At 47.1% G+C, this 70,932-nt stretch overlaps 2 protein-coding genes across 10 annotated transcripts in view; one reads left to right on the top strand and one right to left on the bottom strand.

Moving 5' to 3' along the window:
* ARB2A (ARB2 cotranscriptional regulator A) overlaps nucleotides 1-11,914 on the top strand; it is a 495,278-nt gene extending 483,364 nt beyond the window's left edge. For 8 of the 9 annotated variants that reach the window (XM_061622217.1, XM_061622215.1, XM_061622285.1 and 5 more), the window contains one exon: nucleotides 8,696-11,914. In XM_061622217.1, coding sequence (XP_061478201.1) covers nucleotides 8,696-8,838 — 143 coding nt within the window. In that variant the 3' untranslated portion in view covers nucleotides 8,839-11,914. The remainder of the gene's footprint in view (nucleotides 1-8,695) is intronic. The other variant, XR_009762084.1, reaches the window with a different exon arrangement.
* A 31,717-nt stretch (nucleotides 11,915-43,631) lies between these two features.
* NR2F1 (nuclear receptor subfamily 2 group F member 1) lies at nucleotides 43,632-55,454 on the bottom strand. The gene is made up of 3 exons (XM_061622214.1): nucleotides 54,673-55,454; nucleotides 51,443-51,970; nucleotides 43,632-46,103 (listed from the first exon to the last, which is right to left on the bottom strand). The coding sequence occupies exons 1-3, from the start codon at nucleotides 55,100-55,102 to the stop codon at nucleotides 45,823-45,825; spliced, it is 1,239 nt and encodes a 412-aa protein (XP_061478198.1). The 5' UTR covers nucleotides 55,103-55,454; the 3' UTR covers nucleotides 43,632-45,822.
* Between the last annotated feature and the right edge of the window lie 15,478 nt (nucleotides 55,455-70,932).

Here is a 70,932-nt window from a genome sequence, read left to right as displayed (position 1 = left end):
AGAGGAAAAATACAAAAGTGTTTACTAAAGAATAAAATTTTTCGTTAGAAAGAAATCATCAGTGGAATATTCATGTGGCCATTCCTAGGCTCCAGTTTATTCAGTATTTTTATTAGTGATGGAAGTAGAAGTAGAGGTGTTTTGATTAAATTTGCAGCTGATACTGAGCTGGGAGGCATTGTCAATACAGGGAAGGATCAGGAAATTATGCAGACTGAAATAGATGATCCCATGAACTAGTGTAATAAAAATACAAGAAAATTCAATATGTGTAAGGTCATGCATTTGGGACTGAGGGCTCATCAAGTAGAAACAACTGAGAAGGAAAGATCTCAAGATACTGGTTGGTCACAAGGTGAATGTGAACTACCAATGTGATGCTGTGGCAAAGAAGGGAAGTTAATTCTACACTCTTAGAAGGTAAAGTCTGTTCCTGGATTTATTAGGCAAGCGATTTATAGTAGGGGCAGGGGAATTATTGGTACCCTTATACTAGGTGCTGATGAGACCACATCTGGAAAAATGCCTAGTATTGGTCACCCATTTGAAAAAAAATTATTCAAAATGGAAAGTGCAAAAAGTAATTAAGTTGGTTAAAGAAATGTAGAACATATTTTATGAGTAGATGTTTTACAGGTTTTGCCCCTTTAGCTTGTAGAAAGGAGACTAAGGGGGAATATGACAGTACTCTACAAACATCATTAGAGGAAATAACACAGAAAGGGAGTGGAATTTAGGCTTTTAAATACTGGGCATACAACATCACTGGCTACACATTTGAAAGAAGCTTTTCAAAAATACTACAGGCATCAACCCATCGGATAGTTTCCCTAGAATATCTGTGGGAAGTAAGACGTTCACTTGAATTCAAGATAGGACTGCTTTATACCTCATATGGCAGCCATGTCTTTAGTGTAACCACTGAATTTCATCAAGTGAACACCATGTGTAAATAAGTGGGCTTGGAAAAATAAAAAAAAAGTTTTAGGAAAGGACAAAGATAGGAAGACCTAGATCCAGAATACCTGGCTACAAGTTATCTATGCCACACATCATTATTGCTTGTTTAGCAGCGAATATTCATAGAACTTCCCATCCCTCTTCTTGTCAAGCAGTGGTGTACATGGCCTTTGAGTTACCAATAATAATACTTGCACAAGTTGAGAGATACTCATGTATGCCATTTTTGTATGCTACCACCTAATTCAGACATTTTCTGCTACAAGCCAACAATATGTTGGGATGCCATTCCCATCATCCCTGACCATAGGCTATCCTGGCAGGGACTGCTGGAATTTGTCATTCAACAACATCCAAGAGGGGTATCCTTAAAAATAATTTTTTTAATTGCTAGTAAGGTTCATCCAACTGAACTGAATTTAGTTGCACTGGCATAGTCTGAAGTATCTGAACTTTAGAGAACTGTTTGTTAAGTTACCATTGTAATAAATAACTAAAATGAAATATTATCAACCTAGATTTATACTGAAATCTCCTTTTCTGTACAACAAGGCAAACTTTTGTTTTGCACATTTGTATACTGCACAGCAGGGACTCATTATTCTACATAGCTTGAAAACTCAATGGAGGGAGGTCTTTGTCCTACACAATAGGCAAACACCTAGTCAAGCAATCTCCATGTGTAAATTACAGAGGTTCTAGTCTCATCACCCAATACAAGAAGAGACTGAACACTTGGTAATACCTGGAAAAGCAGTTTACGGAGATTCTTCTTGCAACTATCTTTTTTTTTTTTTTTTGGATTTTCCTTCTGCCCTGTTGAAGAAAAACATCAATATTATTTTGTGCCGCTTAACTTATTAGTGTTTTTTGCACACTCACTAGTGATATGTTTTCTAAATATAAAACTAAATATAATTTGCATGTTTCCTGCTTAAGACCTGAATCTGGTACATACTCTGTGGAGTAAGCCCCTCTGAAATCTAAATAAACATGCAAAACGTTTGCACTGTAAATGTAAATGTCTAACATCTTAGCATTTTTTCTCCATACTGATTAGCATTTATTTTGGATCCCATTTTATAGATCTTTTACTAATTAATTTAATATTAACACATTTATTTACTATTCCAGATTATTAATTCTGTTTAAAAACCTGAACCTAATACCATTCCCAATCCCACTGAAATTAATTGCATATTTCCCACTGTCTTCTGTACAGTCATGATTACACTGTGGAATCCTGGCCCTAAACATGAACTACCTTGTCTTCCTATGTCATAGATATAATCACAGAATTTGGAACAGCCCTATTTGGTGGCAAAGCAAATCTTATGATAATCAGTTATTAATACTACTAATTCCCAGTTGTTGAGGAAAAAATTGTAAGATGTTTCAGTAGGCCTAGCACACCTGCAGAGCAAAATGATCTTTAAAAAAACTGATTCACCTTCCCATAGTAGCACAGCCAAGGATTGCATCGAAAGATGCTTCTGCGTATACATCATTTTCTGAATTTAGCCCTTCACATGCAAAAGGATGCTGAAAATCCCTCACATTCAGTATCCAGAATGGCATATACTGTTCCCTTTGTAGCACCACCAAGAAAGAGTTGGCATTGAATGAAATTCTAATCACCCTCTTGTCTCAGTAGCTTGATCAGTGCTGCCAAACTACCTGCGAGGCAAGAAGATCCTTGCATTCATCCAATTGCTGCATGTGAGGTTCTCTGGATTGGGATCACTGCATATTACCTTCTAATTCTAGAAATAGTGCTTCTGTCCCTTGTTATCTAGTTCTGCCTATATACAAAAGGGAAGTAATGGAAGTTTATCAATCCACAAGGTTAATAATACTACAGTTCTTTGTGCATGTCTTCACAAAAACTGTTCCTATCCTAGGAAAAGCACACCGAAAATAATCTATGTTAATGCCTTTGCATATATCTTTAGTAATTCCATTTGATGTAATTATTGACAGATCTAATACTTATTCCTAAATTTCTCATTACCCTGTGTGAATTTTAAAAATGTGGGGGGGGGTTCCTTCTAAGATTACACTCTTTTTTCCTCTGAATTGCAGTTAAATTTGCCACAAATGATTTCTTCTATTTTTTAAGTTACAGTTGTTTCCCACCCACAAGAGTATTCTGTTATGTTCCTGATTCTGCATGAGTTTTCAGAAATAATTGCCTGTAGTTCAGCAAATTCATTAACTAATTCCCTTACGACTCTGTGATGCTTGTCATCCAGACTTGCTGATTTGTATATTAAAGTTTTCTAAGTATTCCCACTTCTATATGTGTGCATTTTTTCTAATCCAGCAGCCATATTAACAAGGTCTTCACTGTTTGTCATTACTATTTTTCTCTATTTTTAGACTGATATTAAAATTGTCCACCATCTTAGCCTTTATATCATTCAGGTTATTCATTAATAGATCCATTTTGTCTTTACTACTTATTCTTCACTAAGTATTTAAAATCTTCCTGCTCCTCTTAGCCCCTTTGACTAACATGGAACCATTTTGCATTTCTCCTGCATTTGTCTTTAAATTGCCACCTTGTATATCTGTTAAAAAATTTAAAATGTCTGCCTCGCAAATTAATCATTTCCAAAGCATTTATTTTCTACTCTTATATCTTGAAGCAGTCCCTTGTGAAACTACATGGACTCTTCGTGTTCACTGCTTCTGGTACAATTGAAAAATCTTCACAGTACCAAGATTTCAAAATGTCCTTGCCTTCTCCCACTCATCGATTTTAATACACCCTCTCATTACACAATATGTCTCAGAATGTTTAAATCCCGTAAGGTTTATTTCATGAAGTTGTTTTTTGTAATGCTCAATGTGGTTACATTAAATTTAAATTTTATTTGGTACAAATATTTCATATTTCAGTCTCCAATTCTGTCTCTTGACAAAGAACTTATACTAATAGCTGCCTCCCCCAATACTATTTTAGTCAGTTTAGCTACACAGTATTTCAGTGTCTTTGATCATAGACATCTAGCTACATATTTTCAACCAAATGATTCCTGAAGTTCCTATATATAAAAACAATAAGTTAGATAGGAATTAGGAAACCTTAGTTAGCTATTGCCTTAGGCTGCAATTCTAACCCCACTAACTGGAAGTAAGCCTTATTGACTTCTATAGGACTTACTTCTGAGTAGACATGGTTAAGCCTGGGCTTTTAGATAGGACTGATCACCATCATTGTCCATAAGCAATTAATAGTAATAATGTAGGGCAGTACCAGCTGCCCTGGGGTCCCACTGGGAGGAAGGGCGGGATATAAATCTAATAAATAAAACAAGCCCCCCCCAAAAAAAGCAAAGAGCCTCCAGCAGGTGCCAAAACAGAAGACACTTTATAACTATAGTTTTGATGAGTATGTTCTTCAGGGGCAACAGTGCAAGTTCTTCTGTATCATAAAGGTGCTTTTTAAGTATTTGAGTTATCAACACTTAATTGTCCCTAAAAATGAGCAGTTGAAGTCCAGTGTCTCTTTAATTTTACATTTCTTGCTCTCAATGTAAAGTGGATTACCACACATGGATGCTCTGAGTGACAGAACAGGTGGTATGTCAGAGACCCCTGAGCAATGCAGGAAACCTTGGGAGGGTTAAGATCCTCAAACCAGTTAGGAATGAGGGCTGCACATGCACACTGCCCTCTTGCTGCCCCTGAACAGCAGGAAAAACAATTGTAGAAAGCAGCTGGCAAGTGTTAGACTTCAGGGAATGAAACAGTTTGCTGCATAATTCCCTTAACCCTGGGGCCTAAAGGAGGTGAGGTTGTGCTTGGAGGACCTGTATGCATTTGTCCTAACTGCATTGCTTTCAGTGGGATGCATATTTAGATGAATATCTGAATGTGTGTCCCATTGAAAGCAATGCAGTGTGAATAGGCAGCATCTACACTTGGAAATAACACAGGCCAAAGGAAGCTTTTCTTTCCTACATTGATCCCATCACTTGGATCGGTATGGAGAAGTGGAGGGGTGAAAGACTCATAAAAGAAGAGAAAATGACCTTCTCGCCCTTCCTTTGTCCATTCTTCCTTTGCAAAAGTTTTTTCATGTCCCATACAAAAGTATGTATAGAAAATGTATTTTATGGATCTGCACTTGTATTTCTATCCAAAGTTTTCCATCTGGTTCATTGTGATTTTGGTCAATATATTAGTGTATTACTGTATTCTCATATTATTGTGAGAAGTATCCCATTTACTATGAAAGGTCTTATGCCTGGGAAATACTGCTACTACTTAGATGCATGTTTTTGCCTCCTGCTTATTCCCATTTGGCAGAATTATTCAATAATGAGATATTCTGATCAATTGAGCATTCCATGGATGGTGGGCATAATGTTTGTACTATGAAATTTTGGGAATATATGGTACTCTTTTTTCTCTGACAGTTCACTGTGAATATCCACGAGCAAAATGTGACATTTCATATGTTATGAAGGTCAGCATTTATACTTGACAAGATGAGAGGGCTAGGATTTTAGAGCAATCCTAGTCAAGCAATAGATCATCATAATTGTAGAAACTAAAAAGCCATTGCAGTGATTGTGCCACAAGGGAAATTGTTCATCCATCAGTAAGATTGTTACAAGGTAAGAGACTATGAAGAAAGGGCGTTAAAATTGCTTTATCCCATTGAGTCATCAGTTCCGTCTAGGTTCAAAAGCCTGGATTGGTTTTGGAGAGAGGTGGCATAAGAGGTTGCTACTGGAAACCTTAACAAGTTGATCATAGTCTCAGTAACACTAGCAAGTGTAAGTATGATCTCTTCTAAGGGAAAGTGTAGGTTACATGTTGAAGGAGAGGAAGAAAAGGATTGGAGTACAATTAACACATGGCTTCTCTCACGTATTGTCATGTTCATTTGGAAGATGGCTGTTCACAAAGGAAAAAGTATGTAATAAATAATAAAATATCTGCATCTCTCTGCAGGTAATTTAATGTAAATGTAGCCCTATATTTACAAATAAATGTGGAGAGACAAGGCAACATAAATGGAAATGTGCTTGTACAATGGATGGGGAAGATGTAGAAAATATTTGTCCTGAGTAGCTCCCTACAGTGCTAATGTATAAAATGAAATAGATTTGTGAATGGAAAGTACTGACTACCTGTGTGTTCTGTTTAAATGGAGTTAGAAGTGGGGAGGGAAGAAAAAACATGTAAATGTAGCTATATGTTTAAGAAAGCATATAGAGTAATGGTTGTTTTACTATTTTAGCCTATATGCTAAAAGTTACAAAATGTATCTGTGGGCAAGATATGCGTGCCAGATGTATCTATGAGCAGGTGAGGTATCTCTGCAAAAGTGCTATCTATATTTTTCTTTGTGTGACAGTGAATTCTTTGTGCCCTTAAAGAGAGTCTCCAGGATGTTTGCTGTGATACAAGTCCTTTGTTTAAAAGCTGCTTGTGTGAGATAGTGAATGGCTTGTATAAAAAGCATCGTTTGAAGTGATCTGCCTTAAGTGTTAAGAGTGTAGGGGAACATATGTGGGAATTAGATTTGTGAAGCAAGCCTCTGCCGGGGGATATATATGCACTGTAGAAGAGTCTTTGTGTAATGGTTGCCTCTAGAAAGGGGTCGCTTTATGGGAGTAGTAAGAAAGCTGTTTTTGTATGGAGTGGCTTTGTATCACACCATTGGTGTGAATCCAGCAGGGACTCAGGATACGTTTTTTGTGTATCATTTCCATCCCAGAGACACCCAACCATCCCTCAGGAAAGCTCCTTCAGGGTAGGCCAGGGCCATCATGTCCTTTATTGTTGTAACTCCCAGATTGTGATACTCTCACAAAACTGTTGCTAGGCAACAAATGTGGTTACCAGGTCTCAGCGAATAGCTGAAGAGGAAACCAAAGTGTTGCACCATTGTAGAGTAACCATAGCAATGACCTACTATTACAGAGTGGAGAATTATCATTAACAATGTTAAAGTATCATACAGGAGCCTGGGATCTGGAAGCTTCCCAGCAGCATCTTTGCATAATTGTGTTATCTAGGAAGGGCTGTGAACTCTTTTGGGGCACCTGGTTGCTAGGTGTTGAGGGGGTTATTAGTTGCTATTGCTGTTCAGTTTATAAAAGAAATATGCAGGGAAGTAAAAGGTTTTGGGACTCCTTAACGAATCAACATGAGAGGAAAACATATATCAAGAAAAATAATCCCAGATCTCTCTCATTTTTCTGGAGTGCAGATTTATGGCACTACAACTATAGGATGTATAGCCGCATATATCTGTATTAATCAGAACAGATTAATTCTATATGTTTGCAGCTGTGGGAGATTGTCACCATTACCACTTACAATTGGTTTATTATACTGTTGAAAGGGAGGTTTTATCTAGGTGGGCATGAGTATTTTAAATACTAAAAAAGTTGTTTCTCAGTAACTGTTAGTGAACTAATGATCACTGGATTCCTGCCCATAGAAGAGAGAGTGAAATGACCGGCCATATCTGAAAATATATCTAATTAAGCAGCTATCACTCAGGAACAAGAGATAGCAGAGAAAAGTACTGCTTCTGTTTGAAAGGCATGTTCAGCTTTCCTAAAATGAGGCCAAATATATGGTTGTCCACTTAAGTTCCTGATTCAGGTTTCCCAAAGTTCCAGTCCTTCAAAAATTGAGAATGTAAGCATAAGGGGGTGGCTCCTACATCTTTACTAGTTGCAAACAAAGAGATTTTGGCAGGTTCAACTTGTCAGGAGTGAGAAAACTTGCTTCTGCAAAAATGTCCTCCACTGCATAACTATTGCAGTTATAGGAGAGCACTGGATTTGAACCTGAGGCATGGATCCCTTAAGTTTCACAGGGTTGGTCTTAGTTGACTTCACAACAATTAGCTCTCAGGCCTGCTTTCTCTTCTCAATAAAGTAGTGATAACAATGCATGTTTGTTGTAAGGACAGCATCTTGAAGTTTAAAACAAATGTGAATGAAAATAATTGATCCCATTGGGAAAGATGTAAATAGCTGGAGAGGCAGGCACAATACTTACTACTAAACAGGAATCCTATCCTTATCAGTGAGAGCCCTTTCCCTGTCTGAGGGTGGTTAACAACTCCTTTCCCCTCCCTAGGGCTTAATTTGAGTCAAGAGTTCAGAAGCTCTTCTCAATGCCAAGCTTCAAGCCTAGTGAAACAGAGAAAGGGAGTGCCTCCTAGCATGTGCAAAATGCTTCTCTCTCAGCTTTGAATTGACACAACCAGCTATTAGTTTACTAAAGCCTGGATTAGAGAGCCTTCCAGGCTGCCTTGAGCTGGGCAGGCACTTCACAACGAAGCTTTGGATTTAGAAAATCTCCTGTGCCCTAATCCTTTACACCCCAGTCCTGCCCGCATTTACGCAGAAGTAATAAATCCTAGTTATATCCGTGGGATTTACTCCCAGGTAAGTGTGCGCAGGATTGCAGCCTTCGACCTGCGTGTCCTTTCGCCCAGGAGCCGAAGAGGCCAGTCGAACCTTACGAAGAAGGTGCTTCCATCATTAAGCCGGGTGATCAGAGGAGCATGTGTGTGTGTGTATGGCACGCATGCATTAATGCCTCGCGATGATACGGCAAGCGTCTGCGTTCAGGTCCATCTCCTAAACTTGATCCCTGTGGCTCTCTGTTTGGGGGTGGAGTCTCCTCCTCCCCCGTCTCGCCCTCCGCTAGAGTCCCTGGCAGTGACGCGGTGCTCTTTCTTCTTTGTGTATTGCAGGTACGGAGCGGCACGAGCTAACCTCCTGGAAGAGCTACCCGTCGATTTTCAGGTTCTTCAGCGAGGCGATGGAGGCGAAGACCAGCTCGGGCAAAGCGGCTCCGACGCGGCGCTCGCAGCGGATCCGCTACGAGGAGCTGTAGCAGGGCGGGCGGAAGCCGGCGTCTGCCTGCCTGGCTCGGTGCAGGCGCTCTCCAGTCCCAGCCCCTCATTAGATTGTTTTCTTCCTGGAGCACAGGGTCGCCGTGTATACATCTAAGTAGCGTTTTGCATTATTTCTAGATGAGTGCAACTGTCAAAGCAATATGGGTTCACTGGTTGTGCTTCCTGTAGGCTGTAGCTTGGATTTCGGGCTGCCCATCAGTGCGCAGATTAAGCCTGACAGCAGCACTGCATAGCACAGCCTGGTGCAGCTCTAATTGCCCTGACATAGCCCTGCACCGAGCTGATGGGACGCCGCCTGGCCTCTTCCCGGGTCCTAGCGCCCGCCAGATCCCTTGGGCACTTTGCCTCCTCTTTCTCCCCCCCTTCATCGGAGCTCATTTTTTTACTTTAATTGATTTTAATGACGGACTTTAAACCTAGCTAACCGAGTTTCTGCCCACGTGTTAGGCTTTTTAATAATTTCCCCGCAAAAGCTTTTGGGCAGGATTTTTTTTAAAAATTACGTTTTTAAAATCCATGGACCCGAATAAATTGCAGTAATGCCATAGTAGCAATCCTAAATCACCCACTTCTATGAGACTTGCTGTCACATAAATTTTTATTTTATTTTATTTTATTTATTGGATTTCTTAGTCACCCATCTGGCTGGCTAACCAGTCACTCTGGGCGACGTGCAAAATAGCATAAAATGATACATCAATACAATAACATTAAAATCTAAAAGCAATGATGTTAAAATCTAGCCCACCCCAAAGGCCTGCCTGAAGAGCCAGGTCTTCATGGCCCGGCAGAAACTCATTGTAGAGGGGGCCTGGCGGAGATCATTTGGAAGGGAGTTCCATAGGGTGGGGGCCACAATTGAGAAAGCCCTTTCTTTAGTCCTCACCAGTCTAGCTGTTTTGACTGGTGGGATAGAGAAGGTCTTTTGAGGCCGATCTTGTTAGGCGGCAATGTGTTTAGGATATGCGCTTAACTCTAACAAAAGGCTGTTTTGCTCTATTTCTACTTCATAAGGCTGTGGAGAGGCTGTAATCTGGAATAATACACTTAATGTGTACTTTGTTTTCATTTTATTAAGGATGGAGATTTGAGCCACCCAGATCAGGGCTCCTGCAAATTTGATTATAGAAAAAGAATTCAATTTTACACCCAAATGCATCCAAGCTACTAAATGCTCTTTGTTTTGGGATATTTTGGATTTCTGGGAGTTTGCTGCGTCTTTTTTAATTGAAAAGATGTTTTAGGGACAAATGTAATATAAAAAAAATATTTCCAGTATTTAAAATGTTGCTTCTAATACGTGGTTGAAACGTTTATTTTTTATTCTGACAGAATATCTATTTTGTGACGGATCAGATTGTTATTAGCTTTTTTAAAACGCTGGGCCCTACCAGAACACCGCATTCTCCACCCTCAGCAGCCTTACTTTGTCCGAGGTGAGGGCAACAAGAGTTTTTCATTACTTGCTGAAACAGGGTCCACTTTTGCGGGGAGGGAAACCCCCGTTGTCTAAAGACCCCCCCCCAAGGGCCTCAGTGTGTGAAACTCCCGAATCGGTTTCGTTTCACCTTAACCTTCTGGTGACTGTGAAATACGGAGAGCAAAAAAAGAAAAGCAGCATGTATTACGTTGCTAATCGCTTTTATTATTGCCAAGATGTCTTCATTTTCACATTCCTTAAATTCCTAATCACTTTCAATGTCTTAGGACTCTAAAGTTCCACACAGACCTAAAGTCCCTATTTTGCCACCAGGTGTTTCCAGTGGTCACCATACTGAACAATGTCTGCACCTCCAGGCTACAGAGCTCCAAACTCCTTACCAGGGGGAAAAATGAGAGGAATGGGTCCCAGCAACTCATGGGCCCATCCCCCCCGAAAACTCTCTCCCAGCCCTACTGCAAGCAAGGGCCCCAACCCAGTGCGAAGCTACGCCCTGAAGCTCCCTGTAAATCCATTCGGTTTGGGGCGCATCCCTGGCAGAGTCAGAGTTGCCAGTGACGCTTGCGCAGGAGGGATTTCCCAGAGAATGGTCGTCACCCTGCCTCCTCTGGGGCAGCAGGGCCTAGCTGGTTCTGGCAAGGGCACCAAGGACCATTTGAACGTTTCCCTGTTTCTCATCTCAGAAGTTGCTAGAACAGAAAAGGATCACATTTCACTCATGCGTACATTTGACGGCGGCAAAATTTTGTTAGATGCCACCCCCTCGTTTAAAGGGAAGCTTTATATGCTTTCAAAACAGGATCGAAGCAGCCGAGAGGAGCGCTTTTGCCCCTAGCTGCACACGTCTTTGCTGCGCTAAGTTATCCCAAAATGCGTTCTTGGGCTTAAGGGGCCCGGTCCTTGTTCAAAGGGAGCCGGAGGGGGTGAGCGCCTGAGCTTTCCCGGGCATTGGAAACCTCCCGGCGTCGTCTCTGTGGGCAGAGTCCAAAGCCAGAGCCCCGCTGCTCCCAGCGCATCCCTCGCCTTAAGCTGTTGTGTCTCGCTGGGCCTGCTTGGACTCTTGCGCTGCCCCCCACCGTCGTCTCCGTGCCCTTAACCCTTGGTAAGGGGTGACCTTTTTTGACCGTAAAGCTGAGCAACTCCATTTTTTGCAGAGTAAATGGCGGGTGAATGTACGATCCATCGGTGTGCAAGCTTTCCCTGGTCCCGTCTCCCTCATCCGATCGCCTCGCCGCCTCTTTGCCCATCCGTGTTCTCTGGAACTGCTGCTTGCTCGCTTGCTTTCACCCGGCCGCTTAATGTCAATCTCAGGCTAACGTATTTAGTCTTTTATTTTTTTTTCTTTCCTGTTCACGGATGTACTTTCTTTAGGTAGGATGTCGTTGGCCTTTTCCATAGCAAACCTTAGACCGTCGCCTGCCTTTGGTGAAAGCCTCTGCAGCCCTGCGAAATGCCACATCTCACGAAATTACTGTTTACACGTGTGGTTCCACCAGCCCCTCGCCCTGTGTCTTGCACTGTCGCCGGGTTGTGTTCTCGCTGCTTCTGCTCCGAACTGAAGCGTAGGGAGTTGTTGAAGGGTTGCCTCTTTCTGTTTACACTGAACCAATAAAAATATGGTTTCTCTTCTAAGGTGCGGGTGTGACTTTCTTGTGTCCGGTCTTGTTAACTCGCCGGGTGAGGCGAGGCAACCCAAACGACTGCTTATTTTGCTGGTCGGGCGCAATTCGGTTGCAATGAGTAAGGCGAGCGGCAGCTTTCACTGAGGACCATTTGGACTCGGTTTCCCCTCAGATGAGCGAGCAATAGAAATATCCTCCACCTGAAGGCTTGGTACTGTATTATCTGCATCGTGTGAACACGTTTAGTATTAACCAAGGCCTTGCAAAAATAGGAGGGGGGTCGCGATTACTTTTATCAGGACTGGGGGAAAGTCACACGTGGATCGAAGGGGTGAATCGGAGACCACCTTGCCTCGGAATCCCTGGGAAAGAGCATCACATGGAGGGTTATGTTTAGGAACCACGGGATGGTTGCATCCAGGCAATACACGACTTGGGATGCACAGCTCAAAAGAAGCAAACGCCTATGGTGCAGCACTGACGGTTACCCGAAACGAAGTCCCAGCAACTTCAGTGGGGCTTACTCCAGATAACTGCCCATACGATTGCCCCAAACAAAACCCCGAAATATTTCTGTGGTATCCAGAGAAGGTCCCGGGGCTCTTGTACAAAAACTCAGCAACTTTCAGGCAAATTGTCACGCATTTTTCAGAATGGGATGCTTCGTTCCCCCCCCCCATCACTGGCCTTTTAGTCTTTACAATTCTGTTATAGGAAGGGGCTTGATGATAATCCATAATCAACCCAAACTAGGCGAGTGACTCTGTGGCCTTGTTACCTTGACCAACTGTTCTATTGCATCCAGTTGGCTTTACGAAGTGGGAGGAGCTAGGAAACGGGAGGGACACTGGGTGCTGAAATTGCTAGATCTCTATTTGCATAGATGGCGCTAGAGGGGCCCCCGCACCTCTCCTCCACCACCCCATTGCTAATCTCCTGAGGTTACTTGAAGGAAAATCACTTCTCAGGTGCAGATGTATGAACCGGGGCTTGTACTAAGGTTGCAGTCCTAAACAGAGTTACCTGGAGATTTTTTCCACCTGAAAAAATTGTAATTACTTCAGGATACAGGTGTTTGGGATGGTGCCTTACAACGCCATCCTACATATGCCTACTGAGAAGTTAGTCCCACTCTCACTGAGTTCGATGGGACTTGTTCCCAGGTAAGTGGCGACACGTTTGCAGTCTTGGTGTGACCCATACCGTTTTTATTGTATTTTTTTGGAACAGGGCATGCAGTCAGCTCTTTCTTGACATTTTGCTCTCTTGCGCTGGCGCAGTGTAAACGAATCTGCCCATTACAGGGTCAAAACGAATAAAAGGCGGTTGACAGGCTTTCTCTGAAATACTTCTAGAAAAGGACAGACTGGGCAAGTTAACGCACCCACCCTCAAAGTGACCGCCTGCTGCTGAGGATGGGCCGGATTGCCAGGATCTGATGGGAAAGGGGAGACCCCTTTTGGTGGTTTCTGTGATTCTAGAAGGCCGGCACGATCGACTCAGCTCTGTATCTGCCTGGTCAAGCCTGATTAAAACTTAGCCCCAAGTTGAATATTTCTGAAACGAGCTGGTCTTCCCTTAATATCTGCTAAGGTGGGCCTGGACTAAAAGCTTCCCCATCGAAACCCAGAAGCGCAGGGAAAGCTGTCCTTTCTCTCTCTCCCAGGCGCCAAGCTAGGGATTTGGAGATCTACTTTCCCTTCCCTGCAAACTAGATCTCTTCGCTCCTTTCCATTAACGTAGCATGCTCCTTGGGGTCCTGGAGAATGGGCACTCCCACCCACCCACTCCAACCCACCCTTTCTGTATGATCCTTGGGACTCCCCCTTTCCTCCCGGTCCTCATAAACAGTGGGAGGCTCTACTATACACCGTGGCACTTATCAGCTCTGATCGCAAGCTTTGCGGGGAGGGGGTGGTGGCAAAGACCCCCCCAGTCCATGAACAGCGATTGCAGAATGTCTGGCCCTCCTCGAGGCATTTGAGCTTTGATCTCGGCACCTGAGCTGTGCCAAAACAAAAAACGAAAAGGCAGTAGAAGGGTCAATGATAACCATAAAGCACACTTCCGAGGGATGACTCGTTGAGTGTTGGTTTAATTGATCCGTCGTTTGGATCGATGGTTTTAAAGTTTCACACCGTTGCTCTGTTCACAACCCGATGTCTTCAATAGTTGCCAGTCCAGGGGGCGAGGACTGTGTGTTGGAAGCGGGGCAAGAGCAACTCGTGTTTTGTTCTTTTTGTTTGTGCTCCAGAAGGGAGATAGAGTTAGGGTCCTCCAGATGGATGGCTTGATTACCTTTACCTGTGATGCTCTGACTGACTTCCTTCTGTCGCTAGACTGTGATGTCTTTAGGGAAGCTTACCTGCCCCTCCTCCTTCCGCGCTTTCCACTCCTTTGTCCTCCGACTGTCCAGGAATGAGGAGACATCCCTTTGTCTCTGCTCTCTCCAAGCCATGAGGCTAACCCCTGCACCTGGGCGTTATGCCTCCAACTTAGCTAGTTAGTTAGAACTAGGTTTGCTTTTCTAGCTATAATGTATTTCTATAAATAAAGTAGCTTTTCTTATTTTACTAAGTCTCCAGTCTCAGTGATGCTGATGCAGGGTAAAAGCCTGCTTTCTTAGGCAAACGCATGCACAAGCTGGCACACTCGCATTTAAACATTTGCTGTTACTCTGCTGCTGTGGTGTTGCTTTAAACTAAATTAAGCACACAAATACACACAGAGCAACACTGCTGAGCGTCTCTGGGGGAGGAGGAGCAAGAAACCAAGGCTGGAAGACTATAACTGGGCTTGTGGAAGTCTGTCCCACTTTAAACTGGGACAGCGAATGTCGGAATTTCTCTCTATTGAGATGCGTAGCAAAGTTGAGTAGCGCTGCAGAATGGAGAGTATTGAGCGAGCTGTGTGTGTGTTTGAATCTTTGCTAAGGTTCTACCTTCCCTGCAAATTAGTCAGACAGAGACTTTAAGCTTTAAAATAAGAAACAACTACTTTATTCTGGAAGTCCATGCTTGATAGGAAAGAGTTCTATATCTAGCTTAACTGGCTATGCTGGAGCAGTGAGCACTGGTCTCAATACTCGCCCTCATCCTGGTTGAGAGGAGAGACAAAGAGAAGATGTCTGCTCCCCTCTCGAGAGAAAGAGAAAAAGTGAGAAAGGCGGGAAGGAACTGAGATCAACATTCCTTTGCTTATCAGCCTAGCAGGAAGGGAAGAGACGGCAGGATCAAGGGATAGGTATAGCCCCAGTCTAGCTCTATCTAGCTACCCTTATTAACCCCATGCAGCCTCAACCCACCAAGTTGGTTGAACCTCATACATTCCAACAGCGAACGAGCTGGAACCCAGGAAAAACCAACACACACAGATTGTCCCAGTTAATCGCTAGTGTTCTAGCCGGTAGCTAATGTCCCATTCCTGGGCGAGGTCCTGGAACGAGTGGTTGCCATCCAGCTCCAGACACTCTTGGATGAAACTGATTATCTGGATCCATTTCAGTCGGGCTTTAGACCCGGTTTTGGCACGGAGACAGCCTTGGTCGCCCTGTACGATGACCTTTGTCGGGAGACAGACAGGGGGAGTGTGACCCTGCTGATCCTCCTTGACCTCTCAGCGGCTTTTGATACCATCGACCATAGTATCCTTCTGGGACGACTCACTGATCTGGGAGTAGGCGGTACTGCTTGGCAGTGGTTCCGCTCCTACTTGGCAGGCCGTCTCCAGAGGGTAGTGCTTAGAGAGCATTGCTCAGCACCCTGGGACCTCCAGTATGGAGTTCCGCAGGGGTCAGTTCTGTCCCCCATGCTCTTTAATATCTATATGAAGCTGCTGGGTGCAGTCATCAGGAGCTTTGGAGTGCGTTGCCATCAGTATGCTGATGACACGCAGCTCTATTTCTCCTTTTCATCTTTTTCAGGTGAGTCTGTCGACGTGCTGAACCGATGCCTGGCTGCAACACTGGACTGGATGAGAACTAACAAACTGAGGCTTAATCCAGACAAGACTGAGATGCTGCTGGTGGGTGGTTCTCCTGACCGGATGGCGGATGTTCGACCTGTTCTGGATGGGGTTGCACTCCCCCTGAAAGAGTAGGTCCGTAGCTTGGGAGTCCTTTTAGAACCATCCCTATCACTTGAGGCTCAGGTAGCCTCGGTGGCACGGAGTGCTTTTTACCAACTTCAGCTGGTGGCTCAGCTACACCCCTATCTGGACAGAGAGAACCTCGCTTCAGTAGTTCATGCCCTGGTAACCTCAAAATTAGATTACTGCAATGCGCTCTATGTGGGGCTGCCTTTGAAGACGGTTCGGAAACTGCAGCTTGTGCAGAATGCAGCAGCCAGATTCTTAACGGGGACCAGACGGTCCGAACACATAACACCGGTTCTGGTCCGCTTGCATTGGCTGCCTATATGTTTCCGGGCCCGGTTCAAAGTGCTAGTTCTAACCTACAAAGCCTTACACGGCACAGGACCACAATACCTGATGGAACACCTCCCCCATATGAACCTACCCGTACACTACGCTCAACATCGAAGACCCTCCTCCGAGTGCCTACTCATAGGGAAGCTCGGAGGGTGGCAACAAGAAAAAGGGCTTTTTCAGTGGTGGCCCCTGATTTATGGAACAATCTCCCTGAGGAGATACGCCTGGCGCCAACACTGCTATCTTTCCGGCGCCAGGTTAAAACTTTCCTCTTCGCCCAGGCATTTTAATATGTTTTTGCATGTGTTGGAACTGTTTTACCTTTTAAATTTTTTTAAAACTTTTTAATGTGTTTTAAATTGTTAATATGTGTTTATTGTATTTTGATGTTGGTCTTGTGAACCGCCCAGAGAGCTTCGGCTATGGGGCGGTATATAAGTTTTAGTTTAATAAATAAATAAATTTGTAATAATCATTTTTCTGACACTTTCCTGCCATATCTATAATGCTTTAAAGGAGGGGGAGAGAGAGAATTTGTTGCGCTGTGTGTAGTTGTGTTGCTTAATTTTGTTTAAAAAGCAGCACCACAGCAGCAGAGAGTAACTGCAGGTGTTGAAATGCGAGTGTGCCAGCGTGTGTGTGCGTTTGCCTAAGAAAGCAGGCTTTTACCCTGCATCAGCATCACTGACACTGGAGACTTAGTAAAATAAGAAAAGCTACTTTATTTATAGAAATACATAGTAGATAGAAAAGCAAACCTAGTTCTAACTAACTAGCCAAGTTGGAGGCATAACTCCCAGGTGTGGGAGTCAGCCCCATGCTCGGAGAGAGCAGAGACAAAGGGAGTCTCCTCTCTCCTGGACAGACGGAGGACAAAGGAATGGAAAGGGCAAGAGGAGAAAGGGCAGGTAAGCTTCCCTAAAGTCTAGCCACAGTCTAGCCACAGAAGGAAGTCAGTCAGAGCATCACAAGTAGAAGGTAAACAAAGCCTATCCATCTGAAGGACCCTAGCCCTATCTTCTCTCTGGAGCTTAAACAAAAGAACAAAACAGGAGTTGCTCTTCCCCACTTCCAACACCCCTTCTCAACGAGTGTTTGGTTCAGTCCACGAGATTCGTCTCGTCTCGCAGCTTGCAATGTCTTTACTTTGCCCAACGCCTTTTGTGAGAGCTTCTGCAGTCATGTCTGGTGGGTACTTCATGTCTATGTACTTGGTGCGTGAACTCACCCCTTCTGACTCCAAGAGTCTGTTGCATTCTTGCTTGCTTCCCAGTTCCTTTTGGTTGGCGAGCTGGTTCTTCAGCACAGGTATCCCATCTGGCTTGGTAACAATACTCATATACAGGCTTTTCTTTAGCATTTGGCTTCTTTCCTCTTGTAGCCTGCAGCCTTCCTTTCCTCGAGGAAGCTTGTTTAGTGTCCAAGTTTTACTTTGTGGTGGGGATTCCAGCTCTTCCTTGGCTGGCTGCCTCCACCTCTCAGCTTCGGCTTTGGGTAAGGCTTCAATCTCTTTCCAGGTCTCTGGCTCTGGAAGTTCATCTCTCACAAAGTAAGCAAGTCTCTCTGGTGGTACACCTCTGTTGGTGCGTTCAGAGCGTCAGGGTGCTGGCGCTGCAGCTGCCACTTCTGGCTCTGATGCTTGTTCTGGCTCTGTTGCCCCTTCTGCCTCAGACTCCTCACCTTCCTCTGCAGGTATATTGTTATACCTTCTGTGGTGGAAGAATAACTCACCTTTTTCTTCCTTTTCGCTGTCATCTGTTTGGTGTGGCGCCCATTCTGGTCGGTATGCGCACTTTCTTTCATCAAAGTGGACAGCTCTGCATACTTCAACTTTGCCAGTTTCGGGATCTATTACTCTGTATCCCTTTTTTGTCAGAGAAGATCCAATAAAAATCACTTCCCTGGCAGTGTTGTCAAGTTTGGACCTCTTTTCCTTTGGGATGTGCACAAAAGCCTTGCACCCAAATACACGAAGGTGTGACATACTTGGTATCCTGTCATGCCACAGTTCAAATGGTGTTTTGTTGGTTGCAGATGCAGGAAATCGGTTCTGCAGGTAAGTGACAGTAACTGCAGCTTCTCCCCAGTACCTCTTTGGTAACTGTGCATCATCCAACAAGGAACGAATCATTTGTTCAAGGGTCCTGTTCATTCTCTCTGAGACCCCATTCTGCTCTGGGTTGTATGTGACTGTAGTCTAGTGCTCTATGCCATCCTCATGGAGAAAGTCTTGCATAGCTCTAGACACATACTCCCCTCCATTGTCAGATCTTATGATCTGCGGCTTTCTGCCAAATTTGTTGGACACAATTCTAACATAATCCTTCAGTTTTTGAAGTACTTGACTTTTCTCCCTTATCAGATACATTGTAGTATACCTCGAGTAGTCATCCATAAAAGTCAGCATGTATAAATTTCCACCTTGGGAGGGCATTCTCATTGGCCCACATAGATCTGTGTGGATTAACTCTAGAGGCCTTTTGATTTTCCTCTCACTTTTCTTAGGAAATTTTGGTCTCACACTTTTAGTTTTAATACAGCACTCGCAAGTCTGTGTACAATTGCACTGTCTCACTTTGAAGCCTCTTGCTAAATTCTCTTTTTCAAGAGCAGCAACTCTTGTTAAGCTGGCATGACCCAACCTTCCAACCAGGTATGAAGGCATTGAGAATCATTGGTTTCCTTGACCACATTGGCTTGCATAGTTTCCAAGCAATCAAGAATTAAATGTCCATCTTTCACTTTTGCAGTGCAACTTATTACTCCTTTACTTTCAACATGACAAAATTCTCCACTAATATGAAATTTGCCTCCAAATTTTAATATTCTGGTGACACTAATTAGATTGTCCTTAAAGTCTGGAACATAAAGAGAGTCCTTCAATTCTATATTTCTTTTCTCATGTCCCACTTTACACAATCATTCCACTGTCCCTTTTCCTTCAGAGAAAATTTCCTCTCCAGATGCTGTCAGTATCTTTTGCCTGTGATTTTCAAAAATTTTAAACAGGTTCCTATCATTTATCACATGTGATGTGGATCCTGAGTCAGTTAAAAATCTGCTTTTACAGTCACTCTTGCTTGGATAAGACACATAGCTAAAATCCTCTGGATTGGGCTTTCTTTGTCTTTGCTTAAAGACTGTTTGCCTGGAGGCATCTCTCACTTCGGCCAGCCTCTGTTTACAGTCAGGCCTCCCTGTTGTCTGCTTTGGAGTTTTGCATATGAAACCCCTGTTACTGTGTTTGTCTATGCCCTTTTGTGGATTCGGGAGGACACTCATTCTTTTTTCCCTTTCATGTCTCCCTCCAGCAAGGTTTGCTTCTTGAGACAAACCTTTCCTCCCTGCCATTCTCTAAAGTCCTGGTCCTTTAAATACAATATGATCTGATTCAGGTCTTGTTCAGAATTCTCTAGTACACAGCAAATTAATATATGATCATTAAGAGAGCTTAAAAGCAAAGCCTTTTTCATATCCTCTTCTAAATATTTTCCACACCTTTCCAGTCTAGCAAGAAGGCTTGTAAAATTCTCTGTTTACCTAGACGGCCCCTTTCATTAGTTTCTTTCAGAGAAAACAACTCTTTGTACAGAAATAAGACGTGACTTTTTGTTTTCTTGTTATAGACTTCTCATAACCTTCCATACATTTGTCTAACATTGCTACAATCTGTACACATGTTCATAGCTTCATCTGATAGAGCAGAAATAAGCAGAGATTTTACTTTTACATGCTTATGCCTCCATGAAGCTGCATTTTCATCATCCACCAATGGTTCAGGATCAGTCAGGATTCCTTCCAGCCCTTCTCCTTCCAGGAGCGCTTTAAATCTCAGATCCCACAGATCAAAGTTATCTTTCTCCAGCCTTGGAACGCGTCTCTCCAGCAAAGATACTTCAGTCATCTTTTCTATCTCTGTTCTGCTTTTCTTTCTAATTTAGAGTCTCCCTTGTAAATTACACGCAGCACTTTCAGCTTCAGCTACAACTTGAATTCAACTCAGTTTGCTGGGCCCATAACCCTTGTTGCGCTGTGTGTAGTTGTGTTGCTTAATTTTGTTTAAAAAGCAGCACCACAGCAGCAGAGAGTAACAGCAGATGTTGAAATGTGAGTGTGCCAGCGTGTGTGTGTGTTTGCCTAAAAAAGCAGGCTTTTACCCTGCATCAGCATCACTGAGACTGGAGACTTAGTAAAATAAGAAAAGCTACTTTATTTATAGAAATACATGGTAGATAGAAAAGGCATACCTAGTTCTAACTAACTAGCCAAGTTGGAGGCATAACTCCCAGGTGTAGGAGTTAGCCCCACGCTCAGAGAGAGAGCAGAGACAAAAGGAGTCTCCTCTTTCCTGGACAGACGGAGGACAAAGGAGTGGAAAGGGCAGAAGGAGGAGGGGCAGGTAAGCTTCCCTAAAGGCATCACAGTCTAGCCACAGAAGGAAGTCAGTCAGAGCATCACAGGTAAAAGGTAAACAAAGCCTATCCATCTGAAGGACCCTAGCCCTGTCTTCCCGCTGGAGCTTAAACAAAAGAACAAAACAGGAGTTGCTCTTGCCCCACTTCCAACAGAATCAATGCTGTTGGGCCAGTCAGCAATTACACCAAACTCTTAATGGAGTGAATGAACACAAGGAAGGTGTGACGAGCTCTTATTTCTCATTCTACTTAGACTATATAAAGCACCTATAAGAATGTCCCGGTTTTGGTCTAAAGCAGCTGAATGCACCTTATGAACACATTCTGAGTTGGAGGCTCCCGTTTTGCCTGATGAGCGGTTCTGTGCAACTCCACAGAGTACCCATATTTAAATTCCTGGGTGGGCCAATTAAAGAAAAGCCCTTCCCAGATTCCACGGCTTTATTTCTGTAGAATCTCCTCTCCTTTCTTAAACAAACGCATTATTGCTTAACAGCCCAATAACCTCATGAAGTTGTTCCTGGGTAAATGTTCCCATTTTGCAGATGAACAAGTAAGGCTCAGAGAGGGGCCACTGGCTCCTATCTCTGCGTGTTAAAAGTAAGTCTCTTTGGATTCATGAAGAACAGCGTTTCTATGCGTATCGCAAGGTCGTCATTCAGCTTGGTGCCCCCCTCATTCTAATAAATAAGATGACATGGATTCCTAATCAACTAAAGTGGGACATTTAAATATTTCTTTTCTCAAAGGAAGCGCGCTTATTCTCCCCCTCCCTCCCTCCCTCCCTCCTCCCCCCCCCTTAGGAACTGATTCTCAAGTACAATTGAAAGCTGTCATATAAGCCGACAGTCTGTGCGCTGGCGCTCAAATTTCTTTTCCAGTTGAAGTTAAAGTAACCTGTTAAAGGATGCGGCGAGTATTTATATGTATGTCTGATAAACAGATCACGCTAATTGTTGACTTAAGTCCCCCAAAGTGTGAAAAAAGAACTTCCCCAAACTTTGCAAACGCTGTCATTTCTCCTAATCCCCCACATTTTCCACTTTTCTCTCCAGTTTCGGATGGCGTGTGTTTGTGAGCATTTCACCAGATCAATGACAGCTCTTTATTTGCATAATTATATGCTCTGGTCTGAAGAGAAAACTAACCCCCAAATTTCATGGGTCACCAAACTACTACAATCAATGTTTTATCATGTATGCTAAGCAAAAACCTAAGAAGCTATATGAAGTTTGTCGGGGAGGTTTTTACTTCTCAGAAAATTAAAGATGTGGTGCCCCTTGAATAGATGCAAAAACTTTCCAGGCTCTTTGTAACTGAATTCTGTTTGAAGGGAGAAACTAGAGATTAACACGTAGATCTGGGGAGAGGGGGGGCTGAGACCATCGAGTGTTACTTCAAAGTAGATTTCCAAAAAAAGCTCCTGTGCGTGTTGACAGTTGCCTGTTCCAAATACTGTAACAGGCCGATCCTGTACGCGGCTTTTGAAAGGTCAGCGGCCCTTACTCCCAGGACAGTGGCTTCAGGATCGCAACCTAAATCGAGTTTGCAACAAGACCGGGAGGAAAGGCCCACTTGGTTCCCCAAACATGATGGTGCTGGTTGTTTGCTTGTTTCCATATTTTCCATATGCAGTTCATTGGTTGAAGGCTGGGAACCTGCTTTCCCTCCACGTATCCCTCAGTCACGGGGAAGAGGAATGTACACCCAATCTAATCTATCAATATATAGTATTAAAAATTAAATGAATGTAACTGTGACCAAAATCACCTCCAGTCCCGCAACGGGATTTCTTCTGGACCCTGAAGGGACCCCAACAGTTAGGAGACACCACCCATCGGAGAAACTGCCATGGACTGAGGAGTGACCACGGGCCTGGAAAACCCTCGAAAAAGAGCCTTGACTCCGCAGGCCGGAAAAATGGGAGAAGGGTGGAGTGGGATGGGTGTGTTGAGGCTGGAGCAGGAGCAACTCCAGCGCGGGGCTCTGCTGGCCCCAGTTCGCAGAGCAGCGGAGGTCTTCTCCAGCAGGCGACTTAAGGAGGAAACACGTTTTCAAACTCCCCCCACAATCTTGGGCTGAGGCAACGTTTGGGGGCCTGGGAAAGAACCCCCCAACGGTCTGTCCACCAAGCCAGTCTCCTGGCACAGGACGGCGGCGGCTTGGTCAGCGTCGCGACGAGCCTCCCGGAGGTGGCCGAGTCCTAAAGAAAAAGCCCCTGAGATCGCGAGGTCCGGCCGCCCCCTGCCCTTAGCAGCAGCGTGTATTAAGGAGGGGGCGGGATTGGGGGCCTCTTGGCCTCCGCGGCGAATACCGCGGGCCTTCTCCGTGGGAGGAAGAAGAGCCGCTCCTATTCTTCGCGGGGGGCGGAGGCGGGAACGTCCAAAGGAGCGCGAGGACTTGGGCAGACAGGAGAGGAAGGAGGGGGGAGCAGCAGGCCAACCTTCGGCCCTAGACAAAGGGTGCCTCTGGAGGGCGCCTCGGGGTTCCTCTGCGGCTGCCCCGGGTTCCTTGGCAAGACGGACCAGGCCGCTCCTCTCGAGAGCGGAGCGTTGTGGCCAGCCAGAAGACCGCCTTGCCTCCTGCTGCCTCCCGGACTGTCCCCGCTGGCCGATCTCCAGGTGTCTGTCTAGTCCGGTCAGGTAATGAGGATGACTTTCCCGGAGACGTCCCAGCAGCTCTCCACTGGCCGCTCCCTGCCGGACGTGGGGAGGCTGGCAGGCAAGGCCTCTCTTGGCTCCTTTGGTCCTTGGGGTTTCTTTCTGCCTTCCACTCCCTTTTCTGCCTCTCCACCCCGCCCCCCCCAAAAGGCCCACCTACCGTCTAACTTTTGCTTTCAAATGGCTATTTTGGGGAAACAGTAGATCATAACTTCGAAGCACCCAAGGCCATTTCCCCCGTTCCTTCGGATCATCTCGATTTCCCAAACGGTAAACTTGGAGACATGTCTTTGCTTTCGGAGTAAATACCACGAGCCGGTTCCCTAGACCCAGAAAGAGGAGCTCGTGTCAGTCCTAGCTTCGCCCCAATTTACACGTAAACATCCCTGGAGGATTGGTTTGCTTGCGTGCGTGACTGTATGCCTGGGCCCTCTCTTTTTCGCCTACTTTTTTGTTCTTTAAAAGTTGCCTTTCTCCTTCCAGTTATTATTCAACTTCCATTTCCTCCATATAGGCGCAGGGCTTTCTCTGAACCAAAGTTTACTTTCACGTTCTAATTTAGTCTTCTAACTGGGGGAAGGATGAGGATCTGTCAGTTAGTAACGTTGGTTTAGCTGCTGTGCGACTTCCCTGTCCTTTGGCGCGAATCAAAGTAACTTTCCTTCTGAAAAGTGGTAAACAAAAGAGATGATAACGAGAGAAGTAATAATTTCTTCATCGATCGTTGATCCTGTTTTCTGTCAGGTACCTGTATTTGCACAGACAAAAGCCGTTTTGTCCTTTAATAACAGCCTCTTTGAGGATATTACCTGTGCAATCTATACTCCTTGATCCCTCGATTAGCCCTGCTTAATTGCTTGTTGCACGCTTGCTTTGCCTTAGAGCTCAGTTTGCTAAAGGGTCTGCTCCTAGGTTTCCATGTTAACCTCCTGTAAAAGCGAGAGGTTTCAAAGGCTGGGATGGGTAAGGAAATGTGAAGGTGTTGACTCAATCCTTCAGCTTCACCTCCTCCAAGTAGGGTGGGAAACTGATTTGAATGATTCATCTGCCTCCCAAGTTGGGCTGTTTGGATTTAGAAACGGAAAAAAACAGGTCAACCGCCAGGTGGGGTCCAAACTTTTACCAGGCTGGGGGTAAGAATTGGGAATCACTTAGCAAAGTACCTGAGCCTGTAGCATCCTGGATTCAGCGGCGCTCTCGGCCGGGGAACCAGAAAAAGCTGGGCGGAGGTGGATCTGCTCCTGCCATCCCTGTAGCACCATGGACAGCGCCTAGTTCTCTCTTTGCCCTTAATAATCCTCTCCAGCCTGGAGCTGGCTGCGAAAGACCTCCGTTCCCAGGGGAGTTTGTAGCCTGACGCCCCCCCCCCTCCGCGTGCCGGTACTTCCCTTTCATCTAGCTTGAAGGAGGAACTTGTCTAATGGGAGAGTACCGGTTCATTTACGTGCCCTCTTCTTAGCGGTACTCATCTGGCCCGATTCAATTGCTCTCTCCCAGGCCCCGATGCCCTCCTCCTCGTCTACTCGGCCCCTAACCCCTTTCGTCAGATTTCCCGCAATGCCCATCCTTGGCTTCCACCTTCTCCCAATCTAAGACCTTCTTCTCTCATGGGGGGGGGGGGAATTTCATGTCCCCTTCCCAAGCGATACTCATCTCTCCCTGGGCTATAGACTGCACAGGGGAGGGGTGGTTCCAGGGTTCTCCTGGCCGGTTGCAAAGGAGATTCACTCCCCTTCTTTGATGCGCGCCTACTCTGAGCAATCGTACTCCCCTGCAGCTGGTTAATTACCACCTCAGGAGAGGCACCCCGGAGCCGCGGCCCAACCGAAGAGCGGAAGAGTCTGACCACCCTCCCTTTCCCCCCCGCTTCTTCGTCCCTCCTTTGCTAAAGGTGCCTCAGCCCCACAACTTTACCTCCCTTCAACTTCCTCCTCCCAGACCCGCCACCTGCTGTGATCGTAGGGACTTTAAGCCACAGCTCAGTCTCCCCATCCTCTCATTCAGGTTATGCGGAGGGGGGGGAGAAAAAGAGAGAAATAATGTCTCTTTCCTATCTCTTTGATCACGTCCCTGTCCTTTTAGCAAGCAACCTGGAGCCGCACAGCTTGTAAAGTCAAGCTATTTACGTGTTCGCTATTTAAATCCAGCTAGATGCAGGCGGCTCATTAAAACCTTTCTCTCTGCCTTTCTTGCCGTAGCGATCTGATTCCTTCCCATTTGCTGCTCCAATCAATCCAGATTTCAGAGCGTGTAAGAGCAGTTTGGATAGCTAGAGATTTCCTGGCTTTCTGTCAAACGCCCCCAGCCATAGCTGAGCAACCGCAACAAGAAGTCAGAGACCTCCATAGGTCTAAGCTATGTGGTGGTGGTGGGGACCCCAACTTCTTGGGATGATTTTAGGGCGTTAGGAAACCAACTCTTTCCTCCTCTAGCAATGTTACAGTCAAACGCTCCTACAAATATCCTTCCCGATCAGGAACTGGATCCATCTAAACGGTTGCTGAGTACTCCGCATCAGAGCTGGTTGTTCCTCCCCACCCAATAACAACCCTGTGCCTCTTATCTGTGAGCTTAGTTATGGAGAAGAGATTCCGCTTATTAAAAGGGTTTGTGACAAGGTCCAAGTTGAATTATTGTTGTCTGCAGCAACTTTTGGGGCAAGTTCACGGGAGAAACCCCGGACTTCTTTTTGTGACCTCGACTTCTGTCCCTATTTAGAGGGATTAAATGGAGTCGCTTCTTCCCTCCCCACCTGTAGTCGCTTTTCTCCCTCGATTTTTCTTGTGCTATAGGGCATCTTCGCAGGGAGAGTTCTTGTCTCTTCTGTGTAATCTTCTGTCGCGCTCACAAAAAGTCAAAGGAAAGAGTCTATTAAAAAAAAAACCAAACTCGCCAACTAGCCCAGGATAGGCGGAGGAGGTCGCTTTCGGTTTTCGTAAGGGGGACTCCAAGAAAGAACACAGCCAGTGAACTTTCAAAGAAGGAACCTGTTGCCTGATTTTAGGAAGCTTAAGATCACAGGAGTATTTTATTTTATTTCATTTTAAATGTTTTTCATGGTAGCCTCTTTTTAGGGAAATCATTTTTGACCAGCGATCTAGTTGATTCCCGTCCATAATTCAGACATGGCTGTAGTGGGCAATGACACAACAAGCTGATTTTTGGTTTTGGTTTTATCGACAACTAATTGGCCCAGGTAGAGTTCGGTGTTTGCACACTGAGTAGTAAGAGGAAAAAGGATTTGTGTTGCGATGTGTCTCACCGTGGATACTAAATATATGCTCCTCTCTTTGATCTGTTTTAGGCTCTTAGGCTACCCTAAAGTGTGCGCTTGGCTGACTCACAAATAATTCCGTTTGTCAATCCTGCCCTAAACCTTTGCATCTCAGTTCCTACCAAATCCTTTTCTTCGGGTAATTGTGTTTTGTCTCTCTCCACCCCCTTTATTCCGAACATACATGTATTCGCCACTTAGCTAAGGCATTTTTGTGTTAGTAATCTTAAAAAAAAACTTATAACGGGAGGCATATAGAAAATAATGGAATCTTGCTGTGGGGGTGGCAAGGCACTAGTGACTGGGTGTCCAACATGATAGCATTTTCAATTATTTGCTCCTCAATTATTTTCCCCACCTATGGTTTTCCCTGTGATTATTTTCTTTTTCTCTTATTCGTGTCATGAGTGGAAAATTTTTCCCGCTTTCTCCCCCTCTTACCTCTTGTAACCCTTCAAAGTCATTCGAAATTACTTTTCGTCTCTTTCGGCCATTTGTCAGTGTCAAAAGTACCTGGGCTACCTCGTGAAACGGAAGTGTTTCCTGTATATCTGAGATACATGAAAGGGTTCCTCAAAAGAGTTTTCTGGGAATCAATAGACTCCCATTAATGTCCAAAGTGCCTACTGGGTATTTTTGGGTAAAAAGGCCAGCTCCTCGTGTAATAATTTGGGATAAAGTTGCAGGATCCTCATTATATTCCATCGGGTTAGACGAGTTCCCTCCAGGGACATCTTCAAGAGCAGTTACATTTAGGCAAGTTTTGAAAACATGGGGCAAGCACCGTATGCTTGCTTCGGGAATATCTTTCCATTGTTTCTCTTTCTTTGAATGATTATGGTTATATGTGCGTCATTTTCCCATTTATCTGTCTTTGCTCATGCCTCAGTAAATTTAATACCTTGAAGGTGCCACAAGACTGTGCGCGTGTGTGTATAAGTGTGTGTGTGTGTGTGTATCTGTTATATAATCACACAGTAGTTCGCTAATATCCTTATAATAACGTGTGAGACCTTCAGCCCCTACAAGACCAATAATATTCTTTTCCATGGGAATGAACCTTAGATGCGCAGGTAAACTCAAGAAGTGTATAAAGTTACCCTCTGGCCCACCTTATTCATGATGATAATTTTGGCCCCCTACTCACCACGATCGGTTTGGGTAGTCGACTTTCTGAAATAGGTTTCTCTGCTACTTTCTATAACTCCCACGCTACTACTTACTGAAGCTGACGATTCCTGAGTGTTAAGAGGTGGTACATGTCGTAAGACCAAGCAAGGCAACCCAGGGAATTTTTCATGGGCAATTTTCCTTGGCCCACAAAAAGAGGAAGAGGATTGCTTGCTTTAAAGCACTGTTCTTTAGAGATCAGCTGCTGAAAGAGATACCTGTAGGATTTCAATTGCTTTACAGGAGGGAGGGAGAGAATCAGAGGGAAGGTACTGTTAGCACTCCACCTAAGCCCTGGGCGGGCAGGCGCAGTGTCCCAGAAAGGTAGAGGGATTTGTTCATGTTGCTGCAAGAGAAGCCGTTACAAGAGCCAAACTCTGTAGAATTTAAGATTTCATTATTAGCTTTCAACCTTGAAAAACGAGACCCGTTTGCTTAACTTAATCCTGAACATATGTTTTGCAACAGTAGCACATTGTGTGTGTGTGTGTGTGTCTGGTTCAAAGTTGATCAAGTTGTAAATTTTCCACAGTAGGTTTTCAGCGCCTCCTAGTTATAGCCTAACACTTTCAGATTTTACAAAAGCTCCAACTAAAGGAGAGAAAATGAAACAATAATATGTAATTATCAAATGTGGCCCGCCGCAACAAACCAAACCAATTTTCCCCGCCTGTGGCAGTGAATTTTTTTATTTTTAAAAGGACCTATAATTCTGAGAAACTGAATCAGAAAAGAGCATGCAACAAAAATTATTATGAAAAAGGAGCATCTTTAATAATACCCCATAACATCAATGTTTTAAGAATATGCATTTCCTGTTTCTATAAGCCTGATGATGATCAGGATAATGCTTTTAAAAACGAAACTAATAAGAAATTAGAAGTATTTTACACTCTGTTACTTCTCCATATAGAACTTTCAGATTACTTGTTCTAGAGAGATAAGTTTCCATACAATGGATCCATAATCACATCGTCAATTGAAACAGCCAAGTCTTTTCAACCCTTAAACGGTTTTCTTAACTTAATGAAATGAATAAATTTAGAGAATGGAAGATAATTCTTGTAGAATAAATTTGTAAGGTAGGAGATATTGAAACCTACCCTGTTTCCTACCCCCAGGCATCAGGAACCTAGAAAAGATAAGAAGAGAACGTACATTTGATTTTGTGGCATTTTCACTTTAAATCTCTCATAATTGTTTTGATCTGTTCATGAAAGAATGACAAGGAGGCTAACTTAATATGACCAGCTTCTATTTCTGCTGAAGCTAGGCGTCATGTATGTATTTACATTGCTGTTCAACTTGTGCAAACATGTATCAAATCGCTGGGTTTTTTAAATTGGATCTTCCACACAAAAAACAATTAGCTACATTTTGGCCCAGCGACCAAAAAGGGGGAAATATCATTAAGTAGATTGCAACATGATGACAACATGAATTGACAGAGTAAAGATGCCACGGTTCAAATTTTGCTTGTAGGCTGCCTTTTATTTTAATCGGGATATTTATAGGGTCTGTACGATTCTTAATTTTATTTAATTGCACATTTTTCGTCTGGGAGTAAAATGCGTTCCTCGTAGAATGAAAAGGGCGGGGAGGTAATCTTATTTCTTTGCGGGATGATATGAAAAGGGGCCGTTTCAGTTCTGAATCGGAATGTCTTGAGAGACACAGCGCCATCTAGCAAACAAATCGCGAATCAAAGGCGAGGAATCAGCAAGGCCCTTCGGGCAGACAGAGAAAAAGAGGGGGAGAGAGGGGGAAAGCGAGAGTACGAGCGAGCGAGCGAAACTCAACAGGAAACTTACACCCCCTCCTCAGTGTCACCTGAACAGAGCGCTCCCCTTCCCTGCCAACGGACAAGCCACAGTCAGTTCAGGGCTCGCCGGGCTTTGCCCTTTCCTCTCTGCTCCTGAACGAGCAACTCAGCTCTCTCTGCGTCGTCTGCACTTTGCTTCTCGGCATTAGACTAGCCCGGTTTTCCTTAATCAAGGTTCGCTGTACCAGGACTATCTGCTCTTCGGTATGTACTCACGTAGGAGAGCCAGTGTGGTGTAGTGGTTAAGGTGTTGGACTACGACCTGAGAGACCAGGGTTCGAATCCCCATACAGCCATGAGGCTCACTGGGTGACCTTGGGCCAGTCACTGCCCTGCAGAGGAAGGCAATGGTAAACCCCCTCTGAATACCACTTACCATGAAAACCCTATTCATAGGGTGGCCATAAGTCGGGATCGACTTGAAGGCAGTCCATTTCTATTTCATGTACCCACAGAAGTACATGCACCTGCGAGGCACTTAATGACTTTTCCTGCTCCTTATCGTCAGCTATTATTTTTAAGAAGCTGGGGGGGGGAGTCATCTTGGGCGTTAAAGGAAGGACGAGAGCCTTCAGGTCACCTAGCTATATCCTTGCATTTCCCACCCCAACAGACAAGGCGACATGCTGGTTTGGTGAAATGCAGGAGTTTGAACGCTCCGTGAAACGGAAGAAGTCAAGTTTTTTTCTCAAACTTATCCTTCAGGCGGCTATGATATTCAAGGGAAACAATCCCCTTCCATATGTATCTTCTTAGCTTTCAAATGACTACAGAACCAAGTCAGGGCATAGTCAACATTCCTATTCTTTGCTATCCGATTCATTTTTTGCAGGTTTTTAAAAAAACCTTAAGGACACCAGGCCAGGCGAGGAGGGGAGCAGAGAGAAGAAACCAAACAAGCCACCTCGAGGTGTTTGCAAGCCTTGTTTGCATTAGTTGTGCAAAATTAAACAAAGACACCAAATGACTTTGATGAAGAGACATTGTAGGCACTCTGCAAGCGCACTGAAGGTTTCCTAATACAGGAAGAGTCATGATCAAGCCTTCGTGGAAAACACCTTTGCATGAAGAGCTCTTTATTGCCACCTGCCCGAGAAGTGTTACTGCATAGTTTCAGTCAGACCTACAGAAGCCAACATGTCACGAATTGCTCTCGCAGCGTTGTGTTGAAGTCTCTGGGCTGTTAACTTGCCTTGAGATGCGTTTATTCTTCAGAAGAGGCTTCAGGATGCCAACTGTCCTGTAAACTGGTGATCTGGAAATTCCCAGTTCCCGAAGCCCAACGTTCCAGCCTTTCAGCTGACCTTGCATCCTTTCCAAACGGTCCTCTCCCTGGGCATTAAACATCGTGTGAATAACGTCGCTTGGACTAACAGGGACCTGTCAGCTGTCCCTTCCAGCCATATGAATCAGTTTCACGAGCTCGAATGTTTGTTTGCCTCACTCACGAGTTGAAGATGATCCCCCACTTCTTCCTCCTCCTCCCTCCACTGCTTTCTTTTCTTCTTTTCGAGGTCTGGGCGTTACGTTTCGCGAAATCCGTGGGAAATCTGGGGCAGACTGGTGACCACTAAACACTGTCTGTTGGGGGGGGGGGCTCCACTCTGTTGTTGAAGTCCCTCTGGAAAAAAAGGAGGAAAACATTGGGGAAGGAGCAGGAGGGTGGGAGAGAAGTCTGATTCCTTTGGGTGGCTTCTTCGACATCGCCTCTCTTGGTCCAGATTTCTTAGCCACGAAACCTGCTCTGTGGTGGGGCTTCCCAGCTGTTTAAATGAGCATTGATTTATTGCGTTTAAAAGTAAATTTACACACACGCCAACATCATTCGGTTTTGTTTCCCCAGACCCTAAGATTTATTTTCTGCTTAGAGCTTGTCTGAGAAAACAATGTCCTTTAACTTTATTACACATCGATGAGGAAATCTGTCTTATTTTCTTTCCCCTTCGAATTTATTGCTCTTGTTACCTGGTTTGTTGGGGAGGGGAGGAGCGGGGGGGGCGGGGAGAAGTCTCAGCAAAGCATAAAAATTCAGATCGGAAAGAAAGAGAAAAGAGAGAAAGAAAGAAAGACTGGAAAACGAGGCTTGAAGAAATATCAGCGCACTCCGCAGGTCCTGAGCTTTTGAAACAGGGATCAGGGAGCAAGAGGGCAAAAATAAAAGATGTTCACAAATTAGACTGTTCGAATGATTTGTTTTCAGAAGGACAGCTCTGCCTTCATCTGCTAGAAGGTCTGGTGCTCTTTGCAAAAGCTGTCCTGAAACAGATCAATTAACGAGAAGCAAAAATTACAATGCGATAAAATAAAATAGCAGCGCTCTCCCCACCACGCTGCCTTACCTCTGCGCAGTAAAGTCCCAATTACCCAGCCTACGGGATGGTTGATCTCAAGGGAATGAGATGCACTTGGAAGCAGTCTTTACGGTACACTTCAGCTACGTGTTTGTTGTCTTTAGTTCTCCTGAAAAGGCCACGTTATTCTTTTCACTGATACACTGCGTTCTTCGTTTCACACTAGTGAAAACCAAGTTCTTGCATCTTATCAGGGACGAAGGGCTCGGAGACTCTTTCGGGGGGGGGGGGTGGATGAAGCCAGAGAGGGTGAGAAAGAGAGGGAGGAAGACCGTGGCCAGGAATTTTTAAGAAATATTTGACTGCACGTGCACCCACGAGAGACTCTTGAGGCAATGTGCTATTTCAGGGGTGTTAGAGGAGAATTTGAAGGGGGTAGCCGCTCAGCATTACCCAGGCTCGGTGTGTGTGTGTGTGTGTGTGTGTGTGTGTGTGTGTGTGTGTGTGTGTGTGTGTGTGTAAGAGAGAGAGAGAGAGAGAGAGAGAATGTGGTCTGGTCTTATTCCGTCCCCCTTCTTCCCTCTCAACCCTGATTTCTCTCTGAGGCGTCTAATAATCACTTTGGAGATCGTCAAATGAGGACACTCTCCCTTTGCAAGGCAGAAGTGATTATGGCGGGGGTCATTATCAGCAGTCGGAGGAATTCTTTGTCAGAGAGGCTCCCAGAAATGCCCCACCTTTCCAGAACGACCTCCCCTGGCTACCAGTGCGACCCCCACCCCACCCACGGCTCCACAGGCCTTGCCACTTGTTGCCCAGACTAGCTAAAGAAATTCAAAACGTGTGTCTGAGGGGTGCTCTTACCAAGCCAGAAGGGGTGTCGTTCAGCAGCATCGGTATACATCGATCTCAGTTCAATAACGGTCTCGTATCAATTGGGCCTTACTTTGCACGGGCGCGCACAAATAATATACGCCGATTAAGAACACCCCCAGAATCTGACCCAACGTGGAATGCAAGAGACGGGCCAAGCTTCCCCCCCCTTCCCATGAGGCAGCATTTCTTTCTGGTTGCCCTTTCAATGGGGCCGTGTCACTCAGAGAACTAAGGGCCATTTCTTTAATCTCACTCCTCTGGCCCTCACAGGCCGACAGCCGTTCTCTCTTCCCCCTCCCCCAGCCCGTCCACCCTCACTCTGCGGCACAAGATCTCCAGCCAACCGGGCTGAGGAGCTCGCAATGGTCAGGCCGCTTTCTCCCGCACAGGATCAGGAGCTGAGCGGAACCTCGGTTCTAGGCCCCAGCGCAGACTTTCTCCTCGCGCCTGCAAAGTAGTGGGGATTTCTTCCACATACAGACAACCCCCACATCCCTTACTGGAGTCATGCCCGAAAGGAGCCGAGGTGCTAGGATCTGAGCCGAATTAGTGGTCCTCTTGGGGAGGGCGGGGGATTTAGTCAACTTGGCGCGCTAAGAAAAGGATGGAATGACCTCCGACACAGACAAATGTGGTTAATGTGGATTAGAAAACGGAATTCAAAAATTTTTAAATCGAGGCAACGTTCTAGGCCATGAATTCGAATTAGGGCGGATTTTTAAAATAATCTATCCGATTTAAGCCGTAGTTGTGAACAGTGCATGGCGATCAAACCGCTCCAATTCCAAACGCTCGAATTTGTCCTGAGTGTGGCTTGGGCAACCGACCACTCAGGGCCAGTTTTCTAATGCACTCAACCAAGTCCATTCAAGCCATCGGGCTACGAACGAGCTGCCGCCACACTTGCAAGGGGAGGTTTTAAAAATAAAGTTGGAGTAGCCACTCCAACAGTGGAGTAGGGCAGGGTATCTGCAGTTGCCGTCCTTTACTCTCGAAGAAGACTCCCGCATTGCTACTCATGAGGACCTGTGCTCAGGGCGGGCGGGCTGCTTCAAGGGTGAGCCATACTGCAATGGGCACCCACCACCCCTCTCTGGCATGCGCCTAACAAGCAGCCTTTCACCCCATAGACCTCTGATCCAGATCCCCACGTTATCTGGAGGCTGCTGGAGAGAAATAGATCATGGGGGCTCCCGGAGTGGTTCCTAACCCTCATCCTAACCCTCGCCCCGAAAGCCGGGAGTGTTTTTTCCCCTCTCTTTGCCTTCATAGGAAAATGTCAGTCCCTGAAGGGAGATCCTCGCTCGGTTGACGCCTCATCCATTCCCACCTACCGGTTCAGAAACACCTCGGGCTTGACTCAAAATGTCGATTAAAGGGTATCGGATCCGGGTGCCAGGCGCCCTGAGTTCCAGTAATTCGACTGGATGGAAGATGTTCGAAATACCGGCATTATGGAATTGTGGGTCGACTTGGGAGGGGGCAAACGGGTGATTCACCCAAATAATGTTACATTTTCTCCCCCCCCCTCTCTCTCTCTGCAGCAGTAATAAATGGACACTAATGAACCGAAGTACTAACCCTGTTCCCTAAGGGGCCAACGCTCCAGGCGCAAATCTGACTGCCCGTTCCAATGGTGAACAAACAAACGCAGACAGGCCACTAACTGGGTCTCCACTTTCTGATGGCCCCTTCCCAAGGAAAGGAGAGGCCAGTCGAGAAAGAGGGTGAATAAAATGCCAGTTAAAATGCTATTAAACACAGCAGAAGGTGCAACGCTCGCGCCTCGTTCCGCCTTGATATGCAATTAAATTACAGCAAATTCCTCTTTAAATAATATCTTTTGGAATCCTTCGCTAAGATTCAAGGATGTCTGAGGTTAAGTAGCTTTAAAACGTCCGTTCTATATGGCTTATGCAATGAACAGACCTTTAAATCCTAACATCATTATAAATATACTATACGTGTGGATGTCAGTTTATCTCTACATATTTCTTTTTCAAATGAGGAAAGCATTCATGATCATCATAATAAAAAACTCCTTAACATGTCTGAGTTTGGAAAAGCAGATGTTAATTTTTCCCGTCTCCCGCACATCTTGTTTTATGACCAACTCTGTTGGACAGGAGCCAGCGCGTCCCTGTTCTTTCCTCAATGACTAGTAGTCCCGGCTCATGATAGTCTTCGCAGCACAAGCTGAGCCGAGGTTCTAGCCATAAAATATACATCTGGGATTTTTGCAACAGCAGCAACAACAAATTAAATTAATGAAAGTGTTGCTATAAAAAATTGAAGGCGAGGGGTTACAACACGACTTGTAGATGGCGAAGGGACGCACCTGCAGCCAAGCAGGAAAATGCTCTGTTGAGCTTTTCTGGGGACCTGGCCAAATGTGCGTGTATTTTCGGTGAAATCTTTAAAAAATGTGTTTTAAAAAATATCTCGATGCAAAATTGGATTGCCAGCAATGCTTTGTTTCAGAACACCCTCTTCAGCTGCTGGGAATGGATGTATTCATTCCCATTCTCTCCAGGCACCCTCCCTTCCCTTCCAAGCTAAGGGATCAAGTCTATGGGTTCCCATAGTTTTTTCTTCCTCCCTCCCTCTCTCCCTCCCATACTCCTCTTTTCGCCCCATTAACTAATATGTTTGAGAAAGGTTCTTGTTTGCCCTGAGTTACGTGGGGACCAGAATACATGGGAGGGCTTAAAACGACGACGACAACGCACAAACCCACAGCAGAGCGTTCTCTGGCATCACAATTAACTGTATGCAATATTTATCGCTCGACAATGTTTGCCATCAGGAAAAACCAAACGTAAAACCGGTGGAAGTTTAATAAACAGATACCCAGAGATTGATTAAATAGAATGAATAAACATGCCTGGATTTTATGCATACGTCTGTGCTTCTGACTATTAGGCGATAATCCTGAGTGAGAAATACATTCCGTTGGAGTCCGGGGAAGGGCTGGAGGGGGGCGGGCAGGCGGTGGCTTTCCAGCCAGCCAGTTTACCGCCTACTGAAGTGAATTCCCACAGGTCCAAGTTCCCCATGGTTTGAAAAGGTCATGATTGCATCCTACAGCCCTGGGGACCCATCCAGATTCCTTTTACGACGTGTCACCCCCCCCATGTGGAAGCGAACGACGCGGAGGGGGGAGGGTGATGGTGCCTCCCTTATGAAACTCTGGGCAGGGTTGCTGTTCCTGATTTTAAACAGATTTGCATCAACAGACCTGTACATAAACGATACAAACGCGAAAAAACAGGCTCAGCAGCCAAATCGCGTGATTGTAACAAAGATACGACTCGTTTTTCATTCTCTCTCTCTCTCCCCCCCCTTTTTCTTCTTTTTTAATGCAGAATCTCGCCGGCTGGGGCAACACAATGGCAAGCCATCTGGTGTGAGAAGCGGCGGTATGTAATACTGCAGCAAACAGAGGCATCGGCGGCTTTCCCGAAGCCCACCGCGCCTCGCTGGCCTCCCCATAGATCGCTTGGACCAGGGCGATCTAGGGGCCGGTAGGGCGCGGTGTCGCCCGCAGCTAGCCGGAGGACCTTCTCCGACACTGCTTTGCTTCCCCCTGCTGGGAGGCGGCCCTCAGCAAGAGCGAGGGGTGACAAGCCCCGCCCTCTTCCCCTGACGCAGGGACGGATAGGTCGGCCCGCGGGTGACGTCACTCCTCACCGCGCAGAAGAGCGCGGGGGAGGTGCGTGGAAAGAGAAGCTTTTTGCCTGCTTGTCTCAACAGTTGGGAAGTTTTGTTTGGAACGGCAGCGGCAGCAACAATAATAGTGTGTGTGAGAGAGCGGGGGACCTAATCGGAAATTAGCACTTTGTGCTTCTATTTCTCTCCCCTCCTCTCATCTGAATTGGGATTTTTATCCTCTTCCAGAGGATGTTCCGCCACTGCAATGCACGCCAGTTTCAGAGCTCACATTAAATGGGGAAAAATAATTTTCTTTTTTTTAAAAAATCTTCCGGGTTAAAGTGACCTGTAACAGATCGCTCCCATCTCTCTCTCTAGCACACGCGCGCGTGCACGAGGGTTCCAATCTTACTTGCAATCTCATCTCGCTCGCTCGCTCGCACGCGCTCTCTCTCTCTCTCCACCCCCGCCGTTCCTTTGGCCCCATCTTTCTGCCAGGAGCTTCCCAGGCGCCAGTTCCCCCCTTCTTTCCCTGTGGCCACCCCTCTCACCTAGCACCCTACCCCTCCCTCCCTCTGAGCGGAGTTTGCCTTCCTCGAGCTTGCGCTCAAGTCTCCTGTCCGGACACACCCAACCCAGCTCAGGAGCCAAGCACGCACTTACTTGGATAGCCGGGTGTGTAAGTGTGCGGGCTTTCCATCACCTCTTCCTTCTTTTCCTTTCCTCCAGCTCTGTCTCCCCAGGCCATTCGGCCTTGGCTCCAAGGCCTTCCTCGGTAGCCATAGGCCAATGGCGAAGAAATAAAACTCCCCCCCTCCCGCGCACACCTTTCTCTCTGTGTTCCTGCCGCCTCCCACTCCATCCCTTTGGCAGGGCAGCTTCTCCCCTCCCTTTGTGCTGCCTTTCTACTGCCCAGTTTTGGAGCAGGGGAGCGGCGCCCCAGAAGCCAGGCCTTTGAGTGAAGGGCAGATTGAGACATATCGGGATCCCTATAAAAGGGTCATTTCATGAGGGAGGTTGGACACAAAGTTTGGACTCGTGACTGGCATTCCTGAGAGGCCTGCATATTTTAAAAACAACAAAGCGAGCCCCCAAAGACGGGCTTAGGGGGGAGAGAAGAGAAGAGGGGGAAAGCGGGAGGGGGAGAAGTTACTAAGTGACAAACATCTGTCATAGAATGGATCTGAGACCAAACCAAACGAAGACGTTGGACTGGAAAGGCTGCTCTGGCCTTCAGATTAAAGTCACCTTTCCACCACCCCAGGCCACCATCCTCCTCTCACCTCTCCACTTTGTTAGCTCCTCATAAACAGTCTCGAAGGGTGAGTGTTATTGAAACACATATAAACGTGTTTCAATAGAAAAAGACGACAAGGAACACCCCAGACATTAGCCGTTGTTGCCGCCCCCAGGCACAACCCTTCCTTACAAGCAGGTTTTCTCTTGTAGCATCAGAATAAAGGACCACCGCCCCCTTAGAATAAGCTGGAGAAAGGGTCTTCTGCGAGGCAGAGGCCTCCTCTTGGGCTACATGTTAGCAGCAAGTTCACTTTCCCAGTCCCTTCCAACAATCTGGTGCAGATCTGAAAAGCCGGCACAGGCGTGGAAGGAGCGAGGGGGGGAGTTGACGTAAGGGGGGAGGGGGAGTCTGATTTTTAGGCGATTTGACTGGTCTGTGTGGGATCGTCGGCAGGGCCTGGATCAGGGGGCCTTTTGGTGTGCGGGGCCCGTGGAGAAGCCTGTTTCTCTCCTAGACAGCTCAAGACAAAAGGAGAGGATGCCTAGTGGTGAGCTGGATATATCTCTGTTAGTTGTCAGCTCAGGTCTAGAGGCAGGCAAGGAATGCTAATCAGCCATTGCAGAGGGACTGAAGACTGCAAATCTCTCAAACAGGCACGTCCTCTCTCTCTCTCTCTCTCTCTCTCTCTTTCACACACCCACAATCACACCCACACCACTGTCTCCTGCAGATGGTTATTTCAATCACACTCCTAGGGCACATGGTTGATTTTAGGCACCCAGGTCCACCAGCTAGGCATCCATCCAGTTTCCTGTATCTTATCTACACAAGCCACACATCATTAAACAGTCACAGCATCCTTTCTTCCTCTTCCCCCGCAAAAACCAAACCAGACCTTGGGGTGACCTCCGAAAGGTTTGGATTAAAGCAGCCTGAGTGCCACTCCAACAACTGGGTGAAATCGGCTGACATCCAAGTGCTTCGCTGTATGAATCTGCCAATCAGGGGAGGGTGTCTTTTTGGGCTCCACCAGTGGGATTAGATTGCAGATTGCCACGTTTTGTGTTCGCTTCTCCATAGGTGTCGCACCTTCGGCCTATCTTGCTCTGCCGCACTCATAAACACAGAGACACACACGGTCCTGCCGCCCTCTCTACGCAGAGGGATCGATAGCTGACCCCACGGCTTGGCCAATGCTTTATTTATCTGCCCGAGCAATGATATTATCAGCCTTAAACGTTATATACAGCAAACGTCTTCCTAAATCAACCCACAAGGATAGCTCCCAGCAGTCAAGCTGCTCTGCCTTCAAGAAGTTCGCTCTCGCTCTCCTACCCCCCCTTTAAAAAAATCAAACCGTAGTTTTGAACGGGATCTACTGTTTTAAGCGTGGGGGGGGGCTCTGCCGCCAAAGAGGGGCTTGTACACTGTAAATTCAGTCATGGGTGCTGTTTCTTCTAGGGATTCATTTGTCAGCCTGGCTGGGCTGCTAAAAGGCTGCTCCACCTTATTTTTTTTAAAATGGGAGGGGAGCGAAGGGGGAGAGGAGACCTCATTTCCCACTGTCCTCACTGTTAATCGCTTTCTTTCCTTGCAATTATACCGATTTGCTCCTTTCCATATTATGGTTTTTTCTTTCGAATGGAAACCCCTTGGGGGCTAGAGAAGAGCCATACCACCCTCCACCATCCACCCGCGAAACGCAGTTTCTCCCCACAATCGTGAGAATGTCCGTCTCTCCTTAAGACTGCAATGCAGTGCGCACTTGCTTGGGCGCACAGCCTGCCGCATTGAATAGGGCATGCTTCTGAGTCAGGTTGGCACGCCATGGGGCAGCACTTCTTCTCGAGTGCCTTCCACCCCTCGGGATAGAGACCTTCCCGTGAAACCTCCAGGGCCCAGGAACTTGTCAGAACATCCAAGGACTCCAGAATCACCAGACAAAAGGTGAGGCCTCTTGGTGAACAGAATGAGGGCAGCTCATTCTCCCAGTACTTCCCATTCACCTTTCCCGGCCTGATCCTCCTCTACATTACATTACAGGCGGCTGTACCTGCCCAAGAGGAACAAAGGCCGGTATGCACACGCGCGTGACTCTAGCAAGTCCTTCCTTCCCTCACTCTGCAAGCAAGGCCCTTTCGGAAGCCTTGGGATTCCAGCCCTTTTATTCCTGCCTCCTGGGCTAAGTTGACACGATGCCAACGCTCAGCACGTTGGAAACGCAGTTGTAGGCATAATTACTGGCAAGTAATTCTCCCCCCCCCCAGTTCAATGAGGCTCGTTCCGCGTGCATAGGATTGCCGCCCCGGTGGGGACTGATTGCCATGAAAGGCAGCGGGCCTTACTCCTGAGTAAACAAGCTTAGGATAGGACTGTTGACCAGAGGCGAGCGGAGTCCTTCGGTTGAGCGTGGCTGCTTCAGCGAAGCCCCAAGCGCCAAAGTGGCAGGCCAGCCGAGAGGGGGACGTGACGCCGCTTCGGAGAGAGGCAATACAGAGAGAGTCACCTCGCCCCTTCCAGCTTCTCTGCAGAGTCCTCCTTCCTCTCCAGCTGTTTTGTGCTGACTCTTCTTTATGATGTGCGCGGAGGTGGGGAGAGAATAAGTGGGGGGAGGGCATGTAGGGAGCATATTTTAAGTCCAGTGTCTTGAATAATTTTTTCTTTTTCGAAGCAACAACCCAACTTTGAAAATGGATTCGCTGACAAGTAAGGATAATAAATTAGAGACGCTTTCAGATAGATATCTCAGACGTGAAATTGCGCCCAGCTGGTTGTGTAAGCAAACAAATCGTCCCATGTTCGAGGACTTGCGGCTTGATGAATAGAACACGACAGAGGTAAATGGCTCTTTAACTCATTTAGGAATAAAACTCTTCGGCTCCCCGAATCAAAGAGCCGAGGAACGGCTTGGATCCTGAGCGAGCCCTTTAAACAAGCGTTTTATTGGTTTCCACTTGTGATCCCATCGCTTTCCTCTCTCTCTCTCCCACCCCCGCAGAGAGACGTCGCCAAGGCACCAATTGCTTATTGGGGGGGGGGGGAGAAAACACAACCTCGGCAGGTTCGGAAAGGTACAGCCACATGGCGAGTTTGGAAATCTGCCAACACGATGAGTGCTGGCTCTTCCCCTCTACCCCCTGGAAACCCATTAGAAAATATGAACCCACAGTATTCTTTTTATTTTTTAAATTTTTAAATTCCCATAACATCAGGATGATATCGTTTTTGGTTTTTTAAAATTACTCCCAGATTAATGTCGGTGGAAGAAAAAGAGGGACAGAATTCAGTGTCAAAGGCAGCGGTCAGACACACTAGAAGGGGGTGGCTGGTGGGTGGACTCCACCCGCTGCCAAGAAGCCCAAGGGGCAAAAACCCCCATCATCTTTAGCTAAGACTCCATTTCGGAGACATGACACCCCAATCTCACACCACAGATCGGTGAGACTTTCAGGTAAATGTGCTACAGGTTGAAGCCATATTTCAAGAAGGTCTGTTGGGTACTGGGAGGAGGCCGAGGTAGGTTCCCTGCTGTCTGTCGGTCTGTTTCAAGCCTCTCGAGGCGAGGAAGGGCTCCCTCTCTCTCACTTCATCTGTAATTCGTGGGGGAACTTCTTCCCAACCCCCCTTTTTTTGGCGGGGTGGTAGACTTCTAGGAGCAGTTTGAATCTACACCACTTCAAAGAAACATTAAGTTCTCACACTCTCTCTTTGCCTGCAAAAAGGCCTGACTTTCATATCACACACACACACTGAAAAGAAAGGGAACTGTGCCAAAAAGAGTAATTTCGGATTAAAGCATTCAGATCTATTGTCTTCTTGATATCTTGAAGGGGAATGAGTTAACCCAAGTTGCCTTTTCCCAGGGAGAATGGCCCACAACCTCAAGCTTTCGACCGACATGCTTTTTCTGTATTATTGATCTCTGCCAGAGCATTTTTACATGGATGAGACCTGTGTTTGAAACACATTTATTAATCGCCCCCCCTTCCGTGACGTTAAACGTGACTCAACAGAGTCTATTGCCTTGCTTTCTTATCTCCCCTAATTCGGAGGCGTCCACAATTCGGCTCCTAGACTCTTGTAAAAGGAACAAGTCGGTTATTCGTTGGCAGGTGAAGACCGAAATATAACTCTCAGATCACTAACCCGGGAGCCCCGATACACAATCCGTCCTTTATCACGTCGCCAGGGCTCTCTGTCCGCTGCCCAGCTGGTCTGAAGACAATTTACAAACCCAACCCTAAACCCCTTTCATGGAAATCAAGCCTCACTGATGACGGGAGTGGATCTAGGAGGCACAGCAGAAGCCAGACCCCTTGACTTCTCCGAGAGAGCTCTTATTATAATTACAAGAGCATTCCAAGTACTTAGTTTAGACCACTGCTTTCCGCACCTCTATAACCAAATGGCTAGCAACATGTGTAGTACCATTAACATCAGTGGTGGATCTAAATCCGTTTTACACCAGGGAACCTCCACTTCTTTGGCTTGTTGTCGTTGGCGGCGACTGAAGACTTATAGAGAGCTACATTTCTACATTGCAAAGGCATGATGATGATGAGGAGGAGGATTAGGATTCTTGCCGTTTTCGAGTTCCATCTCCAACGATTGGATTGACTAGAAAAGGCTTAACTGGGATGTGGAAGAATAGCAAGAGGTCAGCCGGTCTGACAGGAGGCAATAGAGGAGGCTTATTGTGGCCTAACGTTTTCGAAACCGGCTGTGGGATATGCGTGTGTGAGAGAAGGGCGGGGTATGAGAAGTGGCCAGCTTTCCCACGAACAGTACTGTAACTGCAGGAAAGAGAACCGGAAAACTCGTGGCACAGCGGTAGACAGGTAGCATTCCTGTTTCAGACAGACACTAAAGCAAGGTACATCCCAACTGAGCGTCCATTTCTGCAGAACGGCAACGGATTCGTGGCTGGATGGCATGTCTAGTGGGAGAAAGGCTCGGATTGCCTGGTAGATTTATCATAAATGAAGGCTAGGGTCCAACAGCATCAGTTAGCTCCTGACAGCCTATATGGATGAGACTTGATTTGTGCTAAATTTTTGAAATCTCCACCAAACATCATTTCAACATCCCTCCTGAAGGAAACTGGCAAGATTTGGTGCGTTCATCAGTAAGGAAAATGCGGGTGTAGTGACCTCATACCTAGAAAGTCACTCCATTGTTTCCCCAAAAGCATTAATTCGTGTTATTGTTCCCCGAAAAGGAAAAGGGATACGGAAGGAACAGAGAATGATCTATGAAATGTTGCCCTGGTTTCACCAAGAATCGATAACATCGCAGTGTATAAATTTACTCCTGATTGGAGGCGGGCACTTTTTAGGCTTCCTTTTCTCAAGGATCCCCATCCTATCAGAGGCTAAAACTTCTGGTCCTCAGGCTTTGACCTCTCCCCACCTCTCTCTCTGGGAAACCTGGGGTGCCCCCTGCCTTGGCAGTTCACCAATTTCTTCAGACACCGTCCCAGTGAATTAAGGGCCAAAGTGCGCATTCTCCAGCCAGCCTATTGAAATTGACGAGTCCATAGACTGGGGCCGATGCAGCGTTATTATGCAGCTGTAAGTGCCCACCATATAGAAATGCTCCCTCCCTCCCTCCTTCTCCTGGGATCTACTGCGTCTAGAATATTAAAAAACCCGAAGCGGGTTAGACTGAAGGATCTTGTTAATGCAAAATAAAAAAAATCTGAAGAGTGTAGACAGCAAATTAACAGGAAAAAAAAACACTGCCAGTGACTCCTTCAATTGAACACGCTGCTTCATCCTGGGTGTGTTGGGAGAGCGAGACTGGAGAATGTGGGGGGTTGGGGTTGGGGGGAGACATACGAATGTTATTTTTAAAGATCCGGCTTTATTAATACGTTAAGAAAGAGCTCCCTTGGCAGTGTGTGTTCTTACAGTTCCGTCTCAGATTCTATAAAACATTAATGCACTGAAAGCTGTTACCGAGATCTGCAGCGACGAGCTCCAAGCTCTGGGAAAGCCTTTACCTTCAAAAGGAGCAACAATGGTACATTGGGGTGGGGGGTGGGGGTGCCTTTGAAAAGCGTCTCCGATAGTCATATGGAGGAGACTAACATATGGAGGAGCCCTCAGGAAGAGGAGCACACTCGTGTCCTTGGGTCGGTTCCCACCACCAGACATATGCATCTCTCTCTCTTTCTCCTTTGAGTACATATACATAACCATACCTCTCTAAGCCTTGATTTCTCTTGGGGGCTGTTATTTCCACAAAAGGAAAGAGAAGCATTCTTTCAGATAAAGTGCCCCGCGACCCAAAAAGAAGAAGCCACATCGTCTGGTCGAGAGTGGTTTAGAACCCAAGGCAGACTCACTGACCCTACAGAGGCTCTTATGCCAGGAGTAAATCTTCCACGCCTGATACTGAGACTTCAGTCCTGATCTGGGACTAAAAAGGGGTGACAACGCCATGTTTCAAAGTAGAGGGAATTTCTTTCCAAGGCCAGCCGAAGACGTTTTGCTGCCTGAGGCGGAATAGCAAATGGAGCCCTTCTCCCCCAAGGTGTATTATCCCCCAAGGCTGGCCTAGTTGTTTTGACACCCCAAGGGAGGGTGCGGGAATCGCTCAAGCGTCTCTCCCTGGGAGTAAAAATACAACCATAATAAGCGAAATAACTATTTGATTCGTCCTTTCATGACCCCTCAAAATCACTTGCCTGAGACACCCTCCTCACTCTGCCTAGAGGCCCTTCTTTCTATTCCGGGCTGTGTCCATAGAAGGAATGGAAAGGAGCAGTAGGTCCACAGGGCAATTCCACACGTATCTCTTCAAAAGGGTGCCTCATTGGGTCAGTGGGACTCCCCCATCCCAAGTAAGTGAATACAGTCTTGCAGCCTGAGGGAATTCCTCTCCGCCTTTTCCGTTTCGTCAGCATCTATCAGCAGACTCACCTTAAACCAGTTAGCTTGGGAATAGTGAGAGATGTGCGCGCCTTACCAGCAACGTGGCCATTGCCTGTGTTTGGTTTTTAACAACCCTCCCCCCCCCCGAAACTCTGATACAAGCTACAAAGACTTGGGAGGGGGCACTCCACTACCGGCAAACCCAAACATCAGGTCTGCTTCAAGGAACAAGAACTCATGGACTGGCGTGGGAATCTGTGGTTGATGGTGTGGTTGGGTTGCCTTTTTTTTTTTCTAAATTTTTATTTCTGTTTAAATTCTCACTTCAATTTTAATTCTTGAAGAACAGCTTCGACAACATATATCGCACTCAATATAAGAAGCAAAGGGTTATATCAAAAATTATTAGTATAGAATCACAGGAAGCCTGGTTTGGAACCAGAAAAAAATACAAAACAGATATAGATACATACACACAGAACAATTCCTTGTTTTTTTTTAATAATTATTTGGAAAATGTTAATTTTCCCCCGCCCCTAATTCTTGCTTGTTTCTTGTGGTGTTCCCCCCTCCTCCTTTATGCGCATACGATGTTTAAATTTTACAAAAAAAAAGTGAAAATAAAGACTAATATCTTACAAAATGAAGAACAATGTTCGTGGTAAGTGTTTGCCTCTGGTTCCCCTCCCTCTTCCCCCCATCCACCACTTCAATTCGGCTTCAGTTTTGTTTTGTCTTTTTAAACTGTGTGTTTTGTTTGCTATACAGACGACATCCACCTCAGTCCATCATAAATCCAGGAAAATCCATTCTAGTCTTCTTTTTTGGGGGGAGGAGTTTATTTTAAAATGCCTTCCGTCCTCTTCTATGGGTTTTTAAAAAAAGTTTCCCATCTCTGTGTCACTGTTTGTTCCACCGACACCAGGTGTCCATTTCGCCATCCTCGCCTTTCAGCCAGGGTCCGATCCTAAGCGAGTCTTTCCTTCGGTGTCTGAGGGTTCTGAGTATATATTTCTCTCTTCCTCTCTCTCTCTCTGTCTCTCCCCCCTCCACACGTTTTCCTTTCCCTCCCTCTCTCTTTCCTCCGAACCCCCCACCCGGCTGTACGCGCCGCCCAAGGTGGCATCTGGGCCGCTCTCTCGCTGGGCTGGAGGCCTTTCTCTCAGGGTCTCTAAGCGGGGGAGCCCACGAGGTGCTCTAGGAACACTGGATGGACATGTAAGGCCAGTTGAAGCTGCTGCCGGAGAGCAGCATGTCTCGAATGAGCGTCTCGATGGGGGTTTTACCTACCAAGCGGACGAAAAAGAGCTGCTCGATGACCGATGACGAGACCGTGCGCAGCGAAGGCAGCCGGAGGAGCAGTTTGCCGAAGCGGCTGGGCTGGTTGGGGTACTGGCTCCGCACGTATTCCTCCAGGGCGCACTGTGATTTCTCCTGCAAGCTTTCGATGTGCGCCGCGTCCGAGAGACCGCAGGCATCTGCCCAGCCAGCGGGGGAAGCGGGAGGGGAGACAAGAGGGGGAGGGATGGGGGAACACGGTTAGCGAGTGGTGGCCACGGCGCCCAGCCGGCCGTGATTTCTCTCCCTCCCTCCCCCGCCCGCCCGGCCGCCCGGCCGCCCAGCATCAGCAGCAATCCGACAGGAGCAGCCCAGCACCCGCGACCCCAGTCGCCCCCTCCCCCCCTCCCTCCCCCTCCCCCCTCCCTCCTCTCTTTGTGCTGCTTCCCTTCACCTTGAGAATAAATAATGGAAGACGCGGAAAGGTAGCCGGGAGGGAAGCCGGAGCCATCTTGCCCCAGCCAGCTACCGTGCCCCAGCCTCCAGAAAAGGCCGATGCCTTGATAGCGCTCTCGAGCCTGCATCCTATTGTTATCCCCCTGACATATGCAATCTCTCCGCAAGACAGGCAGGCAGGCAGACGCACACAGCAAGCCGCGAGGGCTTTTCCTTCCACCCTTCCTCAAGGACTCCCCCCCTCATCGTCATCATCACCATCATCTAAAGGAAAAGGCTTCGGGGTGGAATAAATGGGGCCAAGCAAGCGCGGGCGGAAAGAGGCTCCAAGCCAGGCGAGATTTGGAGTCGCGGGCACCAAAGGCTGCCGCTTCCACTTCCCAGGGAGGGAGAAGAGGAGGCCCTGCTTTGTCTCGGGATCTCGCGAATCGAGTAACTGAAAACTGGAGACATCTCTGTAAGCTGCATAATCGTCGCAAGGAGGATGGCTCAGCCCCCCCCCCCCCGTCCTCTCGCCAAGCCTGCGCTAAGCTGGCGTCTGCAGCTGCTCTGGCTGGCTGGCTCGCCCGCACCAAGCTGTGCCGCCTGCCTCGCTGGAGCTCTGCTGCTGCGGCTCCGTCTAGCTCGAAAGCGAGGCGTGGAGGAGCCCGGCTCCAGCGCTCCGAGCAGGGAGATCCTTGGCACTCGGCAGAACCAGCCACATGCACGATAAGAGGGCGGAAACCCCTCCCAAATGAGATGTTTCTATTTCTTTCTTCTACGTCCCAGGAGAAAGAGAGAGTGAAGGGCTGTCCTTCCGCCTTTCCTAATTCTTCCCCCCCTCTAAAAAAATCCATATAGTGTTTTCGGGGTGGGAGACAGGGGAAGCCCGAGGCCCCGGCGGTGGGTTATGCGAGCTCAGGAGACCGCAGGGCGGTGCAAGTCCAGGGCCTGTTTTCTTATATTAATAATATATATTTCAAAATACCGGATCACAAGCCAGCAGCCGTGAGCAGGACGGTTTGGCCCAGATCAAAGGCAGCCGCTGCTAATATAGAGATCTCTGTACGAATTAATCGCAGGGTAATGGCCCCCGGAAGGACTTTACAAATTTGCCAATGCAAAACGATGACCCTGGAAGAGGCGCTCCAGATTTATACATAGCCATACATTACAAAAAAAAATGCGGCAAGTCGCTTTCTTTGTTGTGTTTGCTGGTGGTTGTTTTTGAACATGCGGGGAGGGGTGTGTGTGTCTCTCTCTTTCTGTTTCCAGAAGTGGCTCTGGCCTCGAGCGGAAAGAGAAAGAAACCAGGCTGTAATACAGGCGCTTCTGAGGAAAAGACCCCCGTGACCCCGGCCTTGGCCTCAGGAGCGCTCAGATCTACAATTACCCACGCCCGACTGCGGTGCTAATTTATACTTTTGCCTTAAATGCAGGGATCATTTGCAAAACCTAAGGGGGGGAGAAACAGGTTGCCAGACACGCGCATCTTCAGCGGAGGCCTGCCCTTCTTTGTGGTCAATCGCGGAGCGCCATTAGCCTACTTAAATGGTGACTGCCAAAGATGCTCATCCAACATCCACCTTTCTGTTTGCCAGGTCTCCCACTCAGGCGAGGGGCTTCCACCCAACTTTTAAACCCTGCGGGACTTAAGGGCCTGACTGTCTGTTCAGGACGTTGCTTTGGAGGCCCATTCCTTAGGGTGGCGAAATATTTATGCGGTCTTCCATCTCCAGGGCAAGACAACCACAGAGAAAAGGCCGGGGCAGGACAGAACGGGGTTTTCCCCCTCTCGCATTTCCAGCATATATTTTATTAAATCCCCCTCCTCCTCTTTGCTATATAAGTGGCATGCTTGAATTTTATTTCGCGCCGCTTACACTAAACACCAGTCAGTTCCGGGGCACTTATTAACCTTATTCCTCACCCCAAGCTACTGTGTCTAGGATCGGGGATGCTTTCAACCTTCGCCCCGAAACGAGAGGATCTGAAAATTAATTAAACAATCTGTGCTATCTGATCGATTAGCTGATTGAGTTGAGATGAAATAGACCAGAGAAGCAAAGCGAAGAATATTCACTTTCTGTGAATTACCTCTCAGCGAGGATGAAAGGGGTAGGGAGCTCTGAAGGGACCAGAGAAGGGAGGGCTTAGGTGGAAATTTTGCGGGTCCCACTTTTTAAAATGGTCATATTTCTTCCTGCAGTCATTATTTCTCAATATTTCTTCCTCCAGTCTATGGCAAAGAAATTATGTAAATAAATAACCATTACTGTTTAGCACAAGCCAGCCTAGGCCTTTGTACTACAGGGAATGTATTTCATGTAACGCATCCTGGAGAGTTTAGTGCTCAGAAAATATAGATGTAATCAGCTCGCATATAACGAGAAATCAAAGTTCTTATGGCGCAGGAGATAGATTTATTGAACTGTTCTTATCTAACTTGGCGCCTCTGAGGGAGTTTTTATATATCGAAGTTGGGGGAGGAGGGAATGAGAATGGAGACACCGTTCACCCGGGGGGCAGGCTCCAAACTTTTGTGAATAAAAAATAATTTCCAGAACCCAAAGGTGGAGGAAGGAGAAGGAGAAGACAGCCCAAAACGGAATAACTTCCAAGCCATGGGCCCCCTTCACCTTAAAAGCCAGTGATGCGGAAGCAAGCAAGGCTCGTTTTGTGTGTAGGATCAGGAGGTCGAGTTAAAGCCCCTGGGACCTGGTGGCGAAAAATGTCTTTTCCATCCATCAGAGTTGGCTTTAAAAGTTGGATGACTTGGCGAAAGCCTTGCCATCAATTACCTTCTGGCTAGCAATCAAAACAAGATCAGGCCCAAGTGGAAATGGGCGTATATGAAGTCTGAAAGGGGTGGTGGTGGTGGCGATTGAGGAAAAAGAGAAAGAAATGACATAACTATAATTGGCAATTCAGTTTCTCCATGTTTATGGCCCCTCCATCCATCGGAGTGCTAGACAATATTATTATTTCCGTTTATCCGACGATGCCGCCAATTTGCACAGCGTCGATTAAAAAAAAGGTGCGTTGTGTACAATTAAATATATCGACACATACAAATATATAAAGATCTAACTAGCGGTATTGTAAAGCCATCCAGTTAGACTGGGGCAGGATTGAGAAAACAAAAAGAAAAGGCCTTTCGAAGGGGTGAGTTTCCCCCCCTCAAACCTTTTAGCCAAGGGCCTTTGGAGGCGAAGTCCATAAAGCAGCCCGCCCTCTTTCTTTATCGCTTTGGACCTAAAACCTGCATTGTCAAAGCTGATTATTCCCGCCCATTCTCCAGTTTAGATCTAACCGACCCCCCCTCGAATAAATGGGAACAAAAAGCATGAGGACCTGCGGGAGGACTCTCTCGTTAAATCACCCTGAAAAATGCCACCAGAGTCTCTTTTTGTCAGTTCTGAAAAACACGTTTCCGTCAGGAAAGACTCCTGAAGATAAAACGCACCCAAATGTCCCGGTGGCTGTTCGGTAAACCTCCCCATTTGTTTTAAGATCTGCACTTGATCCTCTGCAAAGAAAGAGCCCTGCTTGCTTCCACCCTCCTCACGCCGGGCCTGCATTTGCAGCCAGAGGAACAAGGGGGGCAGTCACAGTCCACGTCTCCGAGCACCGCGCATACCAATGAGATCCCCCTGTCTAAATAAATTATCCGATGTTCAAATCGATATTAATACTACATTTGCTACATTACAATATTGTGCAAATTTAAGAGTCATTTGACTACAATATAAATACTATTCCTCATGCATGAAAGGCAACAAATATTGATGGATTCTTCCCTTCAGCCAGACCCTCCGAAACCTTGGCCAGCTTTGTTTCCCAAAAGCTTTCTATATCTTCTCAGCCTGCTTTTAAGGGGGGATTGAATGGTATGGGATCCTGAAGGACAGTTTTCTTTTTTAAGGTTTGAAAAGGTGCTAGGTTAACACGGACATAACGCATGCACGCACAGGCACACACAAAACCGGTCCCAAATGCCACCGCCACATCTCCTTATCTTTGTTTTTGATTCATTGCTCTTTGATGTTTATATATGTCCCTCGCACAGGTTACAACAATAAAGGATGTATTGTATTCTTATAAGCTCCAACCCGAGCACTTCAAAGACGGCGTTAATGCACCCTCCTGTAAAGTTAATTTGAACCATCTATCATAAGCAAAATTGCTAACATGCATGTTACCCCCTCCTACCCTTAATTTGATATTTTTGCAGACAATCTGTTACGTTTCCCAGTATTTGCGTGGTTTTGCATTGTTTAAAAAAAAAAAAGGAAGGAAGGATATGCATCCGCAGGTTGGTATTGCAAGCCGGAGGCTGGGTCTTATTTTCCTCCCCCCCCTTTTTTTTTTTTGAAGGAGGAAAGTTCTTTGTGGTGATCGAATCCATTTTTACGAGTGTCACTAACCACAGCAACGGCAAATATGAGTGCTTTCCGATAAAGGTGGGGTCAGCAGCAATAAAGCAATATTATTTATGATTTATTTGTCCTTCTGCCTTCCTTCTTTGAACCAGCTCTGGAGAGAAGCCCTTTCAGCAAGGCCTAACCTCACCCCCCTTTCTCTCTGCCACACACAAGCAAACACACGAGGAAAGGTTGTGTGGGAAATTTAGGCTTTCCGTCCATCCCCCACCCTGAAACCGAAGACCACTTTCTACAATGAATTCCACGCTCCACCTCAGTGCTGTCAATTTCATCGGAGGTCTACCGGAAGCTCCCAAAGACATCCGCCTACCTCTCTCAATCTACCTAGCGAAAGCTTCGTTCACCGGCTCCTTCTGCTTAGAAAGACAGAGGGGTGGGGGTGATCTACCACTCTGCTGGATGCATTTTTTCCCAACCCAAAGTGAATTTGGATGAGAATCGGGTGGGTACGGACGACCAGCCTTCCAAAGGAAGGCCGCGGGTTTGGCCTCAAAAGGCCCTACCCGCGTCTCCAGTTCCGGACGAGCCCGATGGTAGCCCAAACTGATGGGGATGATCTGTTGGGGAGGAGGGTCTCTGCGCTGCCTCGCCCTGTTCTTGTCCTCCTGCTGCTCCCCACCCTCTATCCTTCTCCCCTCCCCTTCCCTCACTCAACTGACCTGACGTGAAGAGGACGATGGCTTTGAGGCAGCTGTACTCAGCGGAGTCGACGTGCAGGGCCTTGAGTTTCTCCACTTGCTCCTGGAAGATGCGGATGTGGTCCATGAAGGCCACTACGCGGTCGGCGGACATAGGGGAGGCGTGGAGGCCGGCGGCGGCCAAGAGGGGGGCCACGTGCAGGGGCATGGAGCACTGCGCCGCGTTGAGGACGAAGAGCTCGCTCCAGGTGAGGCGCAGGAGGGCCACCTGGTCGGTGATCTGCAGGTCCGGGAAGAAGGGGATGTTGCGGGCCCACTCGACGGCGCTGAAGAGCAACCGCGCGGCCAACTCGCAGATGTTCTCGATGCCCATTATGTTGTTGGGCTGCATGCACTGGCTGCCATAGCGCGACGTCGGGTAAGGCTCGGCCCGCAGCAGAAGGGAGATATAGCCAGACAGGTAGCAGTGCCCGTTCAGCGGGTCGCCGTTGGTCAGCGCGTACTGGCCCGGGTTCGGCTGGCTCGGAGGCATCCTTCCTCGCTGAACCGCTGACGAAAAGAGGGAGAGAAAGAGAAAAGGAGAGGAAATGTGCATCCGGCAGCCTTGGCAAAACCCAGCCCGCCAGTTGCTTACAATGCAAAGCCTTCTTCCCACAGCATCGTATACACAGCGCGCGCGCGCGCACACACACACACACGCACACACACACGCACACACACACACACACACACACAGGTACCAGCTCTCACCCACAGGCACCCACAAATCCGGGTGGGAGGGGGGCAATTAAGCACAATGCAAGCGTCCCCCCTTGCATTGTGCAAATGGGGACAATGGTACTCTTCTGTAAGACTGCCATTCCAAGAGGAGGAGGAGGAGGAGGAGGAGGAGGAGTAATAATAATAATAATAATAATAATAATAATAATAATAATAATAATAATAATAATAATAATAATAATGACGATGCAGTCCCCGGCAGAAGCATAAAAAGTCAAGCCCCACCTCCAAGTTGTTCCTTTCTAGCCTTTCCAAATAGCCAGACAGCCATCCTGGTCACCCCTCAGCCGGCTCAGCGCTCAAAGTGGCTGGAACTCGGAGGGGCCCTCATCAGGCCAGTTTCTGCTTTCTTGACCAGTCCGGAGTCCCACATAGCAAATAGGGTTGCAAAAGTGCTGGGAGTGGGAGGAGTGGGGGAGGGGAGGGAGAGCAGTCCCTAGTCTTCCACACTCCTGCCTGAACCAGGTCGCAGTCCAACTGAGGAAGCGTCTCTCTCATTATCAATGGAGTTCTCCCTGGTTCAAGAGGACGAAAGGAAAAAGAAAAACGTTCGGTGGTGGTGGTTAACGTGGGGGTTGGGGTTAAAAAAAGAGGACTTACAGAAGCCAAACATGACTGTGGCAAGGAGCGAAGGAGGAGTTCTTGCCTGCGTGGTTGCAGATGCAAATAATAATAAGAATAATAAAGATAAGAATGCTGCCCACTGCCCTGGTCGGTGAAAACACACGTTTGCAACTGTGCAAAAACAAAAACAAACACGCGCACGCACACGCACACAAACACACGGGATTCATTAACCACCCTTACTCAAAACGTAAGCATGCTTGGAGTTTCCAGAGCGGAGCAAACTTTGTGTGTGTGTGTGTGTGTGTGTGTGCGCTTAATCAGGGCCAGCAATTCACACTCATGGAATGTAAACAAAGGTAACTTAAAGCAAAGATAGGGCCACTGAGAGTTATTTCTTATGCACAGTAAAATAATATTTCCCATTTCACAGGAAGATGTATTTTCTTCAGTATTTCCTATTGTTAATCATACTTTTTTGATGGGAAAAATTTAATATTCCCATCGACCTGTCAGAATCCCCCTTTCCTGCCTCCCCCTGCAAATTCTACTTCCAAACCTGGCAGTTGTGTGTTTCAATTAAATGCAAACAGTTCACAGACTGCCAGGCTATTATTTACTATACGTATCCCTATGCTTATTTCTCTCGATATATATTTCTCCGAGACCCCCATCCAGCCAACAGCTCTCTGAAGCTACTGAAGTCGTCAGTGGTCAGTTTTAAAGAATTTCCACTCTTTCATTGTGGCATGAAAGATATATTTATTTCATTTTATTTTCAAGCCATTCCCATTCAACAAAATGTTTGGTTCATTTGACTCTTAGGACATCTTTAACCAGAGTCATGAAGCTGAATTTTAACCATAAAACAGCTAAATAGGTGTGTGTGTGTGTGTGTAGATAACTACATACACCACTGCAGTAAATCGATCTTCCTAAAGGAAAACACAGAGAGATTATATCTATATCGGAATCTACATACAATCTCTCAGTACTCTTCTCCAATATACACACATATACTGTATTGAAAATGAGTCGTGTCATTATAGCGCTAGCGGTGTTGAGGTGTTAGTTTTGTTTTCAAATGATGGGCATCACATTCCAGAGACCAGCTATATAATAATAATAATAATAATAATAATGCCTTGTTGTAGATTGCACTTGGGATGCAGTATGAAGAGACGATGAAGAGTGATGGAAAAATAAAACAAGCACCATGCAGACGGGGTTGGGAAATGACAGAACTATAAAAGCAGTGATCGTTCACAAACTTTCCTTTGAGAGCACGAGAGAGTCAAAACAAGGCCGGATTTTGCGAGGGGGGGGGTCGCCTAGCAGACCGGGAAGGTGCAAGAAAGCAGCCACAAGAGCAACATAATTTACACCCGCACCCACCAATATTTTTATATTTCCTTTTTCCTTTGTTGCTTACACACAGCACACGTCTCTTTCAGGTTTCGGGGCGGGGGGGGGAAGGAGACTGCTGGAAAAGGATCTAATGTGAGCTGTTGTGTTTGCCCCTGCTTTTAATAGGGAAACATAATTAAGCGAGGAAAGGGAGCCCAACAGTGAAAGAGTGGTCTGTCTGTCTGCCCACCCCCTCCTTCCCCAGCTCCAAGCCAACAAAAGGAAAGAGCCTCCCAGTCCAGGAATACAGAGTGGGGCTAGAAGAGTCAATAGATGCTGGCACATTAATAATAATAATAATAATAATAATAATAATAATAATAACAACAACAACAACAACAACAACAACAACAACAATAATAAATGAGGAAAGCAGGAGGTAGAGGCTGATAAGGTGTCTCTGTGGAGGGGGATCTCGGAGCATTCTCCCCCCTCCCTCCCGATCTGCTCTGGACACACACACACAAGCTGGAGTGGAATAGAGAAGAAATCATATTCACCTTCCCGCCTCATGCCCACTTTGAGGCACTTCTTGAGGCGGCAGTACTGGCACTGGTTGCGGTGGTGCTGGTCGATGGGACAGTTCCGGTTGGCCCGGCAAGTGTACGTTAAGTTCCTGCGTACGCTTCGCTTGAAGAAACTTTTGCAGCCCTCGCAGGTGAACTGCCCGTAGTGCTTGCCGCTGGATTTGTCGCCGCAAACCACGCACTCGATGTGCTGCTGCTGCTGCTGGCTCTGGCCCGAGCCCTGCTGCTGCTGGCCCTTGTCGCCCGGCGTGGATGGGGCGCCCGGCTGGCTCGGCGTCTGTGGCGTGTGGGGGGCCGCCGAGGCCCCTTGCTGCGGATCCCGACCCGGCTGAGCTGCTCCGGCGGGGCCGCCCCCGGCCACGTCCTCTTGCGCATCTCGCCAGCTGCTAACTACCATTGCCATATCTCGGGCCCACGTAGGAAAAAAAGAGGGGGGTGGGCTGCCGGGGAAGAAGCCGGGAGAGGAGGGGGTCGGGGTGGGGTGGGGAAGGGGGTGGGGTAGGGGGGGAAGAAGGGCGGTTGCCTGGGTTGGGGGGCAGAGGCGAGGGATCGGGGCTCCTCCCGCCTCCCCGCTGCTGCTGCTGCTACCGCCGCCTCCTAGCTGCTACCGCGGCCGATCTTTTCTGCTCCTTCCTCCTGCCCTGCCCCCACCTGCCCTCCTTCCTTCCTTCCTTCTTTCCTTCCTTCCTCTCTCTCTCTCTCTCTAATTTGAGCTTGGTTTTTTCGAGGGGGGACAGTAGAATTCCAGAGGGTTTAACCCCCCCTGATTTCCCCCCTCTAGCCTGACGGTGTCCTCCCTCTTCCCCCCTTTTTTCAGCCCCCTCCCTCCCTCCCCCCCCGAAACGTGTCCTTCTTCAAGTTGCAAAAGCAGCCAGGGTGAAGCGGGCTGTTGGGAAAGGCATTCAGGAGGGTCACCCTGGGGAGGAGAGGGAGCGGGAGAAGGGGGGAAGGAAGGGGAGGCGGAGGAGGAGGCAAGGGAGGAAGAGGAGGCGGCCGGCTAGCCGGACACCCGCCTCGGCCAGCCAGCTCCGCACCGTCCGCGGGCTAGCAGCACGCACGGCCGGCAGACAGGCGGCGAGCCGGCGGGAAGGAGGGAGTCGAACGTTTATTGTCGCCGCCGCCGAGGTGCTTGCTGCTGCTGCTGGCAATGCTGCCGATGCTGTGGCCGCCTCCGTCGCTGCCACTGCCGCCGCCGCCGCTGTGGCTCGCCGCCGCCGGGGCCCGGCCGGGGGTTCCGCCGCCGCCGCTGGATTGCGCCCGTCGCCGCGAGGCTGGGAGCGGAGGGAGGCCGGCGAAGAAGCAGAAGCGGCCGAGGCGCGGCTGCGGCTCAGGGCGCGTGAGTGTCCGGGGGCCAGCTCCGAGGCAGCGCGTCAGCCATTCAGGAAAGGCGCTTCGGAAAGCTCCGGCGACGAGAAGGAGGACGCCGCCGCCGCGAGAGCCGAGTTGAAGAGACACTTTGGGAGTCTGTTGCTGCCGCAGCTGCCGCCGCCGCTGTTGTTCTTTGCAGTCCCCTCCTGCTCCTGCTGCCGCCGCCGCCGCTTCTTCGCCCGGCTCTCTCTCCTGCTTTCTCGCTCTCAGTTTCGGTGGGAAATATACAAAGGCAAAGCCCTGGCGCTGCCGCCTTCGCCTTCGCCCAGCAGCAGACGGAGGATCCCTAGCCAAGTGCCAGAGCGCAAAGCGACCATGGAGAGAAGCGAATGTCAGACGCGCGAAGGGGAGGGAAGAAGCCCAAGGAGAGGCGAGAGATCCAAAGTAGGTCGAATAAATAAGCCCGCTTCTTCTCCCCGCGCCTTCCTCGCTCGCGCCTCGCGCCTTCTTTCTTCCTCCGTGCCGGTGGTGGCAATAATCACTGGAGATCGTCCAAGGAAAAACGTCCTTCTTCTCGGAATTTTCTTTCCTTTTCTTTTTCTCTTTTGGAAAAACGAAACAAACCTCAGCGGCCAAGAACAAAACCCTCCCCCCCAAATAATAACAGCAATAATTTTAGAAAGTGTTAAAAATTGACGATGTGAAGATGTGAAAAGGCGTCCGTCCCCCTCTGCTCTTTTCTTTTCTTTTCTTTTCTTGGCGGTCTTTCCTTTCTTTTCTTTTAAGTTTTCCCTCTCTCGCTAGTCTCATGAAGGAAGGAAGCGACAGGAGCAAGGAAAAGAAGGGAAGAAAAAGAGAGGAGAAAGAGGGAGATAAAGAGAGAGGAGGGGAAAAAAACACCCTTCAACTAATAGAATATGCAAGAAAGGAGAGAGAGAGAGAGAGAGAGAGAGAGGTGGAGAGAGAGAGAGAGAGAGAGAGAGAACCAAAAAATGAATGCGTTTAAACGGGAAGACTAGCAGAGCAATGTTTCCGAAAGGGGGATCTGCGCGAATGTCTGTATATAGTGAACTTTGACACTACTATTGAAACTGACACGTTTCTATGGAGATCGCTGCCTTATATGGAGCTCATGTCAAGGAGCCAAGAGAGGGGCTGCTGGCAACTGATAATCAAAGGCGACTGACTGGTCAGAGCCCTGAATTGGGGGGAGAGAAAATGGGAGGCTAAGGTTAGCCAAGCCTCCTTCACTCTATTGGCTGAGGTCTCTCTCTCTCTCTCTCTCTCGCTCTCCCCTGCCTTTATTCTTTGCTACCTACTGACTGAGATGGGAAGGGGGGTAGGAAAGGAGAGGAGAGGGAGGGGTGGAGGGATTGAGAGAAAGAGAAAGAAGGAGGGGGGATTCTTCTGACAAGCACAATTTACATTGAGATCGCCCTGCTCTGCTATTTACTTTGAGACCTGATTAGTATGGGTCGTCTATGGTCACACACACAGACACACACGCACAATAAAAGAAAGCAGGGAAGGGGGGCAGGCGGGGAAGAGATGCATTGCGATAGGGGGAAAGGGGAATTAAAAGGAAATTATTTTGGCTCATTATGAAAAGTTTTTTTTAACGATTAGATTTCTCTTTGGGATATACATTTCCCCCCTTTCTTCTTTCAAAAAAATACCCTGATTAGGAATTACAATACTTGGACTTGATTCCATTTAATTGCTGGAAGTAGATGGCTAAGGAGATCCCATAAGGACTGTAAGTATTTTTAAAATATATTTATGGCCCCATATGTTCCAATTCAACACTCCCCCCCTCTTTCCCCGTTCCTCCACGCTGCCTTCTTTCCTTCACTTTAAATGTTTTCTAAGATTTATTAATTTTTAAAATACGTTTCATTTCCGTCACTTCGCCCGGTCACAAATCAATAGCCCACTTGGAGACTCCACTCCTCCATTTTTTTTAAAAAAAAAAACACCCTAATATATATAATTAACTTGTCCCTCTTCCCTCTTTTCTCCTTCCACCGATGTTTTTTTAGCAGCCTCAGTCATGATTAATTGATAACATACATAAGTGATCGGTTTTGCCGTCTATCTGAGAGGTTCAATGATTGTAAAGGAAAGTTCAAGTAAGAGAGGGAGAAAATATGTGAGCTGGAGAAGTATATTCTGAGAACCGGGTAGTTGGGGCGGGGGGAGGGGACATCGACACAAATTCCCCTTCGCCAGTCCTAGTGGAATCGCTGGTTCGTGCTGCCATCTAGCGGACAGGAAGAGAGCGGCGAAACTGCAGTTCGTTTAGCTCCCCCCTTCCTTGTGCAGTTAAAAAGAAGAAGCTTATGCCGCTGGTGAAGGTGCAGGAAGACAAGAAAGTATCTGAATGGATCTTTCCTTTATAATTTGTTTTCCCCCTTTAAAAAAAACCCTGCATGTTTAGAAGTGGGGTAACTCCTTCCGTTTGACTAATGTCCCATTCTCTCCTGGGTCTTCAATCCCAGCCTTTAAGTCCCTCCTGATTTCCCCTCGTTCTTTTCTCCATCTTTGCAACTTGTGTCAAAGTTTCTACACCAGTCGAGCGTCAGGGTGGGAGGACGGAAAGGGGCTATTCCAAAACATCCCAGCGTAGCCTAAAGGAAGCAGAGAGAGAGAGGGAGAGGGAGAGAGAGAGAGAGAGAGAGGGAAGTTGTGTTCCTGACGTGGTGTCCTTTCCCAGCTTCTAAAATCTTAGGAGCCAGTTGGAGAGGAGAGTCCTGGATCCGAAGACGCGGCTTGCGATTTGGTGGCGAAATAATGAAGGGTGGTTTCCTCTCTCTCTCCCCCCCATCAGTTTTCCCTGCCAAGCCGTCCCTATTGTAGATTGCATTGATTAAAAGGGTGTTTTTGACTATGCAACAGTGGGCTCTCTCGCCTGCCTATGTTCTCTTGCTTGCCCAGTAAACTCTCCGTCCTGTCTTCTGGTGGTCACTGAAAAGGTGAAACGAACAAGATTAAATCGCGCGCGCACACAGCAACGCCGTATGTATACCATCTAAGAGTTGGCTTCCCGGACTGTGGAGAGACGGGGGGGGGGAAGAGGCAGAGCAAGAGAGAGAGAGAGAGAGAGAGTGTCTGGGTACACAGAGAAGCATCAGCTTCTTGACAAGGTTTCTTCTCAGTCCGGATCCCTTCAAGTGGAAACGAGCAGCCCTTCTCCATCCAAGGCAAGTAGCTTTTGCTTTCTGTACTGGGTGTTTCTGACGGGCTTAAAGCTGGGAAGCAGCATCCGGCTGCATGGAGTTGGGATCCCCACCCCAAACCTCCTCGGATAGATTTCCACTTCGTCAGGATAACTTTTCTTCACCCCTCCCCCTCCGCTCCTTCTCCGCTCTCCCCCCCCCCAGCATCTCGCCTGCTTTACTGGGACTCTGAAGGGAATCCAGTTCAGGCCTGGCTGGGATTTCCCACCTAGATTTCCTCTGAACGAGAGATGACTGGAGATTGGGGGGTGGGGTGGAGAGAGACAGAGAGGGAGAGACAGAGATGTGAAAAATTAGGAAACAGATGTAGAGGTAGCAAAACAAAGAAAAATGTTGTGGCCCTCACGGCGAGTTTCCTTGAAAGCGACGGGATTTAAAAGTCCACAGAGCTTTAAGATTGTGGGAAGAGATGGCTTCGGGATACGAGCCGGGATCGACCAGATCCAGATCCAGAAAGGAGTCCTAGAGTGTTTTTATTGGGTAGGTATGCTTAGGAAGAGGTTAACAGATCCATTCGGTGGAACTATGTGCTTATGATAGGATTTTTCATCCCCTAAAGAGGAATTGTCAGTGTACTAATGCTGTTGTCTTTCACCTGCTATGTTTGCTATTTGATCACCTAATGAAAAGGTCGATTGCAGCCTGTTTACCTGGGGGTAGGGGGTGTCAACAGATTAAAGGGACAACAGCAAGATCCACCGAACTAGACAGAGAAAGAGAGCGAGCGAGCGAGAGACAGACAGACAGACAGACAGACAGACAGACAGACAGACAGACAATCAGGACAAAAAGGCCTTTTAAAAATAATTACAAAATCCACCCTTAATTCGAATTGCATTCTGTCTCTCTCTTCCCCCATCCCCCAGTATTACTTTTTCCACATCCGTAAGATTACCACTTTTCTTCTAGGAGGAGTATAAAATAGAACCCATTCAATCTATTTCATTCAGCGAAGATAGGGCGAAGGGTTTTGAGGAGTCCTCAAGGAAATCCCTTCTTTTGGGGATCTGGCTGGGCTAGTGTCTATGAAAGGAAAACGGATAACAATTCGGGCAGGGAGAAATGGATCCTTCTGCAGGAGGGATCCTTAATCTCTCCAAAAGAGGCTGATTCAAATGGCTCGAATCTATAAATCCTTTGTCAGATGTCTCCCTCCCCCCACTCACCCTTCACAGGCACCTATCTGTTTTGGAGGGCAAAACAAGAAAAAAAGAGAAAAGAAAAGAAATGTGGTCTCAAGATAATTGGGAAGTTTGCTTTTCCTAAAAGGGTCTGCAATATGCCAAGAAAAATAGAAGGACGCTCTAACTTTCTCAGACTGGCAACCGTAACCCAACCCTGATCGTATTTACATAGAACTCGCCTAGGTTTCTGTGCCTCTTATCTGTGTTTAGAATCTGTGTTTGGGCTGTAATGGGCAAATCGGTTAAGCAGAGGGGAGCTGCTAAATCGGCTGAAACTCAAATATCAGGACAGCCGCGTGACATTTTCAGATATAAGGAGCACTTTGCGCGAGCGAGTGTGTGTGTGTACAGAATTTAAAATAAGGAGCATCCATGGTGTTCAGTGGACGTGTGAACTGAGATGGTGGTGGAATAAAGCATATAACTGATCTTCAGCGAGGCTGCAATCTTCTGGAAATAAGAGATAGATCTGACTTAAGGGGTTTGTTGTTCTGGGAGTGGAGAACCTGGATCCTTTTCTCAATAGTTCAGGCAAGGCTCTGTAATCTAATAGGGGCTTTTTATGGGAGGACTTAATGGGTTGAGGAGGGGAGTGTTCCTCTCTTGCTCTCCGTGGGTCTCTTTTCGGAAAGGAGACCTGCATCTTTTCTGGACCAGAGGAAAACCCTGTGTCTCTTACAACTTTCGGAGGGATTTCTGTACGCACAGTAGGGATCATTTTTAAACGAAAGCCCTCCCACACAAAACCTGGATTAAAAAGAAAGCAGTAATAACACCTAAACTGGGGAATGGAAATTATGTGTGTCCAGACATATTTATCTGCCGGCTGTAACGTTTGGTGCTTTTTTAAAAAAAATTGAAAGGCCCAATTCCTCTGAAAAATCAAGTGTATGCTGTGTGTGAGGTTCTCCAGTGTTATATAAGGCTGTGTGTTTCTGCATAGATACCTATTCGAGCATCCTTACAGAGAAAGATATCATGGGAGGGATCCTCATTCTCTCCTAAGTGGGGAAAATATGTTACATTCTTTTAGTAACTTTGAGCAAGTCACTCCCCATTCTGGTAAAAGATCCAGCTGCATTTCGTTAGGACATGACATTTGGAAAGTGCTTTTTAAAGCACACATATGCCATTCCCGTTCTACATAGATCAACTTAAAACAGACCCAGAAAGCCATACGGAAGGCGTTCTTTGAATTCTGTTCTCTCACTTTCACACGCTACCAGCATGCTGGGACGTTTGCCCCGCAAATCATCTAGCTAGTGCTTTCTACGGACTCTTGACAAGCTCTGTCTCCGAGCTGTTGGGTGCTTGATCCATCAGATAGGTCAGTCGGTCGAGGGGCATCTCCCCCCTCGAGAACTATTTCCAGTCTTTGTCAAATATTAACTGTAGTGTAAACATTTCTGATCCACCTCTTTCCCGCTCCGCAAGCCCCTTCCTGCCTCCCGCTTCGATCTTCTGTTGGCGAAGGCTGTTGTGTCCAGTAGGGCCAAGAAGGTGAACAAGCCAGGCCTTGGCAGCGAAGCCTACCCAGCAACGCGGCTGCCACGGTGAGGCGGAAGTAGGCCCCAGTCACTGTCAGCAGTGCCAGGTCATGGCTTTCTCTTTCCCCTGCTGGTCAGTTTCAAGAGAAATGGAACTCCTGCTCCAATCGAAGATGACGCGTGCCTGTCTGTTTCTTTGCTATTGCTTGTTATCTACACAAATACAGATCTCTCTCTCCCCCCCCATCTCATACACGCTTGGTCGTTCCCAGGCAAAGCAGACTCCAGCGGATTCTGGCGGCTCTTTGTAAATAGCCATTGGCTACCTAGTATTTTGAATACACATATATACACACACACACACACATATATGAATGAATGATATATTCCCTTTCAGACAAAGCCTGCCGCACTCCCACGGATAATCTTCTTCCTGAGCGAGAGAGGCAGGATTTCATCAGCCCCCTGGTGGATCCATGAGAGCATCCATCTGATCTGAACTTACTCTCGTTTATTTCCATATTCACTTCAGGAGATCAGGTGCCTGATTGCGGGATGTGTCCCACTTTAAAGCCTGCTTGGAAGCACTCACGCACGCGCACAGTTACTCATTCACATCCTCCAGCCTTTAACTCGAGTAAATATAAATGAACCTGGCGTGTGTGTGTGTGTGTGTGTGTGTGTGTGTGTGTGTGTGTGTGTGTGTGTGTGTGTGTGTGTGTGTGAGAGAGAGAGAGAGAGAGAGAGACAGAGAGAGAGACAGAGACAGAGACAGAGACAGAGACAGACAGACAGACAGACAGACAGACAGAGAGATCTGTCCTGCTAGTAGTTACTCACATCCTGACCAGACCTACTCTTGAAAGCAGCCCTTTCTTGGAGTGCAGTCACTGCAAAACCCATTACGGATGTAGTCTTGACATACTTGGAAGTAAATCCTACTGAAATCCATGAAACTTACTTCCAAGTAAACAGGGTGACGATTGTAAGAGAGTTGAGAGAACACGGGCTCTCTCCGCTACCACCTCCGAAAAGGCTGCGTGTTTGTTAAAGGCAGCTGGGCAAGGGAGACGTGAGTCTGAGGAATCAGTGGCGATAACCTTTGCCAAGGTTCCCCCTTTAGACAATCTCGACTGGGTGAAGGCTGAAATCAAAACTCTAAAATATGCATCGAGCCAGACTCCCGGAAGCCTTTCTTGTAGGATTTGAAGAGAAGCTGGACACGGAACAAAATCTCTCTCTAAAACCTGGCGGCTTCACTACAAGCCATCAATCGGCTTGATTCGGCTGTTTGGCATCAAGCAAAAAGTCGGGCCTCGATCGCCGCCGGGGGAACGGGGCGCTGAGTCACCATTTGCTTTCCGGGTGCGGTGGACTCCTTTCAATCAGAAAGCAGCAGCTGGCCATTGGAAATGTGGATTTGTCGACACATCAGCTGGGCAAACCCAAACAACTTGAAACTGCTCAAAGGTCATGGGCAGCGCGATCCTATTCCTGTTTCCTCGGAAGTACGTCCCATTGAGTTCAGTGGGCTTATTTCCAATTAAGCATGCGCAGGATTGCAGGTTTACAGTGCAGTCCCTTTTCAGAAACACATCCCACTATGTTCCTTGGGGAATACTCCCAGGAAAGAGCGCCTTGGATCGCAGGGCTTAAATCTGGCAATGTGGTAGGATCGCATGGAGGGGTGCGGGAATCTCCCCGCCAAAAGAGGGGTCATAGTCTAGGCTGCGTTTGCCATCTTATAGGGTGCCTTGTTTCCCAGCCAAAAAGGACTCGGGAGATCCCAGCAGGACACCGAAAATACATGACCAGCAGCTCTCCAGCCTTTCTGCCTCAGACCTATTTTCTCTCCCCTACTGCTTCCCCGCTCAAAATGGCGAATTCTCACAATCAAATATTTACCTTCCGCACAAATGAAGCTCCAGGGATGTGAGTGCAAAATGAAAGTGTGCAGAAGCCACGAAGAGACCTGAGCGGGAGGGGGACCTTCTCTTACTGCTGCAGATGTAATGGATGGAGAGTTTCCCTGTCACTCCTCTGAGGATCTGCCCTTCACTGGAGACGCATCAGGCCATGCGCGCATGCCGTAAGGCCCAGGCGACCTTATGTCCAGATATAGACACAAAAAGACATTAATATCGGGCTCTGCTGGGGATGAAAAGGGCCATACTTGCAAGGGAGTTGCGACGTTGTTCTCTCTTGTCCTGGCTTGTAGAATCATTTCCCATAATAGTCACCTGTCAGGGCTCCTATTTCTTTTATCATAGGGATTAGCCCATCAGGAGCTGGGTTAAGTTGGACTTCTCTTTCCCAGGCTAGAAACTGAAAAGAAAAAAGGTGTGTGAAGGTGTGTGAAGGTGTGTGAAGGTGTGTGAAGGTGTGTGAAGGTGTGAAGGTGTGTGAAGGTGTGAAGGTGTGTGTGTGTGTGTGTGTGTAGAAAAGTAAAGGGGGGGAAACAGAGAATCCACTGGAACGTTGTTACCTCGTACCAATTGCCTCCTCTGCTTAGAGCAGCAAATGGTGTCACAGTGGGTCTGAGATTTGGGGGAACCTAGGCTTTGGCTGCACGTGTGAACCTCACCTTGAGCTCATCCTAAGTTTGCTACAAATAGTAAATTTCACTTTTCACTTAAACTGTCAAGGCCGATATATGTTTATTTCAGGCCTGTCCTGTCAGGCAGCTAAGGAGAGGGAGGGAAAGGACTTTTAAGTTGGGCTTGCTTTAAAGGGGAAAAAAAGTCAGTGAAAGGAACAGCTCAAGTAGACCATAAGGAATCGTGCCACACTGAAGCATACTATGGGGAGCGTGGGGGGGGCGCGAGAGTAGCGCCTGTGGCGACTCATAAAAAGTATCCTGAACTGCATGAGGTTGGCAAAGCTGAGGGGTGGTAGTGGTGAGAGGGAGAAATCAGTTTTATTGTTAACCCCGTGCACGGAGACTTCTGAAGCTGAAACGGCAAAGGAGGGGACACTCTTTTGTCCCAGCCGATCCTTGGCTATTCTGGGAACTCAGGTTGGTGTGAAAAGGACGAAGAGGTCACTTGAAATCGCCTTTTATCTACTCCTCTTTTCTCTCTGGATCAGCAGCTTTGAATAGGCGCCATCTAATCGCTCTTCACAGAAAGAAAGTGGGGCAAACCACGAAAATGCCTTCACTCTAGGAAGGAGGGACTAGGCCGCATTATTGCTCCTAGGCCTCCAGCCAGGCGTTGGAAAACAGAAGACCGCCTCGATCCCACGACGTGCGCCCCAATTAGAAATGCAGAGAGAGGGGGGGCAGGCGCACTTTCTCTTTCCCGCCTTCCATTCCAGCTGCGAGCAGGACGTGGAAGGAGCCCTTCGGTCTTCCTCCTAGTCCCTCGGCTTTATGGATCGGCTTATTTTGTTAAAATATAATATAATAAAATAAAGAGTGCTCCCCCCCACCCTCCCTCCCTCCCTCTCTCTCTCTCGCCTGCCAGACAGATACAAAGGAAATCAAAGCAGGGGGCATAAGCCTGTTATAGGAATCTGTTCCCTCGCTCCCCTTTTTGCTGTCCCTGGAAAATGGGCCAGTTTTCGCAGGACTAGAGCTGTTGGTCGAGCGAGTAAAAACAGGCGTCCATCGGGACTTCAGATCCGAGACGGATCTGTAGGCTTCACACGTGGGCCTTCTCAGTCCGCTGTTGTTGAAGACACCCCGTGAATCCGAGGGGGACCCGGGAGAGATCGAGCTCCTCTTCCTTCCCCAATAGCTGTCAGGTGGACCCAGCATGGGAGATCAGTGTGTCTTTTTTTTCTTTTTCTTTCAGAAGACTGAGCCCGGTTAGACGGAATCATTTGTTCATTTGCATCAAAAGACAGGGCCTTACTATTATTAGCCTAATGGTTTTGGCTGGAAGGAATCAGAAGCATTTTAGAGCCAGCCTCCAAATCCCTCTGCCAGGGGGAAAAATACCCTGGGCTGCTTTTGCTCCTCTGGTTAGAAAGAGCCATCTTGCTGTCTTGGGTCTAGGGATGCTTGGAACTGGAAATGCGTTCGAATAGAGACATCTTTGCTAGGGCTACCCCTTCCTGTCCCAACTCACGCGTCTCTCCGGCCTCCCAAGACCAAATGGGCAGCAGGGCTTGATTGAAAACCACCACCTCCACCCAGCTCTTTGGAGCTTAAAAGCCTCCTAAAGGCTGCAGTTCAGTGCAAGAGCGAAACGGCCGCTTCCCTCCCTGCCAGATCAGTTTGACTTCCATCCTAGAACTGGGGGTGGGTGAAAGTACCCACGCAACCGGGCCCAGTGCCACTGAGATTAAATTGAGGAGAAGAAACCTGTCTGGTCTTCAGTATGAAGCTCCGCTGACGCGTCAAAGCACTCTTGAACGCGTTGCTTCCTGCCACTGTGCCCAAGTCTTCAGCAGCGAGATCCTCTTAATTTCCAGCACACACACCCCGTCCCTTTCAGCAGAAAGGTAGGCTTTTCGCCTATTCTTCCCCTATTACCGGCCCCATTTCCCCCACTCAAAGTAAACATAAACGTTGCTAACTGATCCGGAATTCCTGGCTGAATTTTCTTTTTCTTTTTGAGCTAGGGTCCCAATCATCCCATTTGTCACAAAGAAAATGACCGGCGGTGTGTTAAGCAGAACATCTGATTTATTTGATTTAGTGCTCTGGGCTAGAGCGAAGACCTTCTAAGCGAACCCCTAATGCAGGGGATAAAATTGAAATGGGGTGGGAGGGCGGAAATCAAACAAAACTTCGAAGCAGCATTTAAGCCTCCTCCATTTGGCTACCCTGACCACGATTCCTGAATGACTGAGGAAATAGTGCTTTTACAAACGGCTGTAGCAGAAGGCAAATGTTTGGGAACTACTGAACCTTTCAGTATCGATGGGAAGTTCTGTGTGTGGGTGAAGGGAATGGGAGCAACCACGAGAGCGAGAGAGAGCGAGAGAGAGAGAGCGAGAGAGAGCGAGAGAGAGAGCGAGAGAGAGCGAGCGAGATTAAAGCAGGCAGTCCCAGAGAGGTTGAAAACCTGATCTGAGCTCTGAAAGGTTTAAGCCTGATTCGATGACCATTGGTAAATGCAAATAGCAATGAATAAATAAACCTCAAACCGGCTAGTTTGGGGTGCAGTAGTTTAGCAAGACTAATTGCAGACAATGGAGCTGAAATGACTTTTCCAATTAGCTGCTGGTTGGAGTTTAGTTGGAGGAACTGTCAGCTTCACCGATGGGTAATTGCTTTATTGCTCACAAAACTATCATCTATTTAGAACATATGTGCTAATTACTGTGGATGGGCGTTGGGGAGAGAAAAAAAAGGGAGACCATAAATCTATTAGCACTTGGAAAAAAATAGTCCATGGGGCTTGTAAGCAGCCGAACTCTTTTCCATGTTATGAGTTGAGGGGAAGGAAGCTGTGAGTGATAAGCGTCTCTCTTCCCCAGTGCCACATCTGAATTAAATCCATCCGGGAAGACAATGCAAAATACACTGTCCGACACACAAGCAGGAGTAGGGGATCCAAACTGGTTTTATGCCACTGAAGTGAGAACGGGTGCGAATCAACCTTCAAAGGATTCTCCTTTGGGTGAATTGAATTTTGGGAAAAAGGACTGCGTTACCTTGGTCAATTTCAGATTCATAAATCACTTTCCTTCCCTTCCCCCCTTTCGCCTCTTTCCCCGCCCCAAAAGATTAGTTTAGAAATCTTTTAATTGGATTATTCTGGAAAATTAATCTCCTTCCGGCTGGCTGAATTTTGTGTACCAAATACTGAAAAATAAATTCGCCTCACTTATGCGGTGGGGGCAAGCGGGAAGGGTGGGGAACCGAGTTGCCTTTTGTTGGCTACTGATTTTTTTTTTTTAAGGATGAGGACACGGGTAAGAGACATGCCATAGGGGGGGGGGAAAGAGGTAAACAACAACAGGAAGGGGTCAGAAGTCCCTAAAACCAAAAACAAAGCGCACCCAACACTAGAAAGTTGGCCATCTAGTTTGTAAGGTTGCCGTGACCAAGTGATAACTCAGAGCTGGCCTGGAGGCAGGCAAGTATTAGGGTGGAAAAGAATATTCAGAAGAGGGTTATTATTATCATTATTTTAAAAGTTTGCCAGCCGCGAGGAAACGTTTTACAGGAAGTTCCTGAGTTACTCAGAAGAGGAAACAAAGGGAAAGTGGCAGGAACTAAACACTCTCCCTCGAAACACGCGGCTGACCTGCAAAGTTCTGTTCCGAACATCTCCCCCACACTTTCCCTTTCCTTTGGGCGTGAGAGTGAGCGCGTATGTGCGTGTGAGAGACAGCAGCGAAGAGAAAGCAAGAGGTTCTTTCGCCTTTTCAAGACCAAATCTAGGTCTGGCTGGAAAGGGGCAAGGGAGGCTTTCGCCTTCCCTAAACATCCCAAATCCCCCCGCCCCTTCTATTACCTCCCACCCCGCCTGTGATTCTAACTACGCCGTTACCCAGAAGTCAATCCCACTGGAATCAGTTGGGATCTCATTCGCGTGTGTCAGGAGAGAATAAAGAAACCGGATGTCATAAAACGAATTTAAGATAGTAAGTACTCTGATAGTGCTAGAGACACAAGCCTGTATTTGAGCATTTCCCCCCTTTTAACTGACGTCCGCAGCTAATTTACACTTCAACACTTTTGTTGTTGTTGAGACAATTTCCTCCCAATTCGTAATTTCGTCTGAAATTCTTACTCCTTTTTATCGAGCTCTTCTGCAACTTTTAAAAAAGATATTCCCCGCCCCCGTCTCAGTCTTCCGCCTGTGAACTTTCCAGCCTCTTGAATTTTCCCTGGTATATTTAATTCTCTCCTTATCGGGTTTTTTTTAAGGACCTGTTAAGGCAAGAGATCAGGAGTCAGAACTCCATTTTGGGCTGCCTGCTGGGATTTCCTGAGCGAGATCACGACATCTCTCTGAAATGGGATACCTCACTTTTAAGCTCAGTGTAGCTGTTAATAGCAGCCCTCTGAGGTGTGGTTAATTGGTGGGGATAAAGGCGTAATGACTTCACAGGGAGACTGCAATGATCCTTTAATGTACCTTAAAGAAGCACACGCATACGGTGACATGGCACCGCTTTGCAGACGAGCATTTAAAAATTGAATTCTTCGTAGGAAACAAATGGCTCACTGGAATGTGATGAGCTGTACACACAAGCGATCGAGCAAGAGAATCTTTAGGCGATTCCCAGCTATGGGCTATGTCTTCTTTTTTGATGTATGTGTATATAATTGTGTGTGTGTGTGTGTGTGTTACTAACTTATAGGGCAATGAATTTAAGACTGAGTAAAGAATCTTACTGGGCGAGTATGGACCGAGAGAGCAAATGCTTGGGAGAAGGATAGGGATAGGGTGGGAATAAAGGCCGAGAAGCTCTTCGGGAGGTCTTGGGAAATAACTTTTTTTCAGACCGACCTACCTCTCAGAGTTGTTGTACTATCCTGAGCTCTACTCAAGGAAGGCGGAGTACAAACAACCCACATCAAGCAGGCGTCCACTTATTCTTCTTTCCCAAATTCAGAGAAGGTACGTTATTTTCTCTCTCTCTCTCTTCCTAGCAGCCGACCTTTAGGCCATGCTAGTCAGGCCACTTGGAGCGTGTGGGGGCTGTGATTCTAGAGCCGGAATCAGATTTCACTTATTTCGGGGGCAGCCTGGAGTTTTCATTGCTGTCTGGCCGTACTTCAGCTGGAAAAGGGACAAAGTGAATTGGGCTGCAATTCTGTGCACCCTTGTCTGGGAGGAAATCTCGTTGTGGGCCTTGATACCGAATTAACATGCATAGGGGCGTCTTGTTGGAGCCATTTTGGTGCTTCTTCATATCCTGGACGTCTCAGGAACACGCAAGCTCCCGAATAGACCTTATGCTGTAGTACGATAGATGGTGGAGCGTAGTTAAGGAGGAACTGACACAGATTTGGAACACAGGAAGACTGCGATGTGTTTGGATATCACACCTTCCAAAGGCAAATCCAACCACCGGCTATCAGTATATGATCAATGAAAGTTACATACGCGCGCCTGTGTATTTGTGTTGCCATCTAGGAAACACGCCAGTCATAGACAGGCACAGAATATATCTTTGTAAAAGTATAAAATTCTCTCTGATCTCTGGTTGTAATTCTCCCCATGGCTCCACTTAGATCAATGATACTTATCTCACACAAGTGAGCAGAGAATTGTTGCTGTCTATGGAGTGTGATCTCCAATACTTATGGCCTGTGTACATATTCATCTATCTAGTTACGTACATAACTAGCAGAACAATGATATACCATGCACATGGGTGTGCTTTGACATGTACACACGTGTGTTTATACATCTGCACAGATAAGCATATTTATACACACACATACACGCCACACACAGTACCTCTGCACTATTCTAGCAAATACATTAATCATACACACAGACAGCACATATATGTAAAAGTGCATGTATGTGAAAAGCACGTATTTTTATGCACATCATCCAAATGTCGCCTCAGGGGTTACAACGGTAGAATAAAAACAGGTAAATACTACGGTGCAAGGTCATCCTTCCTCACCGTGTCTCTGTTACTTTCCCACATCTCACAAGTGAAACTTAATACCTCCCCTTTCCTGTATGCTTTGTTAAAATCTTCCTTTTGCTACAATCCGGTCTCTCCTCTCTCTCCCCCTGACCAACACCTCCCCCCCCCAGTGAATGAAATGTTGACGTTCCGACTCTAGCAATCCGATCCTCAAGACCTACTTGGTAATAAGGGCTATTGAAAGTTGGAATCAATTGTATTGTTTCCAAGAAATCTGTCTGGTCCTATACCATGTTAGACGGGCCTAAACGCACTGAAAATCCGTGGGTGCTTCACTCTGGATAGGATCGGCTGAATGTGTTTGTGCTGGAGATGTTAGAATCATAATCTCATATTTGTTTAAAATGCCCAGCGCGTACTGGCTGCAGGGCATCGATGAAAGTAAAGCGCAAACTCGACTTTCTATTCCTTTGTCGGTCTGCTTTTGCTTTGGGAGTTGTGAAAGTG

This window comes from Rhineura floridana, chromosome 1, assembly GCF_030035675.1.
Source record: "Rhineura floridana isolate rRhiFlo1 chromosome 1, rRhiFlo1.hap2, whole genome shotgun sequence".
NCBI classification, from domain to species: domain Eukaryota; kingdom Metazoa; phylum Chordata; class Lepidosauria; order Squamata; family Rhineuridae; genus Rhineura; species Rhineura floridana.
This window is presented reverse-complemented; position numbering and strand designations above follow the sequence as displayed.

Excerpts from the sequence above, each read along its gene's own strand:
- NR2F1 (XM_061622214.1), bottom strand. The coding sequence starts at position 55,102 with ATGGCAATGGTAGTTAGCAGCTGGCGAGATGCGCAAGAGGACGTGGCC. Across the intron at positions 51,971-54,672 it reads AGTGGGCATGAGGCGGGAAG|CGGTTCAGCGAGGAAGGATG; the intron begins GTGAATATGATT and ends TCTTTTCGTCAG. Across the intron at positions 46,104-51,442 it reads CATCGTCCTCTTCACGTCAG|ATGCCTGCGGTCTCTCGGAC; the intron begins GTCAGTTGAGTG and ends CTGGCTGGGCAG.